This window comes from Phaseolus vulgaris, chromosome 1 (genome assembly GCF_000499845.2).
Source record: "Phaseolus vulgaris cultivar G19833 chromosome 1, P. vulgaris v2.0, whole genome shotgun sequence".
Classification (NCBI taxonomy): Eukaryota; Viridiplantae; Streptophyta; class Magnoliopsida; order Fabales; family Fabaceae; genus Phaseolus; species Phaseolus vulgaris.
The window spans coordinates 18035756-18096703 of record NC_023759.2 but is presented as its reverse complement, the minus strand read 5'-3'; the positions used below and the strand labels follow the sequence as shown (position 1 = coordinate 18096703).

General features: G+C 32.7%; 3 protein-coding genes across 9 annotated transcripts in view; all 3 read left to right on the top strand.

Moving 5' to 3' along the window:
• The first annotated feature begins 1881 nt into the window (after positions 1 to 1881).
• Positions 1882 to 24499, top strand: LOC137813713 (protoporphyrinogen oxidase 2). Of its 4 annotated transcripts, none has more exons than XM_068616104.1 (18): positions 1882 to 2019; positions 2265 to 2304; positions 2903 to 3038; positions 3495 to 3560; positions 3820 to 3870; positions 4017 to 4073; positions 13011 to 13087; positions 13201 to 13237; positions 16207 to 16272; positions 17280 to 17320; positions 21052 to 21184; positions 21324 to 21491; positions 22726 to 22800; positions 23080 to 23203; positions 23299 to 23407; positions 23639 to 23713; positions 23796 to 23902; positions 24200 to 24499. In XM_068616104.1, the coding sequence occupies exons 1-18, from the start codon at positions 1989 to 1991 to the stop codon at positions 24310 to 24312; spliced, it is 1506 nt and encodes a 501-aa protein (XP_068472205.1). In that variant the 5' UTR covers positions 1882 to 1988; the 3' UTR covers positions 24313 to 24499. The 4 variants fall into 4 exon arrangements, with proteins under 4 accessions (XP_068472205.1, XP_068472207.1, XP_068472206.1 ...); XM_068616106.1 differs by having other exon boundaries at positions 3968 to 4073; XM_068616107.1 differs by having other exon boundaries at positions 1937 to 2019; positions 3490 to 3560; positions 3968 to 4073.
• A 23327-nt stretch (positions 24500 to 47826) lies between these two features.
• LOC137815624 (uncharacterized) lies at positions 47827 to 48972 on the top strand. The gene has a single exon (XM_068618737.1). The coding sequence runs from the start codon at positions 47827 to 47829 to the stop codon at positions 48970 to 48972; it is 1146 nt and encodes a 381-aa protein (XP_068474838.1).
• An 11419-nt stretch (positions 48973 to 60391) lies between these two features.
• LOC137813712 (uncharacterized) overlaps positions 60392 to 60948 on the top strand; it is a 7338-nt gene continuing 6781 nt past the window's right edge. Inside the window, exon 1 of one of the 4 annotated variants that reach the window (XM_068616102.1) lies at positions 60392 to 60626. The gene's annotated coding sequence lies outside the window, so the exon portion shown is untranslated. The remainder of the gene's footprint in view (positions 60627 to 60948) is intronic. The other 3 variants (XM_068616100.1, XM_068616103.1, XM_068616101.1) reach the window with 3 other exon arrangements.

Below are 60948 nucleotides of genomic sequence, written 5' to 3'. Positions count from 1 at the left end.
AGCCCCAACCCTCTTCAATGCTTTCTTCTTTAAGACTTACCGCTGATGAATCTGTCTCTGTTGATGATCCAATGTTATATCGGTCTATTGTTGGTGCCTTGCAATATGCTACTATCACCAGACCCGAAATCTCCTTCTCGGTTAACCGTGTTTTGCAGTACATGCAATATGCTACAGGTTTCAGTGATTCAGACTGGGCCACAGACTTGGATGATCGCAAGTCTACCATTGGATATTGCATATTTGTGGGTCGCAATCCTGTGTCTTGGTCATCAAAGAAACAAAAAGCTGTCTCCAGAAGCAGTACTGAGGCTGAGTACAGAAGCATTGCCGCTGCCCTAGCTGATATTACCTGGATCCAGTCTCTGATGATGGAACTACGCATCCCCTCTTCCACCCCTATAATTCATTATGATAATCTCGGTGTTGTTCATATTGTTGCCAATCCTATTTTGCATTCCCGTTCGAAACATTTCGAGCTTGACTTACATTTCGTCCGTGACCGTGTTCAGCGTAAGCAGCTGTTGGTTGTTCATCTCCCGTCTCAATTTCAACTCGTCGATGTCCTAACTAAACCTTTGTTAGGAACTATGTTTCAGAAATTCAAAGGTAAACTTAGGGTGGTTGATAACTCACCCATAAGTTTACGGGGGGGGGGGTGTTAGATATAATACTGTGAGTGCTGTTACATAGCAGTAATTATCTGTTGTAGTGGGTCTTTTACATAGGCTCTTCCCCTATATAACTATAAGATTCAGCCCCTATGTATTGTGACTTTGATTGAATAATACTCTCTTTTACTGTTTCACCTTTACTCTTCTTCTTACTCTACCACAAGTTCTAGAGTGGATTAAGAAACTGAAAAAAAAATATAAAGAGTAAACTGACACTGGCTAGCAAAAGTTTTGAGTAAATATTTGTAGACCGAATTAATAAGCCAACCTTTTATCACTACTAGCAAACACAATTTGTGATGTAAGTATTTCTTTTGAAGCAAAATGGTCAAGGAAACAATTAGAAACAAATTTGAAACGCAAGGTAAGACGGAACCAAGATCACAAGTGTTCAGGACTATTGTCAACATTGATCAGCAAATTTGAAAACATTATATTAAATTTTATAAGACGTATTTGAGTCCTAAATTTTAACCATAAGTAGCTAAGACAATAAGGAATAAGTGTACCAAATTTCAGGTCAAGAAACATACTGAGAGAATTTTAACAATTGAATCTCCGAGAGCAAATTGTGCACAACGCTAATCAAAATGTCATCTAGAATATGTGTACATGTAAAATTTGTCAAAACATTTTGAGGATGAATTGGATTCCCAAATTTTTACCACAAGTGAGAAATACAACAAGAAAGGAATATCCAAGTTTCAGATCAAGATATGCATTGGAAAATTTACAACAATTGAAAAACAGAGAACAATGAACTCATAACACACTCAATACTCTATAAAAAAAACTTATAAAAAATCTTCCAACATGAATAGAAAAAATAACTTTTATTATAACAAAAATAAAAAGACGGTTAAAAACTATCCTACGTAGGAATTCCAGAACGAAAAGCCTTTGACCCTTCATATGTATGGTATAATTCTTAGAGAAAATTAAGGAGTCATCTAAAACACAAGTGATTAGATATAATTTATGAATGTAACAACTTTCTAAAAAAAAATTCTTACAATAATTTTATGTGTTCAAAAGTTTGAAAAATAATGTCTTTAATAAAAAAAATTGTAATTAGAACTCATTGCAAAACTATACTAAATGGTTAAAAAAATGTTCAAAATATAACTTTCAAACATATTTTTACCCCATTACAATATTTATTATTATCATTATTATTATTTATTAGTAATAATAATAGTAAAAAAGTAGGAAAAGAAAAAAAATGAAACAAAGAGATGAAATGCTTTTGAGGATATTTTCTCAGCTCTCACAATCTCACACCCACCAAACTCCGCCCGCAGCCTGAAAGAGATTATGAGTTCCTCTGCAACAGACGATAACCCAAGTAAGCTATCTTGTTTCTCTAATTTATCTCCGTTTTTGTTATAATCATAATTAACATTGCTTGAAATTTAAGTTTAAATATTTGTCTATGGTTTCGTATTCAGTTGAGCTGCGTGTCAATTCTTAAACCAGGCAAAAATCAGAAAATGTGTACTAATTTCAGTGTAAAATTCATGTTTTCAAAGATTTGTGTTTAACGTTCCTTAAATTTTTCAAAACCTTGACTTGGTACTGTTGAGTCTGCAGGATCCGTAAAAAGAGTTGCTGTTATTGGTGCTGGGGTAAGGTGAGGTCGCTTCCTGATGTTATCAAATCAGTTCTTCCTACGTATTTTTCAGAAATGCCAATGATATATTTTTTTATGTGCTGCTTGTTATTCACCTTAAAATAAAGAGTGTGTTGAAGAGACTATGTTCAAAAGTGTATTTAAAAGTGTGTTGCTAGAATTTGTCATTGTTTGTAATTTTTTCTCTACATATTATCTGGTTGCTGCCGAATGCTGATGCTTGAATTTATTTATTTATTTTAATTTTTAGTCTTATTGGAAGTTTGGATTGTTATTGTTGGCTTGGCTGGATTTAAACTTACCTTGCCTTTCATGTGCTGGGAAGGTTTTGAATTCCACCAACAATGGTTTTAGGTTGAATTGAAGCGTGTGTAAGAAAATGGATTTTAATGGAATAATGAAATGATATTATTTCGGGTTGTTTCATTGTTGCTATATGGCTGAAATATGACGATTGATTGCATTTTGGTCTTTTGTATGTGACGACGGCATGAGGTGCCTGCATCCTCCATGATAATTTTTTCAATCATTGGTGTATCTGACATTTTAAATATTCATGACGATTAAGTCTAGCTAACTTTTGTATGGTGGTATCAAGTGGGCTTGCTGCCGCTTACAAACTGAAATCACATGGTCTGGATGTCACTGTATTTGAAGCTGAAGGAAGAGCTGGAGGGAGGTTGAGAAGTGTTTCTCGGGATGGTCTAATTTGGGATGAGGGAGCTAATACAATGGTAAGTTTATCATCGATTATTCATGTGCTTTTTTAAAGAGATCTTCACATTAGAGGAGGAGGATTTGTAATTTAGTCCAGGGAAAATTTCTACTCACCCCTTCTGGTGTTTTTTCTATTTTCAACGTTGTTACAAGAATATCATTTTGTTACACAACCTACCTGAGGTTTGGTTAGAGTGAAATATAAATTCTGTAAGTTTTGACATCCTAAAAGTGAGTTGCAAGTTACTCATCCATATGTTTTTAAGGCACTTGATTGCTTCTTACATCAACTTTGAGAAGTTAAGACTAACCAAATTTAACGTTTTCAATATAACAAACTTTTGCGTGTTCTGTTACAAATAAACTTCATATATAAAAGTTGAAAATGACTTAAATATCATGGGCTTATTTGTAAATTTTCCTTTATTCAATATTCTTATTATTGATGTTAGAGTTTTGTTCATCTAGTGCAGACTGAAAGTGAAACTGAGGTTAAAGGTCTGATTGATGCTCTTGGACTTCAAGAAAAGCAGCAATTTGTAAGGATTTTCAGCTTAGAAAACGGAATGTCTAAGAATATCTTTTCCTGATTTTGTAAAGCAACTTTCTTTCATTTGTCTTCCACTGTTGACCACTTTATAATATTTTTTAGCTGCCAGAGCTTTAGTTTATTGAAATGTAATCTCCATTTTATTGTTTTACTTGGAAGTTTAAGAGTATTGGTGATAGGTCTATTCACAGTTTCAATATTTGTTATAGTTGTGATTAAGATTGAGATTTGATTTACTGTTGTTACAGCCAATATCCCAGCATAAGCGCTATATTGTGAAAAATGGGGCACCGGTGCTGGTATATATTTGAACTTTTGTCTTTTTCTAAAATGTTGATTTTTGTTTTTCTACTTCAAATTATTTGAACTTTTTAAATGGGTTTTCATGTTTTGCAGCTCTATTTGTCTCATAATAAATATAGAATGTGGTAACTTTTTATATCAGGTCCCCACAAATCCTGCAGCACTACTGAAGAGTAAACTACTTTCTGCACAATCAAAGGTTTCTTTCTCTCATGACCAAGGATATTTTAGCTTCTTGAGATTTCAAATATTTTCATTATCAATGAATGCTTTTCTATTTCATTAATGATACTTACAACTTCTCACCCTCACAATAATGGATTTATGCTATTAGAGATATGAGTTAATTATGCCAAAGATATGATTTGATTCCATTAAATATGATTTGATAGGAAATATCTTACCAAGTATTTTCTATTATTAGATATTGTTTTCATTCCTTATTGTTGTATCCCTTCTTCATTATAAATAGAATAAGAATACTGGTGTACCCAACACATGAAATTCATTATATTCCTTCTCGGTTTATCTCTTCTCGACACATGAAATTCATTATATTCCTTCTCGGTTTCTCCCTTCTCAATATCCTTTGTGACTTGTTTTGTTACTAATTCTTTTATGATATCAGAGCCTAATGAGAAGGAAACTCTCTTAGAGAGAAGATAAAAGCTGAATAGAGAGATATTTATTATATGTCATATTCAAAACAAAATATGAATGAAGCATTGTTAGGAACCAAGAAATATAAAGAGAAGAAAAGAAAGGTTTTTATTGAATAGAATGAAAAGAACAAGAAATAGGAGCTCTCTACTTCAAGGGCTTCCCCTTCACAAAGAGCTAATGCTCAATCTACACAAATCACACTTTTTTTCCCTACCCTCTCTCCTTCTTTCCTATTTGTATCTAACTAACACCTCAAGTAACTAAGTCATTATGTGTATCCTAACACTACACTCCTCCAAAAATCACCTTCTCCTCAATGTTGGAATAATGGAAGCTTGATCCTGTGGCTCATCTTCATCACGATCTTTATCTACCTTTCTTGAAAGCTTTGTGATACTGTCTATCATAGGGAGGGAATCCATTGGCTACTGCATTCAAATTCAGGTCTGAAGGCTTAGGTGGTGGTGGGGATGAGAGAGGTTTTGTATAAATGTCTCTGAGTAAGATGAAATTCCAAGATTCTAATGCCATTAATGTTCCAACCACCTTCATTATCAAATATAGATCCAACAATGGTTTTTTATGCATATTATGTAGTTAAAAGAAGTAGATGAAATATATTTCTGAGAAGTATTTACAAATGTGATTACAGTCTCAATTTATAGACCGTTTGCAACCTAATTAAGGAAAGAAATAATAGGTAATGAAAGTAAGAAATAATAGGTAATTAAAACTATACAAATCAAATCAAATCACTAAAATATATCAAATATGTCCTAATAAATAGAGAATGAAATCTGCACTTAATTATAGAATAATTATCTCCTAATTATGCAACACTCCCCCTCATGTTGATGAATGTAAATCTATCATTCCCAACTTGCAAGTAAGATCTTTGAACTGTTTTGTGGGAAGTCCCCTAGTAAACATATGTGCCAATTGGAGTCTTGAAGGGACGTACTCAGTGGCTATAAGACCATTATCCAACTTCTCCTTAATGAAATGTCAGTCTATCTCTACGTGCTTTGTTCGGTCATGTTGAACTAGATTGTGTGCACTACTGATGGCGGACTTATTATCACACACCAAACCCGTAGGAGCTTCATATTTTATTTTGAGATCATCGCGTATGATCTTCATCCATAATAATTCACAAACCCCTTGAGCCATGACTCTAAATTTTGCTTCTGCACTTGATCTTGCAACTACATTTTGTTTCTTGCTCCTCCATGTCACCAGATTTCTACCGAGGAATATGCAATGGCCTGTGGTGGATCTCTTATCAACAATTGATCTTGCATAGTCAGCATCAGTATATATTTTCATGGATAAGTTTTCCCTTTTTCTGAATAGCAATCCTTTCCCCGGAGAGGCTTTTAAGTATTGAATAATTCTATTTATTGCTTGCAAGTGTCTTTCTCGTGGATCATGCATGAGTTGGCTAACCACACTAACCGCATAAGCTATGTCTGGCCTAGTGTGTGATAGATAAATGAGTTTCCCACAAGTCTTTGATACTGTGTCTTCTCCACCTTTTGGTTTTCCTCATCATTCCCAATCCTATGATTTTGCTCTATTGGCACTTTAGTGGTCTTGCAACCTATTAAAGGAAAAGAAAGAATAGGGTAAATCCCTTGTGTATATTGAACACATAGGGTTATGTTTATATAGGAAAAGAAACATATGGGCATGAGATATCTAACAATATCTATAATATCTCATAATATCAAATAATATCTAATTATATCTAATAATATCTAATAATATCTAACACTCCCCCTCAATCTGGTGCATATAGATCATATGTACCCAGCTTGTTACAAATGTAATCAATCCTAGGCCCTCGTAAGGGTTTAGTAAAAATATCTGCTAATTGATTATTTGAATTAACAAACCCAGTCTTGATATCTCCCGATATAATCTTTTCTCGAATGAAATGACAATCAATCTCAATATGTTTTGTCCTTTCATGAAAAACTGGATTTGAGCTAATATGAAGAGCAGCCTGATTATCACATATAAGTGTCATTTGAGTAACCTCTCCAAATTGCAATTCTTTAAGTAACTGTTTAAGTCAAATAAGCTCACAAGTAGCCGAGGCCATAACTCTATATTCTGTTTCTGCACTAGATCTTGCCACAACACTTTGTTTCTTGCTCTTCCAAGAGATCAAGTTATCACCAATGGAGACACAATAACCAGAAGTTGATCTTCTATCAGATGGAGATCTTGCCCAATCAGCATCTGAATAACAAATGACTTTAGTATGGTTATTATGACCATATAACAAACCTTTTCCAGGAGAGCCTTTAATGTACTTCACTATACGAATTCCAATGATCTTTACATGGAGAATTAAGAAATTGACTCACACTGACTGCAAAGGAAATATCAGGACGAGTAACAGTGAGATAGTTCAATTTTCCAACTAATCTCCTGTACTTCTCAGGATCTGAAAGAGGCTCCCCCTGATTGGGTAGAAGCTTGACATTGGGATCCATGGGAGAATTTAGGGTATCCCCATAGGACTCAGCTAAATCAATTAAAGAATTTAGGGCAGACTGTACTGATCGACAGACTGAGTTGACTTTTTGGGATACAGATAAAGGTGCCTCCCCCTCCACATTCGTCTGCTTACGTCTTTCCTCATTCGTGTAAGATCTACTTCCTGCCTTCTGCGCCACCTTTTCTTTACCTGACCATTCCTCCATAGGCATTCTTTTTGTCGTACTCGGTTGATGTGTCTTGTCTACTTCCTCGGGCCCCTCCCCCTGCCGGAGCTCCCTACCAGCGTCGTCATCTCCGTCTTTGCTACTTTTCAACGAGAAGATAGATTCTTCTACCACCGAGTCTGAAGATGAGACACTTTCCATATAATCATCGAAATAACACTTGCACCGACAGCTACCCCCTCCCACGCACTCGCTTCCTCCACGATGCAAACTGTATAGGGTTGGCCATTAATCCGCATGTTCTTCGACAGACTAAGAAAGCCAGAGTTGAGCACTCGCAATTGTAGTCTGGCGAATTCAAGATTATCCCACGTCTCCGTAGCTTCATCGATAGAGACTAGGGTAGCCGCCTCACCAATCACTTTGGAGAAGCAATCCTTAGTCCAAAGGGAGAGCGGTAACCCAAAACATCTAGCCCAAATAATTTTATGTTCGGCAGTAATGGATTCAGACCAGGGTGCAATAGTCTCAAAGAGCCTATCAAACCAAGCTTTGTTCTGATTAAGAATATCATGCATCCGCTCTCCACCCTTAGGTGTAAGTAGTGCCATACTATCACCCATAAACCTCACTGTAACCATATTCAGCCCCTCCTTAATGAACTCTTCACACAGTCGGGTGTGGTTATAATTCGGTTTCATATGGCCGATCATGCTAATGGCCATCCACGGTAAAACTTGGTGCTTGGTTTCAACATTCTTTCCTTTCCACTTCTCTTGTGAGTAACCACGCACTGCATCCGCATAAGTATGCTTCTTTTCACTCGACATCACAACCGCCTTTCCTTTCTTTTCCTTCCACACTTCTTTCATCTTGTACTTTGTTGGTTCATGTCTATACGGTTTCCAAGCCTCTCTTGGTTGGCCTCTAAGATCAGCTCTTCTATACCTCGGAACATTAACATGAAGTTTCCTATGTCCAATGTAGATATTGTCCAGCTCCTTTTCCAACCTTCCTGCATTTGATACTTCGAAGAAACGCACAAAACCGAACCTCCTTCCCCACCTGTTTAGCCGACGGGAAATGAAAACTTCCTTCACCCTTGCCCACCTCTGGAAGATCTTAAGCATATCGGATTCCCCATACCTGTCGGGGATGTTTGAGAAGAAAAAAGAAACATAGTTGCTAGATGATTGTTTTCCCGCCCGTCCCTCGATCCTCCTCCTACGTTCCTCCCTCATTTTATCTCATCACCACCTGTAATAATCATATCATCTACATAGACCAAAAGTATAGTGAGTTTACCATTTTGAGAATGTTTTATAAAAAGAGTATGGTCACCTTGACTTTGTCGGTACCCCAAAGATACCATAGCTTGAGTAAACCTTCCAAACCAAGCACAAGGTGATTGTTTAAGACCATATAGGGCCTTCTTAAGTTTCCACACCTTATTCCCTTCATTAATAGCACCATAACTTGGTGGAATCTCCAAGTATACTTCTTCCTCCAAGCTTCCATGCAAGAAGGCATTTTTAACATTAAATTGATGCATCGCCCAACCAAAGCGTGCTTCCAAGGAGAGAATAATCCTGACTGTATTCATTTTTTTCACTGGAGCAAAAGTCTCCTCATAATCGATCCCATAGGTTTGAGTATACCCTTTTGCAACCAACTTTGCTTTATACCGATCCAGTGTGCCATCAAACTTATACTTAACTGTGTATATCCACCTACAACCCACTGCCTTCTTATCTTTTGGTCTCTATACAATCTCCCAAGTCTCATCCATTTCTAACACGTTCATTTCTTCATTCATGGCTCGAATCCAATTCTCATCTTTTAAGGCTTCATGATGTAGGGATTCTGATAGAATCAATAACTAAAAGAAAACTCTAATGCTGCATAGAAAGTTTTTCTGTAGACACAAATTTGGGTATAGGATATTTGGCACAAGATCTTTTTTCTTTTTTCAAGGAAATAGATAAATCATTTAGGCTTGGTTCAAAAGCAGTATTTAAGGTGTCCTTAAGAGTCTCACGGGTATGAGTTCTTACCTTTGGTTCGGACAATTGATGTTGTTGTTCGACCAGGACGAGTTCTTGTTTTCCAAAATATTTGTCCTCATTATTCTTCTCTGGTAACGATGTTGGTGCAGGGTATTTGCCATCCTCTCTAAGAATGAAATCCTACAACAAAGGAAAAGGAGACAACTCAAGAACTCAACTTCTTGAATACTTTCCCCCTGAAGCTGAGAATTAGGAAAGAAAGACTATGTTTCATGAGAGGTGACATCCTTGGAAACATAAAATTTACGACTTTGAGGGTGATAACATTGTACCCCTTTTTGTTGGGGGCATAACCGATGAAGGCACATTTGATGGTGCGAGGATCTAACTTACCCTGATAAGGACTATGAACATGGACAAAAGCGGGACAACCAAAGACATGATTCTGAGTACAAGTCAAAATGGGAATGAAGGATAGAATGTGGTCGTAAGCTGAATAGGAGTAACATCCTCTAGAACCCAAGAGGGTAATCTATTAATCAAATAAGTGACACTCAGGACTGCTTCCCCTAGTTAGATCTAGGAACAGACATTTGGAAAAAAGTAAAGCTCTAGTAACATCAAGTAGATGACGGTTCTTCCTTTCAGCAACCCTATTTTGTTGAGGAGTGTCCACTCAAGTTAATTCATGAATAACTCCAGTTTCCTGAAGGAACTTGGAAAGGTTTTGGTTCACATATTATCTTCCATTATCACAACACAATCTCTTAATTGGACTTGCAAATTGTGTTTGAACCATTTTGTAAAAATTTACAAACAAGTGAAAAACTTCAGACTTATCTTTCATGAGTAATATCCAGGTAACCCGAGTATAATCATCAATAAATGAAACAAACCATTTTGCACTCAAGATATTAGGAATAAGTGAAGGTCCCCATACATCTAAATGAATAAGATCAAAAGGTTTAGAACTTTTATTACCATTGGGAAAAAAAGTTGTCCAATGGTGTTTAGCAAACTGACAAACATCACAATGAAAAGACTCAACAAACACTTTTGTAAATAAAACAAGAATAAAGACTTTAGGGTACTAAATGGATGATGACCAAGACCAAGACACTTTTTATTTTCTTCATGCTATAAATAATATAACCCGCCTTGATCCTTAGCAATTCCAATATTCTTTCCCGTGACAAGATCCTGAAAAAAACAATGGGAATGAAAAAATACCACTACACAATTTAAATCTTGGGTAACCTTTTGAATTATTGGATAGTTTGGGAACATGAAACACATTTTTTAAAGGAAAGGAAGGTTGAAGGGGGATGTTACCACGACCAGTAACGGGGGTATTGGAACCATTAGCAACAGTAATATATTAGTTACCAAATAAAGCAGTATAAGATGAAAAATAAGAGGAATGAGGTGTCATATGATCAGTAGCACCAGAGTCTGTAATCTAGATATTTTCAGTACTAGAAACATTAAAGTATAAGAAACTAGAACTCTTACCACTCATAGTTAAACCCTAAACTCATAGTCTATAATCACATTTGTAAATACATTCAGAAATACATTCAATCCTCTTCTTTCAACCAAAGTTCACTTCTTAATATGGTATCAGATCAGAGTCATTTAGAGTCTGTCCTAGGGAGAGTTTGTTGGGTTTATTAGGCCTATCACTATCGGACCACCCATAAAGATAGAGTCTCACGCACGAGTTGGCAGCCTCGGCGTGAGGGGCTGTGTTGGAGATCCCACATTGACTATAGATAAAGACATTTCATAGTATATAAGTGGGGTGCAAACCTCACCTTATAAGTCGGTTTTATAAGGTTGAGTTAGACTTAACGTCCACTTCTTAATAGATACATTTGCTCTAGCTTGAGGTTGTTAGAAATACGGGTTTATTTTGTTAGAGATATGATTTGATTACATTAAATAGGGACATAAGATATGATTTGGCCGGGAAATATCTTACCAAATATTTTCCATAGTTAGATATTGATTTTGTTCCTTATTGTTGTATTTGTTCTTCAATATAAATGAAAATACTCATTGTTTGTACCCAACATATTAAATTCATTATATTCCTTCGTGCTTTCTCTCTTCTCAACATGGTAACCATAGGGGTGTTATCCTCCTTGACCTATTTTGTCACTAATTCTTTCAACGTGTTTTTAAAATCGAAGTATATTTTCAAAGTATTAAATTCCAAATATTCCATGATGTATGAAATGACGTATGGAGTCCTGTGATTGTGTTTTTGACATTATTAGCATACAATGTCAATGGCCCAATCTCATTGCTTTGGAAATAACAATTAGCTGAGAACTATGACTAGTTTTGCCTCAGCATATGGATATAGGTTTTTTTTTCTACTTCCGGTTCCCTTTTGTATTAGTGGGATATGTGAACGGCCCAATCTCCAATCTCTTACTAATTAAAATGGGATATTATGAGATTTCTTATCCCATTGCGGTGAATCATTTTCTGTTGACACCTATTTGTTGTGGGGAAAAAAAGGCTTACGAGGTTGTTGCCTAGTCCTTTTTTTTTTTTTGCAAGAGTTAACTTGTACAAGTTATTTCTAAAATACTGAACAATTAGTCCTTTTAGGAACTTCCAACCTTGCAGTTTTGCGTATCCTATTAAATTTTTAAGAGGTTGCTCACTCTGATTTGTGAAAATTTGTATGAACTTTTTATTCTTGTCAAGGTTTCTCTACTAGTTTTTATACCGAGAATATCAAACATCGGAGTTACTTGAATGATTTGTATGTTAAAATTGTACTAGTTCTAGTTGTACTATATGTATGCTAAAAATTACTCGTCCTTGAAATAGATCTATGCTAAGAATGTTGTGTTTCCTTTGAAATTCAAATTCCTTGGGCTTGATAGTGTGCTTAATGCTCAATGGTAATGAACGACCATTAATTTCCCATAGTACATGAATAAGGCTAGAAGGTGTTTTCATGTATTTGAACCCTATGTAACCAACCATAGGACTCAATGGTCGCAAAGCTGAGACTATGGTGAATTGTTCCATCTTAATGTAGAAATAAGTTATAACAATGATTTATTGGTCTAGATAACCTCACACGAGGAATCAACTTGGTTCGGACATAAAGTATAGAAAGTCTAAATAAACATAGCATTTATAAATAACAATAACAATAGAAGTTCACAAAGTTCTTTCAATCCCAACATTTGTGCTATATTATCAATCCTTTACTCAATTGTTTTGTCAAAGCTTCATCTCTCAAACTAAATATTATAGTAGTCTTCTTGTATTCTTTATTATCAAAATAAAGAGTCATGGACTCTCTACAGCTCACTCTGATTTGTGAAAATTTGTATGAACTTTTTATTCTTGTCAAGGTTTCTCTACTAGTTTTTATATTGAGAATATCTAACATCAGAATTACTTGAACGATTTGTATGTTAAAAATGTACTAGTTCTAGTTGTACTATATGTATGCTAAAAATTACTTGTCCTTGAAATAGATCTTCTACTAAGAATATCAAACATGGGAATCTGGCATTAGATGTACCCAATGAAGTTGATGGCCAAACTCTGAAACTAAATAAAAAATGTCTTGGAAATAATTTAGATTAATTCAATCATAAGGGAAAATGAGAGATAGTTTTTTCATGCTGTTTTTTCCTTATCTTTTTCCTTTTTTCTGGTATTGTTAGTGGTATTCATTACCCCTTAGAAATGTATCTAACTAAACCTACTCATTCATCCAGCTTCAAGAGGATAACTTGTCCACTTAACTTTCCAAATTTGCAGATCCAGGTCATTTTTGAACCATTTTTGTGGAAAAGAAGTGCCCCCTCTAATGTGTGCGATGAAAATTCTGAGGAAAGGTTCAATAAACCTCAATTGATGACATCCAAGTTCAACAAAACCTTACTATGTTATATTTTATGATATCATAGAAGTAATATCTTTAGCTTTTGTTCTGCTTTCTTTCTTGCAGTGTTAGAAGGTTCTTTCAACGTCATTTTGGGAAAGAGGTATAAGCCACACCACAATAGCCGTCACTCATTGGTTGTTTTTCTGCTTGTGACCAACATGATATATACTTGCAATGTACAGTTCATACATCTTCGAGCACAATATTTTTGTTAAACTACAACTTGAAAGAGATTAAATGAATAAGATAAGATTTTATTGAATTAATTTTTGAAATAGGACTTCAACCTTTATATATACGGAACTCCAACCCTAAAGTAATAATTACAAAGAGATCTGTAGAATCTTCTAATAGCACACTTGTAATTAATTACAATATCCCACTGTAAAATATCAACTGTATTTTCTCTTGAATCAATACTCCTCCTGAAGCTAGTGAATGAACATCTCTCATTCCCAGCTTGTGAGATCATGTAATAGTTTAGTGGGAAGAGCTTTTGTAATTAGATTTGCTAACTGAAACTCAGATGGGACATAAGAAGTAATAAGGCCACTACCTAGCTTTTCTTCAATAAAGTGTCGATCTATTTATGCTTGGTCCTATCATGCTGAACTGAATTGTGTTCAATGCTAATAGCTGGTTTATTATCAAAATAAAGAGCCATAGACTCTCTACATATCACTTTAAGATTGTTCAAAATAATTCTCAGCCATAACAATTCACACACCCCATCTACCATAGCTTGGAATTCGGCCTTTGCAGTAGATCTTGCAACAACATTTTCTTTTTTACTTCTTCAAGTCACCAAATTTCCACCCAAGAACATGCAATATTCTGAGGTAGGTCTCCTATCTATGACAGGCCCTACATAACCTTATACTTCCATTTTTAAATTTTCATTTGTCTTGAACAATAATACCCTTACTGGACTTGTCTTTTGTTCACTGCCTGTATATGTTTCTCTCTTGGATCATGCATGAACTAACTAACTACACTTACAACATAAGCTATGTCAGGTTTGGTGTGGTCTAACTAAATGAGTTTCCCCACAAGTTTTTGAAATTGGCCCTTATTCACAGTATGACTAGCTTCATCACTTTCAATTCTATGGTTTTGTTCCTTAAAAGCTCCAGTGGTCTTGCAATCAATCTTACCCATTTCTTTGAGAAGATCAAGAACATACTTCCTTACGGAGATAAAAATGCCTTTTTTTCGAGTAGGTTACCTCTATCCCAAGGAAGTACTTAATTGTCTTAGATTCTTCATCTCAAACTCAGCAACAAGTTTTTCTTTCAAAATTTGCTTTTCATGTTCATCATCTCCTACAATAATCATGCCATCAACATAGACTAAGAGTAGAGTAAGTTCACCTTCTAGGAAATGCTTGATGAACAGTGTATGGTTATCTTGACTTTGTAGTTACCCCATAGAGATCAAATCCTGAGTGGATGTATCAATCCAAGCACGGGGCAAAAGCTTGAGTCTGTATGTACAATACTTTCTTCAACCTGCACACTTTTTTCCCTTCTTCAATAGACCTAAAACCTGGAGGAATCTCCATGTAGACTTCTTCCTCTAGATGTCCATGCAAGAAAATATTTTTCACATCAAGATGTTGCAATTCCCAACCAAAATAAGTTGCAAATGAGAGAATGATTCTAATAGTATATCTTCACCATTGGAGCGAATGTCTCCTCATAATCAATACCACAAGTCTTAGTATACCTTTTAGCAACTAATCTTGTTTTGTAATCATCCAATGTGCCATCAAATTTATACTTTACATTAAAAACCAACCTGCATCCTATTGCCTTTTTACCTTATATTAACAATCTCCCATGCCTAGTTCTTTTCTAAGGCACTCATCTCTTCAGTCATAACTTGAACCCAATTCTTATCCTTCAATGTTTCTGGAACTGAAAGGGACTCTAACTCCATCAGTGGTAGAGAGGAAACTTTGGTGCTGCATAAAACGGTGTTTAGTGGACACAAAATGAGAAATAGAATACTTGGAACAAGATTGAGTTCCTTTTCTCAAAGCAATAGGCAAGTCAAAAAGGTCAGGTTCACAATTATTTATTCAAGGAATTTTCAAAGATTCAAGGTTGTTAGAAGAATGAACACTTACCCCTAGCTTAGATGATTGGAGTTGTTATTGGATCAGGTTGTGTTGGTTTTGTCTCCTCTGATATTGTATACGGGGTGACTAATTTTTGGAGTTGAACTTGACTTGGGAACAAAGTTTCCCTTCTGAAGGGTAGCTTTAGAGACATCCATTTGGGAGGTGCTAGGAGAAGTATCTGGAGTACCGGGAATAGTGTCAGCAGGAGACGGTTCATGTATGAAAGGGACAAAAGGATGTATGAAAGGGACAAAAGGTGACTCGAGATTAAACGACTTAGCTCCAATAAAACTCTTTGGATGACAATGAAAATGGTGATGATAGAGAAGGTGGTCGTGAAACCAAGTAGGATGCACTTTAGGCAACCCCAATAATAGAAGGAAATGGGTGCACTTCAGGCAGCCAGTCTAGGGAATCATAGCTAAGACAACAATGAAGAAATGCGGAAGAAATGTGGAAGCACAACCCCAAGATCGAAAACTGTGATACCAAATTGAAAAAGATTAAATTGAATTGGAGAAGATTTTATTAAATTAATTTTTGAAAGATTACAACAACCTCTATATCCTTAAAAGGGAAAGATTATAAAGAGATCTCTAGAATATTCTAATAGCTTCTAAGAACACATTTGTAATTAATTACAATATCCCATTCTAGCTTATCAACTATATTTTCTCGTGAATCATCACTACACTCACAATTTTTTAATTTGTTCAATTTGGTCCCTCTGTTATCAAAATGTTCATTGAGGTCTTCTAGTCACCCAAATATATGTAATATAGTCCTTTCTGCCTATTTTGTCCACCCATTATTGTCGTATGAGACAAGGCTAATGTTGTTGGTAAGAAAATTAGACAAAAAGAGATACATTGAATTGGAGGATCACATTAAACATCTGAACACTAGCTCAAGTGTTGTATGCCTTATTCTAACAAAACTATTTGAAGGTTGTGGACTATCTGGTTGATCCTTTTGTTGGAGGCACTAGTGCAACGGATCCTGAATCACTTTCGGTGAGCTATTTCTCATAAATGAATTTATTTTTACATTATTTCATATTTCATGCCTTCAAGTTTGAATTTTGGTACGAATACAAAAATTCAGTTTTGATTTTAATTAGATTGCATAATCATATTGGACAGTTAACTTTGCTTTTCGAAATCGTAGTAACTTCTCTATTGACCTTTTGCTTTTCTATTATCTGGGATAGTAAAATTAATAGTTCATGACATGTTAGTTTTTTCCTGACTACAAAAACTGCAATAGTAGGTATGGTACAATTTGTACAAAAACTGCTCTAACGAATTGTGTTGTGTTTTATAGACAATTTATTTTTAAAGAATGATTATGATAAGAACCTTGGGAGAATCACAACACAAAAGGTAGTTATTGTAGTTACAAAGTCGAAGACCTTATAAGCCCTAAATTAGAATCCCCTCTCCCTATGCATTACCTCTTTGACTAGCCTCCTTTTCTATTACAAAAAACTGTGAATATAACTAAGAAACTACAGACGTGAAAGAACAGTAAATAACCTAGCTCTCCAAGGCCAACCATCTTCAATCCTATACCAAGTTCTTCTTTAACATTCCTCATCTTCCCTTATATTTTACCCTGTTCCCTTTATTCTATCCAATGCTTTCCTACTACCCACTTGCCACTTCTATTGAGTGGTTTTAGCCCAACTCCCCTTTCTGTGTGCTATTCAAATCATGCTTGATGTATTGGGTTTAACACATGACATGTTAAGAGGATATAGGGAATATAGGCTGCTCTAACAAAGAGAGAGAAAGAGAAATCATATTGTTGGTCTTAGTGGCAATCAAACACATGAACTATACGGTAGCATGTGCTGTTGGTATTAGGGGCAAAGGTCCTAGTTATACCAAAATTTTAGATTGTTTTTATCTTGCTAATTTTAACTAGTTTTGATTTGAAGTGAGGTACATTCCCTCTGAACAAATACTTTAACTTGTCCTAACTTGTCTCTAAATTACCTGTTTTAATCTATTTCCAACAGATGCCTCATTTTTTCCCAGAGTTGTGGAATTTGGAGAAAAGGTATTGCTGTAACTTTCTTTTAGCACTCTTAGTTTATTTTGGCTGATGCTTTCTGTTATAACTGTTTTAAATAGCATATTATTAGGATAAAAATATTCACAATATTTTTATACTAATTAGAAAAAAATATCTTCAAAATCTTTTTATTCATTTCAACATATTTCTATTCCTTGTTTTAAAGGATTTGATTGTTACAAATGGAAATGATGAGAATGTAATTGGTGTGACTGTTAGTTCTTTATATCCTTACATAATTAAAGTATAATTATTGAAATAAAGAACATATCCTATATAGTCAAGAATATCTAGACTATATATGTATTATTGGGAACATTTTTATTTATTTTCATATTATATCTTTATTATTACAGGATATCAAATCTCCTTTATTTATTGTATTAATTATTTTTTTTTGCAATAAAAATATAGCGTCCATGCTCTCTGAAAAACACGCTATTTTAGTTCAATGTCTCTTTCTTTCCTATAGTTTCATACAATATTAAAGTCTTTTTCAATACTCTGTTGCCCTAGTAGACACATTGTCTTTGGAGCATATGTTTTTTTGCGAACCTTTCTCCGAAGTTTGCATTCATTTTTCCAACACTGCTCCGAGAAGAGGTTTCAGGTGGCCACATTTTCTCCCGCTCTCCTTAAGTTGTTTTATTATTACTATTTTTGTCCAAATTTAAAGAAAAAAAATGTTTTTCAACATCACATGAAGCCCCCATAATAGATTCTCCCACATTTTCTCACCATAATTTTAGTATTGAGAAGATGGAGTGGTCTAAGTATTCCACCTGGGTTCCTGAAATTGGGTTACGGTGAAGTGGGTTGCGTTACAAATCCCATCTCAACAATTTTTGAATTTGTTCCTATAGAATGTGAATAATAGATAAAGATTGATGCTTAATTATGTAGTGTTATTAAATCCATCATTCTCACTATTTTCTGTTGCCAATTCGTTCACCCAATATTTATCGTGCATCTACTGTGTGACATGCTAATCCACTAGTAACGGCTTCAATGGCACACTAGTAGTTCATCTTCCTGTCTCTCTCAATTTCCTTTCCTTGATCCTTGGGTCATTGACTCTACTGTAACTGATCATATATTTGATAATCATTCTCTTTTCTTCTCCTTCATTACTGCCACCAATTTGGTTTTTGTAACTACTATCAATGGTTCACAAACATATGTTTACAACAGTGGTACTATCCAACTCCTTTCATCCATATTGTTGACTCTGTTCTTTATGTTCCTAACCGCCTTTTAATTTACTGTCTATCACCTGATTGACCTAATTCCATGATATTATCCTCACTTTCACTTGAAATAATGTTACCTTGAATGATCAAATATCAGGTCCAATGACTGATGTTAAGATGTAAATTAAATGGCCTTTACTATCTCTCTATATCACCATTGGTATGTGCATTGACTATCTCTCTAATGACGATTTATGCACAAATAGGACATTTTGGGCTGACAAAATTGATGGTGTTAAGTTTAAAACATTTGTCTAATTTGGATAGTGAGTCATGTTAGTTAGGAGAACATATTCATCATTATTTTCCTGATACTCTCAAACCATGATGCACAAATACAGTACAAGTATCGGATACAAAACTTATCTGATATGGTGATTCGTCTCATCTTAAAAAATATAGGATACGAAATGTTCAAATATGTTTAAATCATGCATTTCTATAATTCACAATAAAATAAATGTTATTGTAATTTTGTTTAAGAAACCATGTTAAAATTGAAAATCATTATTAGGTATTACCCTAGTCAAACTTATGAAACACAAATGTATATACAAATTATAGTTTAATACAAACAAGTGGTGAAAGTGAGAGTTGCTTCTATCAACATTTGTTATCACAACACTTGTTCTTTAATTAAGTGGTTCTCAAATATCAATTCCTAAAACTGATTTCATGGAATAAATCACAAAGATTATATATTTTATGTATGTTTAATGTTTGTTAATATATAAAAATAGAAATGATGACAATTATATATACTAGTACAATGTCTTTTATTGGATTAAGGTTTAACCTAAAGGACAATGAGAATTCGTAATACAAGACTATTAGTTGCACCAAAAAGCTACAATTTTAACTTACAAGCACTAAGCACTCTTTTATCTTTAATTAATGACACTCTACGAATACGTATTTTAAACATAGTGTTGGAGATCCCACATTGACTAGAGATTAGAGCCTTTCATTGTATATAAGTGGGTGCAAACCTCATCCCATTGAGCCGGTTTTATGGGGTTGAGTTAGGCTTAAAGTCCACTGCCCCATAAAACCGGCTCATAGGGTTGAGGTTTGCACCCACTTATATACAATGAAAGGCTCTAATCTCTAGTCGATGTGGGATCTCCAACACACCCCCCTCACGCCGAGACTGCCAACTCGTGCGTGGGACTATATATTATGGGTGGTTCGATAGCAGGTGGCACGATAGGCCCAACACAAATACTCGCTAGGATAGGCTCGAAATGGCTCTGATACCATATTACGAAGTGGACTTTAAGCTTAACTCAACCCCATAAAACCGGCTCATAGGGTTGAGGTTTGCACCCACTTATATACAATGAAAGGCTCTAATCTCTAGTCGATGTGGGATCTCCAACACATAGCCATATCGGATACGTCTTTGACACGAATACATTGGCCTGATGAATGTATCAGTGCATCACTTGTCTTAATAAATAAGTTTTGTGTCCTTTTTATTTAGTTCACTATGAAGATATTTGGGTCCTTTTTGCAGTGCTACTCTTTCTGACCACTATCTGATTTTAAATATTTTGTTACCTTTATTAATGATTATTCTAGACGTCTCTAGATTTGATTAATGAATAATCAGAAGTGTTTTTTATATTTCCAAATTCTTTTTATGAAATAAAAACACAATATATTATATCCATATGTGCTTCTCATAGTAACAATACTCCTGGATATCTGTCTCATCTATTCCTGTTGTTCATGGCATCCAATAATATCCTTCAAATTTCGTACCCTCGTACTTCCCAACAAAATGGAGTTGTGGAACACAAAAACAAATGTCTTATGGAAACTACTCAAACACTTCTTAACAATCATCTTCCTCATTATTTTGGGGGAATGTTGTCCGTACAACATTTTTTCTCTTTAAGGATGTCATCATCTTACCTTATTGATTGGGTACTCTAGTTTATCCTTTTTTCTCATTCCCCTATATATAGTCTTTCTCTAAGCCTAATTCAACCTCCAACTTATAAAATGAGGTTTGCACCCACTTATATACTATGAAATGTCTTTATCTCTAGTCGATCTGGGATCTTCAACACACCCCCCTCACGTTGAGAACTGAACATTTCAAGTGTGAGACTGTATATTTGTGGGTGGTCTGATAGGGACCTGATAGTCAGTGACAGGATAGACCCAATAAACCTTGCTTGATAGACTTTGATTCCATCTTAAGAAATGGATTTTAAGATGAATTCAATCTCATAAAATCGGCTTATAGGGTGAGTTTTGCACCCACTTAAATATTATAATTTACTCATGTCACTAGTTATTTAAGATTTCCAACATTGTTCAACCGTCACCCTTTAATCAATTGAGCATTCTGCTTTTTTCAAGTAAATTTTGGGTGTAGGAGTTGTGAGGTAGTTTCCTTAGAGATGTAAGGTATAATTTTTTTTATAGTTGTTCATGGTGGATATTCTATATTTTCAGGTTTGGTTCCGTTATTGCTGGGGCATTGCAATCTAAGTTATTTTCCAAAAGGGAAAAAACTGGAGAAAATAAGACTGCACTGAAAAAAAACAAACACAAGCGTGGTTCATTTTCTTTCCAGGGTGGGATGCAGGTACTGTATTGTTGTGCAACTATATCTCGTCTGAGAAAACCTTGTCCTGTGCTTGATCAGATACATTGACCATATGAATATTGTATGAATCTCCTTAGGCGATTATCTTTCATCTCAATTATAATGTTATCCAGCACAGACACTAACAGATACACTGTGCAAAGAGCTCGGGAAAGAGAACCTCAAATTAAATTCAAAGGTTTTGACATTAGCTTATGGTCATGATGAAAGTTCCTCATCACAAAACTGGTCTATTACTTGTGTTTCTAACCAAAGCACCCAAGATGTCGATGCAGTAATCGTTACGGTTAGTGTGGCTGTCTTCCATTCTTTCACTTGATCTTTAGATGTAGCCACTGAAAGTTTTGCATGAATAATATGTGAACATGAGTATATGACTAAAGTTGAACTAAAGTAAGGCAAATATTTGACAAATATGTGAGCTGGTGTTCATGTGAAGAAAAGTTTGAATTTCAAATAAAAAGTAGGATAAACTAAATAAAAGAACGTTTCGTAAGAAACAAGAAAAGGCATTATCATTGCAATTGCTATTCCTCTGTCGAGCGATAAAAAAAATGTCTTTTCTGTCTTCTTGCCAGATAGTCATGAAAAGGTTGAACCAAATAAACAACTTTGTTCAATATAATATATACAATTTTACAAGTTACTAAAAGTTATATCGCATAAATCTTTTGATACACCCTTGCATGGCAAATGTGCAATATGATCGAAATGAAGAGGTGTATAAACAATCAAGTCACTGAAAGTTTTTGAGGAACCTGAGAATGAGAGAGAGAAGAAAGCTAAACGTTGGAATCAAGAGGCCCATGACACACACAAGAATTGGCGAACTATAAGTTAGACCCAGGAATAAAAAGCTCCGAGCCATGGTTATCCTGCAAAACCCATCAATGTAAAATCAGGAATACAATACTACTGTAACCAACTTCGGCACTTGATATGTAACAAATAAATTAACTATGAGGCTTACTATTCGAAGGACATAAAAAATGCATAAAAGTTTAATTCAATTATTCAAGAACCCTCAAGAGAGAGAAAACCATCAAGTTCTTGTAATTATATTAAGTGTTACTGCTATATATCTGAATGCATCTTTGTTTGTGGCATACTAATTGCTGTAGACCAATGCTAATGTCACCTGGTATTTCACGTTGCTCAAAATTAATTATAAATATTATTTAAGGGAACTCTGAGTTAGAATATGTTACAATTGTGCTAGAATCTCTGTTGATGAAAGCGAGGTTGTAGATTTATTCTTACAAATCTGCTATTTGTAATCTACTAATTTGCATTGGTCTTTACTATTAAGAAGCATTATTTTATTAAAAGAAACATAAGTTGGGATGTTTTACAACATTTATTTTCCTTTTCTTAAAATGTGATATGATTCTTTTGTTGGGTTAGTTTCTGAAGTTTTATTTGGAAGCTTACACTTTTTCAGCGAAACACGTATCATGATGTTAGTTACTACTACTGATGACCTCAATTTCTGATGATTTTTTTGTGTGATAATAATATAGGCTCCTCTATGTAATGTCAAGGATATCAAGATAACAAAAAGGAGCATTCCCTTTCCACTTAATTTTCTTCCCGAGGTATTTACCGTTTCAATTTGACTTGGAGTTTGATTATTTACTTCAAAATTTATTTGTTTGCAAATATAAGGTCCCATGCTACGCCCTAACTGCACCATTAATCAGAATGTGAAAGGGGTTGTCAAACAAAGCTATAGCCATGTAAAATTAGCTTGTTTGTGAATGTGAAAGGTTATCATACTTATCTTTTGGGGACATCCAATAAATAAACCGAAGTAATTAGTTTTACATTCTATTAGTTATTGTTTTTAAGACAGCATCTCACAACCCCTGTTGCAGATAAGCTACGTGCCAATCTCAGTCATGATTACTACCTTCAAAAAGGAGAATGTAAAGAGACCATTGGAGGGTTTTGGAGTTCTTGTTCCTTCTAAAGAAAGACAAAATGGTTTAAAAACACTTGGTAATGTTTCCATGTGTCTATAGTTCAAAATATCTAAATTAGGTTATATTATAACTACTTTTTTTATGTAACTGCTAAGTTATCTTGCTCAACAGGTACACTTTTTTCCTCTATGATGTTTCCAGATCGTGCACCTGGTGATTCTTACCTCTATACTACTTTCGTTGGCGGAACCCAAAACAGGGAACTGGCTCAAGCTTCAACGTACTTTTACTGTAGTTGTAATCATATATTTTACAGAACTAGAACCATGAGTATATTTTGTCACTATCTTTGTCTCGTCACTCCTATTCTATAAATTATATAAACGTAGCAGTAGCAGTGACAATAGATATATTGGTATAATAATACATGTCAAAAGCCATATATAATCTCCTGTTGACTTGTCTTTTTTTTTTATATCTCTATCATTGTTAGTTTACTTGTTTACTGTAGTGATGAACTTCAGAAAATTGTTACTTCTGACCTGAGAAAGTTGCTGGGAGCAGAGGGGGAACCAACATTTGTTAAGTATGTCTTCAGTTTATTTTCATTACTTTTCTTTTATATTATTATTTTAACCTTGTAAGTTCTAAATTGTGCTCAATGACAGTCATTTTTACTGGAGCAAAGGCTTTCCTTTGTACGGACGTAACTATGGGTCAGTAGTTGAAGCAATTGATAAGATGGAAAAAGATCTGCCTGGAGTTTTCTTTGCTGGTAACTGATTCGGTCTTTTTCTTTTAAAATTCCACTTGAAGTCAGGTGTGCCATGTAGAGATAATATTATGCGGAATAGGTTAAGAAAATGCGTTAATTTGTAATGCCCATCTAATTAAGTGTATTAAATAAGTTTTGTCATATAAAATGGAAGTTATTCTGAAGAACTAGGCTATTTTCGTAAGTTCATGCAAACATTTACTCAAGATCTTGTGTCATAACATTGGGAAAATAAACTGCAATAAGCTCTTTCAAATGCACCCTAAATTCTTATGCTAATAATGATGAACTTCGTAGGTAATCACAAAGGAGGACTCTCGGTGGGAAAATCAATTGCCTCAGGTTGGCAAGCAGCTGATCTTGTAATAACCTACCTCAACTCTGCTTCAACAACAGTGCTTGACAAATGATATACAGTGGATGTGGGAGCTGGGAAGGTTATGCTTTCTATTTACCAAATTTGTTTATTTGACTTCTTATTTCAGCATTTGTAAACAATGTAATAATTAGTATTACTGTTGCACAATGCTACAGTCCCCATTTCATTTGGTAAAAGGAAGTTCATGAAACGTTTAAAATGCAGATATTATAGCAAAACCAATCTTTCTTCTGACATACAACTATAAAAACTGAACCTCCAAGTGATCATTCGTATATTATTTCTATTTAAGATGTAGTTAAAGCTTCTCTTACTCGAGATTATTTGGTTGTCTTCAATATTTGAAATTCTTGTTCTTCTGTGACAGAATAAGATGAAAAATATAATACATATATTTTAAGATATTTTGTAGCATATATATATATATATATATATATATATATATATATATATACTTTCCTGATGTTTGGAAAAGTATTTGTATGTTAAAAAGTAACATTCTTTTATTGAATCGCTCAAGTAAATAGAAAATTTATTGTATATAGTTAATTGTTACATAGTATGTATGTTTGTTTCACTTTTATGCAAATTTATTCTTGAGAATATGAATCTAAGAAAAGATGGAGTATTCTAACTCTTGGCTTGAGGAAATGAAATCGTTTGGCTTGCTCATCTTCTGATTTTGTAAGAAGCTAAAAATGAGGAAATTGTTGTTTTCAACATTTTCAAAGAAAATAAAAACAACGACAAATAAAAATGCCCTGGTTTCTAATCATAATAATTATAACTTGAAATGATTATTTTAATCCTCTTTGAAGTGGTTTCATGAATTTTAGAAGTTTTCAATTATTTTAACAGATTTTAACCGGTATTGTAAAGATGGTGTGACATTGACAACGCATGGATTTATAATCATATTTATAACTTGCTTCTTTCATTCTTCTTTGTTTGAAAATTCTTTGAAGTATTTCGTTTTTCTCTTACTTTTCATAGTTTTTACTCATTTTATAAACTTTTAATATATTTTATTAAAAAACAAAGATGTTATTTATTTTATTTTGTAAGTTTTCAATATAATTTCTTCATGGTTTCATATCTTTTTTGCTTCTAGTTTTAGATAATTGAAGGACTACTAGAGTTTTAATATATGAAGAAAAAAAAAGCACAAAAGAGTTCGTATTTGCAGACTAAATTTTACTAGTGATACTAGTTGAATTCAAATTTATGTTTACTTGTAAAATTTAATGGAAATATTTATATAGGTTAAATATGTTTTTAATCCATGTGCTTTAATCCAAAATTGGTTTTAGTCTTTGGTTGAAACTTTAACCAGTTGTATCATTGTACTTTGGAAAATGTTGAAATAGGTCCTTGTAAGTAACAAGGGTGTGGTTTTAACCAACCAACTTCTTTATATGTTTGGCAAGTGAATGGAGTCAACTGTAGCACAATTAAGAGTTGTCATATTCACAGGAAATTAATGTTTATTACAGTAGATATATTTTTCAAGATAAAGTGATACATAAACAAAGGTAGATTGCATATAATTTGTAAATAACTAACTACAAGAATACTACTATAATATTTAGTTTGAGAGATGAAGCTTTGACAAAACAATTGAGTAAAGGAATGATAATATAGCACAACTGTTGGGATTGAAAGAACTTTGTGAACTTCTCTTGTTATTGTTATCTATAAATGCTATGTTTATTTAGACTTTCTGTTCTTTATGTCCAAACCAAGTTGATTCCTCGTGCGAGGTTATCTAGACCAATAAATCATTGTTATAACTTATTTATACATTAAGATGGAACAATTTACCATAGTCTCAGCTCTGCGATATACGCTTTGCGACCATTGAGTCCTATGATTGGTTATATAGGGTTCATATACATGAAATCGCCTTCTGGCCTTATTCATGCATTATGGGAAATTAATGGTCGTTCATTACCATTGAGCATTAAGCACACTATCAAGTCCAGGGAATTTGAATTTCTAAGGAAACACAACATTCATAAAACAGTAACTTAAGAAATATTACATTGTTATTCAATCTCAATAGGGTAAGTTTAGCAACTCATAATGAAATCTTACATTGAATGCTTAAGTATGAGAAGCTAAAGAACAACAAACATGGATGGATCCTTGAATGATGTAGGCCATCTTAGGCTTCTGATCCTTTCCACTAGTGGTTGCTCTAAGCTTCATCCTTGAGACTTTCTTATGATCTCTCTCTTATGCCTCTCTTAGTCTTAGTGGCTTTGTCTCTTGATGGTTTGGAATGAAGCCCCAAGATTTTTATTTGATAGATTTTTATTTGACAGATTTTTATAATGAAGCTCCAAGGGATTCAACATATTTGGCTTCCACTCAATGCAAGTCAATATGCTCAACAGATTGGCTTTCTTCATGATGAAGTAATCTTTGGGCTTTAAGTCTAATTTTTGGGCTTATAGTGATTCGCTTCGAAGGTTAGCTATAAAGTAATTTTTGCTTATGGTTGGCTTTAAGAGAAATCCCTTTCTCTCTAATTTTTGTGCTGGGATTTCTTCATAGTGAATGATTCTCTATGCTTAACCTTTTTGGTTTCGCTTAGCCCTTTTAAACTTTGGTTATCTTCAATTCTTCTGGCCCAAATCCGTTCAGCATATGATAGAAGCACTTAGAGATTTGAGTGTTTCTTTGTGCTGGTTCTCTGGACTCAATCCGCTGCTGGGTGGATTGACTATGTTTTCTTAGTCCTGTTTTTTTTTTCTTGCCGTTTTCTATGAAATTTCTACAGATTTCTTCTTTTCTACATCTTCTTTGAGTGTAATTTCCTTTGAAAGGATTTAACATGCTTACCTGTTCATTTTTGTATATTTTCTATAAAAAAATGCATGCTACTTAACCTATAATTTATATTGTAAATTAGCCTCTATTAGTAAGTAAATACGTTAACATTTTTGTCACATGACTGTTGAACCAAGTGGTGTTCAATGTTTTGAAGAATCCAAATCCTTTGGAGGATGATGAAGCCTCTGCTTTGCTTGATGCTGCTGTGCTGGTTTAAGCTTTGTTCTGGGGTAGTTTAATGTTGTAATCAACCCTTGGATTAAATCTCAAAGCAATTAGCATCTCAATTTTAACAAAGCAAAATGTTTTTCAAACTAAGTTGAAACAACCGATTGTTTTGTCGAAACAACCGATTGTTTACACTTAGGTGTTTTGAGAAAGTGTGAAAACTGTTTTTGAATGGTGAATTTTGTTAAGTAACAAAACAACCGATTGATTCGAGGAAACAATCGATTGTTTGTTTTGAAACCATAACAGAAAAACTGTTTTCTTTGACTGAGCTCTAAATGCTTTAACTGAATACGCTTCAGTCATTAAATGCTTTGACCAATCTGTTTTAAATGCAATTAAGAGTTTGTTAAGATTTGATAACAAACTATATTCTTAGATATATTCTGAAAAACTGTTTTTAAGTTTTAAGAATCTTGAAACAAAGTTTTGATCTAAGAGTTTTTCAAAGAGTTATGAGATTGCTTAAGAGTTGAGAGATTGATCAAGGTGCTGAATAGGATTTTACTTGTATTGATTTCAGATATTCATCTGTAACAAGTGTAATCTTTGTAAACTGCTGAACAATTCGTGTGTGTGTTTTGCTGAGATTGGTTGTGTGTTATTGAGGTGTTCAAGATCAGCAATCTTAATGTTGGCCAAGGAGAGTGTGTTTCTTGAGGTGTTCAAGGTCATTCTCTTGGTTGTGGTGTAAGTGATCAAGTGGTGATTGCTTAGTGGATATCCTCAGGGTTTCTGAGAAGACTGGATGTAGCTCTTGTTTGGAGTGAACCAGTATAAACAACTGTGTACAATTTCTCTATCCCTATCTCTTTAATTCAGTTTTGTTATTTTGGAACTGGTATAAACAACCGATTGTTTCGCTAAAACAACCGATTGTTTTTCCAGCTTTGTACTTTTGCTGTTTGTTTTGGAAAAACTGAATCCTTAATCAAGGTTATTTCAAAGTATTTTCATTTTACGGTTAAAAGATTGCAAAAATCTTTCTTAAACAATTCACCCCCCTCTCGTTTAAGGCCATATATTCTAACAATTGGCATCAAGACTTGGTTCTTGAAAGTTATTCAAGTTGATCTAAAAATCTTTTTTCTATGGCTTGAAAACTATCTTTTGAGGAGGGTGCTTCAATCTAAAAACCACCTTTATTCTGTGGATTGAATTATAAGTTTTGGGAAGCAAGAATAAAAATCTTTATTGAATCCATTGATCAGAGAATTTGGGACTCAATTGAGAATGGTCCTTACATTCCAAAATTCAAAAAGGAAAATGCTTTCTTTACAAAACCTTTGTCCAAATGGACAGATGATGAATGTAAGATGGCTCATCTTGATAAGTCTGCTCAAAATATTATAGCTTCTGCACTAGAAACTAATGAATTTTTCAGAATATCAAAGTGCAAAACTGCTAAGGAAATGTGGGAGACACTCAAAGTTGTTCATGAACCAAAGGAAGCAATGACAAAGACTCAAGCAAGAAAGAAAAGGCAAAACAAGAAAAGCCTCAATCTTTGCTTAATGGCCAGAAGGGAGGATGACTCATGTAGTGTAAGTTCATCAAACTCTTCAAACTCTGAAAATTATGGTCAATTGCTTCAAGCCTTTCAAGAAACTCATGAAGAAGCCAACTGATTGGCTCTCTTGAACAATCGATTGAAAAAAAAGAATAGCTGGCTTGAAAACAGAGTAAAGGCACTGGAAGAGGATTTAGAAAATTCAAAAATGGATTTTGAAAATCTGGAAATCATTTACAAAAACTCCTCTTGCAAGTGTGACACTCTAGTTTGTGAAAATTGCGAAAATCTTGAAAAGAAGGTCCACTATCTTGTTAAAACAGTGGATAAGCTTTCTAAAGTCCAATCTAACTTTGAGAGTGTGCTAGCATCTCAACATTGTGTTTTTGAAAAATCTGGATTGGGTTTTAATCCACAAAATAAGCAAGATAGATTTTCAAAATCTTTTTCGAAAATGCCAGAAAAACAATCGATTGGACCATCGAAACAACCGATTGTTACATGCTTCTATTGCATGAAAAGAGGTCATTCTGTGCGATTCTGTAAAATCAGAAAACATGTTGTTCCTAAAGGGCTTATGAAGTGGATTCCCAAGAAAAATAAAGCTAGTATTGATGAGTATAAACCAGATGGACCCACATTCATTAGGGGACCAAACCTATGTACTTGAAAATCTTTTTTGTAGGATATCTTGGAGGAAAGAAAACAACTTTTGTACTTGGACAGTGGATGCTCCAAGCATATGACAGGGGACAAATCAAAGTTCCTGAGAATATCCTTCAAGCAAGAGGGTCATGTCACCTATGGAGACAACAACAAAGGGAGAATTCTTGGAAGAGGATCCATAGGAGATGAAAGCATCTTGGTGATTCATGATGTGCTCTTTGTTGAAGGCCTAAAGCATAATCTTCTGAGTATTAGCCAACTATGTGACAAGGGGTATCAAGTGATGTTCAAGACAAACACATGTGAAATCTGTCTACCCAACACCAAAGAGGTAATGTTGGTAGGTAAGAGAGTTAATAATGTGTATCTTCTAGATATCTCTTCACCATGTTCAATTGGATGTCTTCTATCCAAGCAAGATGAATCTTGGCTTTGGCATAGAAGAATTGCTCATATTCACATGAATCATTTGAACAAGCTAATATCAAAAGATCTTGTGATTGGGCTGCCAAAACTCAAGTTTGAGAGGGATCACATTTGTGAAGCTTGCCAAAAAGGGAAACAAGTGAAAACTTCTTTTAAAACCAAAAATATTGTCTCTTCATTGAGACCTCTTGAACTCCTTCACATGGATCTCTTTGGACCTTCTAGAACTATGAGTCTTGGTGGAAATTATTATGCTCTTGTTATTGTTGATGATTTCTCTAGGTACTCTTGGACTTTGTTCTTGGAATCAAAGAGTGATGCCTTTGCTGCATTCAAAAAGCTAGCAAGAAGGCTTCAAAACACAAAGAACAGCAACATAGGCTCCATAAGGAGTGATCATGGAGGAGAATTCCAAAATGAGAAGTTTGCAAAGTTCTGTGAGAAGTTGGGGATTCTACATAATTTCTCTGCTCCAAGAACACCACAGCAAAATGGAGTTGTAGAGAGGAAGAACAGATCTCTTGAAGAGCTTGCAAGAACAATGCTTAATGAGTCATCACTTCCTAAGTATTTTTGGGCAGATGCAGTGAGCACCTCTTGTTATGTGATGAATAGGGTTAGCCCATCTTGAAGAAAACTCCATATGAACTAAAAAAGTCTAACATCAGTCACCTCAAAGTCTTTGGTTGTAGCTGTTTCGTTCTTAACAATGGAAAGGAAAGCTTGGGAAAGTTTGATGAGAAAGTTGACCTTGGCATTTTCATTAGTTATTCTCTCACAAGCCATGTATATAGAGTCTACAACAAAAGATTGATGACTGTAGAAGAATCAGTACATGTAGTCTTTGATGAGGTAGATCGCAGAATCAGTGAGAAACCAAAGATCAGTGCTGAGGAGGACGAACAGAGCATCAGTTTGGAGAAGCTAGATATCTGTGCAGAAAAACAACCGGTTGATTCGCAGAAACAACCGATTGAAATTCTGCAACAGAGTGAGCTGCCCAAAGAGTGGAGGATTCCTAGAGATCTGTCAGTGGATAACATCATAGGGCAGATAAAGGAAGGTGTCTCCACACGTAGCTCCATCTCAAACTACTGCAGGCACACAACTTTTGTTTCTCAAATTGAACCAAAGTCAATTGAAGAAGCTCTCAAGGATGAGAAGTGGGTTGAAGCTATGCATGAAGAGCTAAACCAATTTGAAAAAAATGAGGTATGGTTTCTTGTCCCTAAAACTAATGAAATGAATATTATTGGTTCAAAATGGGTTTTCAGGAACAAGCTAGATGAGGATGGAGTGATCACTAGAAACAAAGCAAGGCTAGTTGCCAAAGGCTACAATCAAGAAGTGGGCATAGACTATGGTGAAACCTTTGCTCCTGTGGCTAGATTGGAGGCTGTGAGGCTGTTGCTGGCTTTTGCATGTATGAGTGGTTTTAAACTCTTCCAAATGGATGTAAAGAGTGCCTTCTTGAATGGCTACATCAATGAGGAAGTCTTTGTAGATCAACCACCGGGTTTTGAAGATCACAAGTATCCCAACCATGTCTTCAAGTTGAAGAAAGCTTTGTATGGACTGAAACAAGCTCCAAGGCAATGGTATGAGAGGCTTAGCAATTTTCTGCTATCTCATGGTTATGAAAGAGGAATGGTAGACAAGACTCTCTTCATCAAGAAGTCAAATGCATAAATAATTCTTGTGCAAATCTATGTTGATGACATCATCTTTGGTGCTACACAAGATAGGTTGTGTGAAGAATTTGTGGTTGCAATGAAAGGTGAGTTTGAAATGTCTATGATGGGAGAACTATCTTTCTTTTCTTGGATTGCAGGTTAAACAAACAAAAGATGGGATCTTCCTAAGTCAATCAAAGTATTGTAAGGAAATTCTCAAAAAGTTTGAAATGGAGAATTGCAAAGAGGCAAGCACTCCAATGCCATCAAGCTGCTACATGGATGCAGATGCTGCTGGAAAGAGTATAGATCAAACAAAATACAGAGGTTTGATTGGATCATTGCTTTATCTAACAGCAAGTAGGCCGGACATCATGTTTGTTGTGTGTCTATGTGCAAGATATCAAGCAAATCCTAAAGAGTCACACTTCAAAGCTGCACAAAGGATTCTGAAATATCTCAAAGGAACATCATCTGTAGGACTATGGTATCCTTCTCATTCTCCAATACATTTAATTGGTTATTCAGATTCTGACTTTGCAGGTTGCAAGCTAGATAGAAAGAGCACAAGTGGCACTTGTCACCTTCTTGGCTCAAGCCTAATCTCATGGCATAGCAAGAAGCAAGCATGTGTTGCTCTCTCTACTGCTGAGGCAGAATATATAGCTGCTGGTAGCTGCTGTGCACAGATCCTATGGCTCAAACAACAACTTGCAGATTTTGGTTTACAAATCAGCAAAGTTCCTTTGATGTGTGATAACACAAGTGCAATAAATCTTACCAAAAATCAAATCCAGCACTCAAGGACCAAACATATTGAAATAAGACATCATTTCATCAGAGATCATGTGCAAAATGGGAACTGTGAAGTAAAGTTTGTGGAGACCAAACTGCAGCTAGCTGACATCTTCACAAAGCCTTTGCCAAAAGAGAGGTTTTTCTTCTTGAGAAATGAGTTGGGTATTCTTGATCTTAATAATCTCTCTTAAATCTGTCTTTGATACATGTTAAAGTCTATTTGTGAAGACAAATAGGGGGAGAATTATTGGTTCTTGTATATCTGTATCTCATATGCATAAAATGTTTAAATCTCTGAGTATAAAAGTGTTTTTTGCTGTTGCTGATAGAAACAACCGATTGTTTCGTGTAAACAACCGATTGTTTATTATGTTTAAAGAGTTATAATCTAACTTGCTGCTGTAAGAAGCTTTGGATAGTATGAATGCTTTCTCTGCAGGAACTGCTTCAGATTTAATCAGTACAACACAAGCACCAGGGATTTGTCTTCATCAAATAGGGGGAGATTGTTGAACCAAGTGGTGTTCAATGTTTTGAAGAATCCAAATCCTTTGGAGGATGATGTGAATGCAACAACAAGAATACATGATTCTTTGACATTCTTAGGAGCAACTTGAGTTGGTCATGAAAATGGCACTTTACTTAGAATTGGATCAATGTTCTAATTCAAGAACTCACCAAGACTTTGCACCAACCAAAACTCATATGGAGGTCCATATATTGTCAAATGGAATCAAACAACAAAGAATTGGAAGAACACAAATAGAAACCGAACAGAATCATAAAGCTAAGCTGCTGGACCGAACAGAAACAAGTAAACAATGCTGGAAGCACAAATTTAAACGGTAGAAAATGGAGGAAAACACTAGGAATTAAAACTGCCGAATGGAAATTGAAGAAAAGGAAGAAGAACACTTATAGAAGAAGCTTGCTGGATTTTGAGAATCGGAGAAGCCATTCACGCCACTTGGTTCCTTGTTCCAAGATAAGTGATGGAGTGCCGCCACTTGAAGCTCACCATTGCTCACAAGATAAGGCAAAGGAAGAAGAAGACCCAAGACTCACAATTTCTCTCCAAATTTGAGTATAGTCTCTCTACTATAAAATTCCAATCTGAATTGTACAAGCTAAGCACCTTTATTTATAGCCTAGAGGTGCTGAAAAATAGTGGGAAATTTCAAATAAAAATCATTTGAAATTCCCAGCAAAAACAAGTCACATGGGAGGTGTGACCTTTTTCTACTATGACACCTCCTAAAAACTACACCTACACCCCCCTACTAAGTCACATGGACAAAGTGACTCTCTCTAATACATTCACACCTATTTATTTAATATCCACACCTCCTACAAGAGTCATTCAAATGATGCTCTTTTATTTAATGCTTGGCCTTGCCCCTCATGGTTTGGACTTGGGCTTCTTGAGCTTGGGCCTTCTTGGGCTTGGGCTTTGGGCTTGGGCCTCATCTTTTGCAAAGACTAATAAGAAGAACTTTAAATGCTTTGGCCCTTGTCCATTTCTTCTATTGATAACATCTTTTTGATTCTCATCATACTCCCCAAGTTGGAGAGAATTCGTCCACGAATTCAGTACTCCTGCATAAAACAAAGTCAGTTTGCAATTAGATAAGAGAATACAAGAAAAAATAGGCAAACATGACTTAGTACGTTGAAATGTTGGGAGTTCAGAAAAAGATGTCCTATACATAGCCCATGTGGGAAAAGATTGTTTAGAAATGATATTATTTGAAAAACTAGAAGGTATGAAAAAATCATCCTTAACATTCTTCATCCAATATGGTGTATAAGTAGGAACCTTGGGTAATGAACAAGACAAAGAAGAAGGATACCTTGTAGGCGTAGCACGAGTCAACAAAATTGAATTAGTTGAGAAGGTATTATGACTCGGTTTAGCATGTACTTCATTTGTTTTTTCATTTTCTCTTTTAGTTTCTTTGGGATTGGTCCTATATGCAGGGCTTTTTGGTAAAGAAACCCCGAGCATGAAGTCTATTTGGTGTTCAATCCCTCTTAGAGGTGGTAAGCCTTTAGGAGGATCTTGAAACATATCTTCATATTCTTTTACCAAATTGTCCAAACATGTGGGACTATCCTTAGCCGACTCACATCCAATAGTCCTAGGAATAGCTAAAAAAATAGGCTTTTGAGTAACTATTACCTTTGTAAGTTGTTGGGTGGACATGAGAAGGCTTCTCTTGGAATTTTTTATATCATTTTCTTTCTCTCTCTTTTCTCTCATTTTAACTTGGTCCTCATGAACTTCCTTTGGAGAGAGAGACTTAAGAATGACTTTGTGCCCATGGAAGTTAAAAGACATTTTGTTGGTAAAGCCATCATGAAAAACTTTTCTATCAAATTGCCATGGCCTACCTAAAAGAATATGTGTGGCTTCCATTGGGACAACATCACACAAGACCTCATCTTTATATTTACCAATAGAAAATGTAATGAGGACTTGCTTGTTAACAACAATCTCACCTACCTCACTTAACCATTGTAATTTGTAGGGCTTGGCATGAGAGATGGTAGGTAATCCAAGTTTGTCTACCACTCTTGTGCTTGCCACATTCGCACAACTCCCCCCATCCACAATCAAAGAGCATACTCTATCATTAATAAGACACCTTGAATGAAAAATATTTTCTCTTTGAGTTTCATCAAAAGGTTTTAAAACTTGACCAAGCATGCGTCTTATTACTAATAGGTCACCCTCATGTGGGTTTTCACTCTCACTCTCACTTGGGGATCTAGAAGGTGAGGAATGTCTAGAAGATTCGGACCCATGCTCACTACTATCTACCCCATCATGCATATACATAGCTCGTTTAGAAGGGCAATTAGAAGCAATATGTCCATAGCTTAAGCATTTAAAACACTTCTTACTAGACGATTTAGGTGGTGATTTAGGCCTAGAATTGGAAGTGGAAGGCTTAGACTCTCTAGGTTTGAAAGTAGAGTCCTTAGAAGGGACATTTGAAAAATAGTTATTTTTATTTTTCCAAGAAGAGTGGTAGTAGTTATCCTTAGAAGAATTTTTGAAAGCATTTTTCCTTGCAAGTTGATTTTCAATTTTGCTAGCAAGGTGCACCACATTTTCCAAAGAAGAATACTCCTGTAACTCTACCACGTCTTGAATGTCCCTTCGAAGGCCACTCAAAAAACTAGCTATCTTAGCTTCCTCACTCTCATCCATATTAACTCGAATTAAAAGCGTGTCTAATTGTTTAAAGTAATCATCCACACTTAGCGCGCCTTGATGAAACCGTTGGAGTTTCAACAATAGGTCTTTCCTAAACTGTGGGGGTACGAATCTAGCGCGTAAACAAGCTTTCAAATCGTTCCAAGAGACCACGGGCGGCCTCTTGTGTAGTTCAATGTCCATGAGATATTGATGCCACCATTGCATGGCATAGTCCAAAAATTCTAAAGAAGCTAACTTAACCCTATGCTCATCCCTAACCCCATTTACATCAAAAACTTGGTCAACCTTAGCCTCCCATCCTAAGTATACATTGGGATCACTTTCACCACTAAAACTAGGAAGTTTTACATTCGGAGAACAAGGGTCAGCCACATGTTGGCGCCTCTCTTCATGGTGATGATGTCTTGGCCTTGGATTGTCTTCATAATAACCATGAGAAGAATGGGAGTGCCTTGAAGAATGCCGAATAGGAGGAGGAGTTCTTCTCTCACGGTTTTGATGTATTTCTTCTTGGTTTAACTCCAAACTTTGGAGCCGTGCTTCCATCTTCCTTATCACCTCAAGATAGTGAGCATTGGATTGCTTGGCATTCTTTAAGTCTTCATAAAGGGCTGCCTTCTGTGGGGAGCACGGTTTGGAAGACTCTCCACTAGAAAAATGAGCCATGAGCAGAAAATACACAAAAACAGAAAACAAAACAGTGAAAGAAACTTGTTAGACAATTAAAAAAAACAGTGAGATATAGGTTGCTGGAAAATGCCCAAGAAAGCACTCAAACCACTCCAAGAAAATATTTTGTCCTCAACCAAGCCTTGCTTGTGGAATGGAGTAGCTTCAAGTGAAATATGTCACAGCAAACCAACTTACTTAAGAACAAGTCTCCACACAACTTTAAGAAGAACAAAAAGACAAGCAAGAAAAGGTGTAAACAATAAAAGCTAAACCAAAAACAGAGAGCAAAGTATGACAAACTAGAAAGAATATGAATGAAAGACAATCAAGAAAAATAAGGAACTCAATGAAGAAAGAAGGCACACAAAAAGAGTCCTAAAGAAAAGTGCTAGAGTAGATTGAAGAAAACAGAAAACAGCTACTGGAATTTTTTTTTTTTTTTTAAATGCAAACTGTGCTATGTTTACAGATTTAACTGTAACAATTGAAAGCGAACTGGAATGTGAAAAATTAACCACAGAAACTTCAATGTCTTAACTCAAAAATGGCACTGGAATGAGGTAAAAAAAGTAAGCCAATTGAGAGAAATAAATTTTTCAAAATTGCTGCCCAATTACCGTATTCTTTTCGGCAGTATTGTACACTTTCCGTATTTTATTTATCATTTTTTGTGTACTTGGAATTTTTGAGTAATTCTTTTTTCTATGATTTTGTAACACTTTGAAGAATGGAAATCCAAATTTTCACATATTTCCCATGAGCCAATTAATTGCAGTAAATTGAAAACAGTAGCACGTTTGTAAGAAAAACAGAGTATCCTAATTAGGAATGAAAAACAGTATGATGAACTAGCAAAGACATAATGGAATGTGTGTAAAGGAACTTGTATAGAATGAAAATACAAGGATGAACTCAATTCTAAAAATGAAAATGCACAAAGGATCAAGCAATAAACTCAAAAAACACAAAGTAAACCAAAGCAAGAAACAATTAAAGCAATAAAAGTACTACTAGAAGTAATGGCAATTATGGAATAACATGACTAAGACAAAACTTGACATGATTACAAAATTAAAAGACATATAACAAGATATAACCACAAGTGAAAGGAAGCTTAAGGTCAGCTCTAGGAAGGAGAATGTCATTCCACAAGAGCAGCCATACTCATATGAACAATGAGTGCTAGAATCCTTTTCACAAACACATGGTGTTACAAAAGAAAAACAGCAAGAAAACTCAAAATAAATCCTAAAACAGAATGGTAAACAACTTAAATTTAAGAGCTCTTGAAAGTAAAGTGCAATACAACTCAAAATTTAAGCAAAAACAAGCCTAGGCTCTGATACCACATGATGTGAATGCAACAACAAGAATACATGATTCTTTGACATTCTTAGGAGCAACTTGAGTGGGTCATGAAAATGGCACTTTACTTAGAATTGGATCAATGTTCTAATTCAAGAACTCACCAAGACTTTGCACCAACCAAAACTCATATGGAGGTCCATATATTGTCAAATGGAATCAAACAACAAAGAATTGGAAGAACACAAATAGAAACCGAACAGAATCATAAAGCTAAGTTGCTGGACCGAACAGAAACAAGTAAACAATGCTGGAAACACAAATTTAAACGGTAGAAAATGGAGGAAAACACTAGGAATTAAAACTGCCGAATGGAAATTGAAGAAAAGGAAGAAGAACACTTATAGAAGAAGCTTGCTGGATTTTGAGAATTGGAGAAGCCATTCACGCCACTTGGTTCCTTGTTCCAAGATAAGTGATGGAGTGCCGCCACTTGAAGCTCACCATTGCTCACAAGATAAGGCAAAGGAAGAAGAAGACCCAAGACTCACAATTTCTCTCCAAATTTGAGTATAGTCTCTCTACTATAAAATTCCAATCTGAATTGTACAAGCTAAGCACCTTTATTTATAGCCTAGAGGTGCTAAAAAATAGGTGGGAAATTTCAAATAAAACTCATTTGAAATTCCCAGCAAAAACAAGTCACATGGGAGGTGTGACCTTTTTCTACTATGACACCTCCTAAAAACTATACCTACACCCTCCTACTAAGTCACATGGACAAAGTGACTCTCTCTAATACATTCACACCTATTTATTTAATATCCACACCTCCTACAAGAGTCATTCAAATGATGCTCTTTTATTTAATGCTTGGCCTTGCCCCTCATGGTTTGGACTTGGGCTTCTTGAGCTTGGGCCTTCTTGGGCTTGGGCTTGGGCTTTGGTCTTGGGCCTCATCTTTTGCAAAGACTAATAAGAAGAACTTTAAATGCTTTGGCCCTTGTCCATTTCTTCTATTGATAACATCTTTTTGATTCTCATCAGAGGATGATGAAGCATTTGCATTGCTTGATGCTGTTGTGCTGGTTTAAGCTTTGTTCTTGGGTAGTTTAATGTTGTAATCAACCCTTGGATTAAATCTCAAAGCAATTAGCATCTCAATTTTAACAAAGCAAAATGTTTTTCAAACTAAGTTGAAACAACCGATTGTTTTGTCGAAACAACCGATTGTTTACACTTAGGTGTTTTGAGAAAGTGTGAAAACTGTTTTTGAATGGTGAATTTTGTTAAGTAACAAAACAACCGATTGATTCGAGGAAACAATCATTTTGTTTGTTTTGAAACCATAACAGAAAAACGGTTTTCTTTGACTGAGCTTTAATTGCTTTAACTGAATACGCTCCAGTCATTAAATGCTTTGACCAATCTGTTTTAAATGCAATTAAGAGTTTGTTAAGATTTGATAACAAACTATATTCTTAGATATATTCTGAAAAACTGTTTTTAAGTTTTAAGAATCTTGAAACAAAGTTTTGATCTAAGAGTTTTTCAAAGAGTTATGAGATTGCTTAAGAGTTGAGAGATTGATCAAGGTGCTGAATAGGATTTTACTTGTATTGATTTCAGATATTCATCTGTAACAAGTGTAATCTTTGTAAACTGCTGAACAATTCGTGTGTGTGTTTTGCTGAGATTGGCTGTGTGTTATTGAGGTGTTCAAGATCAGCAATCTTAATGTTGGCCAAGGAGAGTGTGTTTCTTGAGGTGTTCAAGGTCATTCTCTTGGTTGTGGTGTAAGTGATCAAGTGGTGATTGCTTAGTGGATATCCTCAGGGTTTCTGAGAAGACTGGATGTAGCTCTTGTTTGGAGTGAACCAGTATAAACAACTGTGTACAATTTCTCTATCCCTATCTCTTTAATTCAGTTTTGTTATTTTGGAACTGGTATAAACAACCTATTGTTTCGCTAAAACAACCGATTGTTTTTCCAGCTTTGTGCTTTTGCTGTTTGTTTTGGAAAAACTGAATCCTTAATCAAGGTTCTTTCAAAGTATTTTCATTCTAAGGTTAAAAGATTTCAAAAATCTTTCTTAAACAATTCACCCCCCCTCTCGTTTAAGGCCATATATTCTAACAATGACAAATAGACTTTTAGCATGGAGTCTATTAAAACATCCACGCGGATGACAACACCATTATTCAAATGGACCTTGTACAAATCATGCACGAATCAGACAATGATTAAAAGAACGAAACAAATGATGATTATAAGTTCAACAGCGAAGTTTCCAAACTTAATCATTTCACTTTATATGTCTTACATGTTTAAATATTTTCTAAACTTTGTTTTGATTAAGAAAAATAATATAAATTAATCTTTGCATCAAAAGCACTATTTTAATTGAGACTTTAAAATATTTTTAAGTAAATTTCAACGAATATATCTTGTGACTACTTTGTCCAATATATTGAAGACATTCTTTTACATTAAGTAAAATTGATATATCTCGTTATGAGACATTTTGCCCTTGCACAGTTGTTTCTTAATTAGATATTCAAATATGTGTTTGAAAGGAATCTCGAAAAACATAGCCCACATGCATTCCATGTTTTCAAAGATTTTTCTAAATATATTATGTGAAATATATTCAAATAAAATTGAGCAACAATATAAACTTGAACATATTAAGTTTAAATTAATATTTATGAATGGAATGTATTGATAATTCATTTGGTATTATGAGATATTAAGAACTTGTTAATCAGTGATATATTTGCTTTTAGTATTGAAAATATTAATATCATTGATAATTATAAATATTTCTCAATATAATTTTAGGAACCATCGAGACGCATAAGAGAAAAAACATAATTTTCTTATTAAGCCTCCAACTAACATAATAAAGTTATTGCAGAGCGAGATTCATGAGAAAATATTGAAGACTTTCAAAGTTGTTGCACAAAACGTGAAAGATAACCTCAAAAGAAATACAACAACTGAAGAATACAAGTGAGAACAAGCTTTAAAGACGCAAACGCAAACAAACTAAAGAGATATCTCTTGCAGAGAGGATAAAGAAGAAAATCAAATGGAAGAAAATGAACAAAATCCAACAAAAGAAACTATAAGTGCAGCAAGTGATACTAAAGTTATCACTCTAAGTGAAGAAAATGAAGTAGGTAAGGAAAATGTAGTAAAAGCTATTCCTATAAGTACGGTACAAGTCTTTCTTGACAAATTCAAAACAATGGTAGATGAAACCATTCAAACTGAGAGGAAGGTTATGGAAGAAAAACATAACTAAGAAATTAGAAGATTAACTGCAATCATATTAGAGAAAATTGAAAAAGCCTTTTCTGAAATGATAACAAAGCTCAACCCCATTTTTCCACAACAATTCAATTAGGACTGAGGAAATTAATTTGTATTGGGATTCTTTTTTTAATGTTTTGTTGCGTGATAACTATCTTCATGAATATATTTCATCATGCTAAGAAACAATACTCTCAACCTTATCATATTTGGTAGAAAGATCATGGTACATAATTACTTAGCTTGATCAAATAAAATTTGCATACTTCCATCCATTATCAACACATAAGAAATGCTAAAGGAATATGTCATTCATTCTAAACAAATATAAACCACCTAGGGCGAAAATTCGAAATCTTAGAACTTCCCGACTAAATTTCTTTTTTATTATGACAAAAAGAAGGAGAAGAATATAAATGTCTGAGAGTACACTAAATAAAAGAGTAAACGAATATGTGTGATTATTTTTCTCACTTATGAGTTAATAAAATGTTTCAAACAGTTGATTCTACTTCTTAAACAGTTATTCACTTTTTGAACATAAATCTTTAATTTACTTGAAATTATAAAACTGTGACCAACAAATAAATCACATAAGACATTATTTACTTATAGTTTTTGTCATCATAAAAAACGGAGAGATTGTAAAAGTGTCAAATGATTTATCCCCATTACACTAAGAGTCTAAAAGTTTTGATGATAACAAAATATTATAAGATGTATTATATGTATAATCAAGCTCACTCATTTACAACACAAAACACTAGAAAATCGAGCTATGAATATTCATATTAAGGAAAACAAGTGTTAAAGAACACTACATTAGATGATGAGAAGAGAAAGAAAGATGATGTCATACTTTGACAAAGAATGATTATAGCATCAACTGAAGCTATCAAACGAACAATGTGCTTATGAAAAAATAAGCTCAAATTGAGAGCACCAGATGATTCAAGTGATAAAAAATGTCTTCACTCAATAAAGAGCATGAAAAGAATTACTTATGGTTAGTAAGACCAATAGAACAAGTGATGTGAGTTGATTTTTAGATGGTTCCATTTTATGGTAACACTTCACTTAGAGTTGGGATATTAGCAATTTAATGGTGAGACCTAAGGAAGATTCTCAGTGGACACGAACTTAACCAAATGGTTAAGTAAGTGTGAAGATTCACTTCACAAAGGCAAAGATGAAAAATCAATATAAATTGATAGATGCAATGAAATGCGGAATGGAAATTACAATAAGGTAAACATCAATGGTGATCATGGCCGAACCAAAAGATGAACCATAAGCATATAACAAAAGCAAAACCAAGACCAAGACATGTATGAAAGGCGGAAATGGAAATGAATCGAAAAGAGTGGAAGAATAGGAGCTTATGGAGTGATTGTGTGAATGGTTCACGCCACTTGAGGTGTGGTAGCCACCAAGATGAGTGAATGGGCGCCACTTGAGAGTCTCACACTACTCAAGATAAGACATAGCCAAGAGGATTCAAACCTCACAAACACCTCACACAATTTGTGCAGAGTAACTTTTCTATTCAAAATTAACATATAAAATACAATGAGGTAGGCATCCTATTTATAGGTAAAGAAACCTTGGAAAACAAACATGAAGAGTAGGATGGGAAAGGGGAAAATGATGCGGCTAGGAGCATTGACCAAGGTCAATGCCACACCCTAGGAATTTCTTCTAGAAACTAGGTTTAAAAACAAGCTAAAGGGATAGGTGCACCCCCCTTTTATGCTAAATGACATCTATTCTACTGAAATTAAAAATAATGACACCAATTGATGCTCAACACCCAAGACCTGTGCTCTACTCCTCGTGATCTTCTGGGCAAGCTAGGTGTTGAGGTAGTGGTTGGAGAATCTTGACCTAGCCCTTGTCTTAAGGCATGCTCCTAGTCATCCTCCTAGGAGGTTGGGCTTGGTCAGTAGGCGCACTCTCTCCAAGGTCCTCATCAACGAGTGGCCAACAAAGCCCTCAAAGAAAGTGCTAGATAATGAAAAGAATCATTTGAAGGTCTTATCAAGCAACAGACAGAGTCTACAACAAAATTCAATGGACTAAGCTTAATACTCTAAGTATTAGACGAAGACTAACACAAAGTACTTGAAGACAAATGCATCAGACAATGATGATCAATGCGCTACGCTACACACATGAAAGCCCAAGGTATGCATCAACCATACGATAATCAAAAGAATGAAAGAGACAATGATCATAAGTTGCACAAGTGTCAGGGAACTTTCCAAACTTAATCCTTTCACTTTATATGCACTTACTATTTAAATATTTTCCAAAGTTCATTTTGACTAAGGAAGATCATATAAATTAATATTTGTATCAAAATGCAATATTTTAATTGAGACTTTAAAATGTTTTCAAATGTTTTTTAACGAATATATTTTCTAACTACTTTGTTCAATATATTGAAAACATTCTTTTACACTAAGTAAAATTGATATATCTTATTAAGAGATATTTTAAACAAACACAATTGTTTCTTTAATTAGATATTTAAATTTGTGTTTGAAAAAGATTTCGAAAAACAGAGCACATGCATTCATTACCTTTAAAGATTTTTCAAAATACATTATGTGAAATACATTCAAAATAAATTGTTCAATAGATTTATTATGATAAACTTCAATGTATGAAGTTTAAATTAATATCAAATGTATTGATAATTCATTTGATATTTTAATATATTAAGAACTTGTTAATAATGATATATTTGCTTTGAGATATTGCAAATACTAATATCACTGGTAATCATAAAGGTTTCTTAATGTGATTTTAGGAATCATTAAAACACAAGATGATACAATCCAAGTAAACAAGGTGATGACCAAGGCCTCAATAGACCATTCACACTATGACAAGTTATCTCAACAATCAAGTCAAGACCCCACCAAAGATCTAGCGAACCTCACTAGAAGAAGAAGTGGGCATAGACCAGAACACCAAATGTTCTTTCTTCTGGTCTTCTTAAAAATAAAACATATTGTAAATAATTTGGGCTCACTTTAGGGGTCCAAATAGCAATATAGGCTAGAATAGGTGCATTTAGCATAATAAGGGGTGTAGTTATCATTTTAGCTTGTGTCTCACCCTTTAGGAAGGAAAGTTGACCTAGCTTCTAGAAGAACAAGCCTAAGGTGCGGTTTTGACTTAGTGAAACCCTAAAGGCAGCCCCTCACACATTTACTATCCTATCCTTGCTCATCTTGTTTCCCAAGGCACCCATTCCTATAAATAGGATGCCTTACTCCACGTCTTTTCATGTTGAATTTTGATATAGAAGGAAAACTCTGCACAATGTAAACACAACTACTCTTTATTTAATGCATTTTTATCGTTAGACGCATTCTTTCAAATGCGACTATTTACCATAATCGCGTTTATAAATGGCATTTACGAATACGACTAGTTAATCACCTTCTTATATCTTTGATTTAATGTATACAACAAATACGACTATATAGTCTTTGTTTTAAATATAAATTAGTCGTCGTTGTTTTGCCTTGGTGCAGATTCTACTAATGTGATGGATAAGTGCCTTCATGATTTATAGAAATTGTTGGTGATCGGCGGAAGCTCTATGGAGTGTAAGCGAACAAGGTCCTCCTAGGAGGTATAGTGACCTTTAAGGTGCATGTTAGGTAGGGATTGAGAGTGGTGAGGCCATCTCTCTTTGGTAGGAGGGGAAATTGAAGATCAATAGCCTAACCTAAGAGGTTTTGGGCAAGAAGTGAAATTGGTTCAAATTTGGCAGCAGTTCACTATGTACATTAATCTTATCAAATCAAGAGCCAAGGCACTCCTTAAATAGTAATGGAGGTCGGTTCACACCAAGTGAAAAGAGAGGGAAATTCAAAACTAATCCAAATGAGAATTGGCGCGTAAAATGGAGCACATGGGAGGTATGTTCTAGAATCTAGCATGTGCAATTAGATCTAGAACTTACGCTCCAATTTGGGCTAGGTTGGACCTGCCTAAGTTTAACTAAGAGTTTAGGAAACTCTAATTAAACTTAGGTTGGTATTTTAGGTACCAATTGTCATTTTTAACAAAATTACAAAAGAAATATTCTATGCTAATTTAGACAAGAATTAAAATGTTACTCTACACTAGAGTTTATGGCATGTAAAATGCGTCCTCTTGGATCCTCTTGACCATAATTCTAGTGGTTGACTCCATTTGACATGTTGGTGACCTTTCAATAGAGTTGGTGATGGGACCTCTTCCATCATAATGTTTAATATAGAGCCTACGTTATTAATTCAAAAGCAATTATCACGCATTCTTATAGTTTATCTAATTTGAAAAGTTAGAAATTAAATTATTTATAAAAAGATGCAATCAAGATATTTCATTTTTTTTTCGTGAAAATGAGTTTCAAATCACCTTTAGTTTTCGTGTCATGATTATTTAGTGTATGATGTATGACTTATTTATCATGATTATCTAGTGAGAGTGAATGAAAAACTATGCTAAATATTAAAAACCATTTTTAACTTCATTTTTATTAATATAATTCAAAATTATTTTACAATTGATTAACACGTAATTAAAGAGAGAATGTTTAAAAAAGGACAAAAAATATAAAAAAAAAAAACAAAAACTATTTCTTAACACGTAATTATAACAACTCATAAATTGTACGTTTTAAGTAAAGGAAAAAATCTTACATTATTTCTTACTTACTTCACTTCACTTCACTTCAATCAAGGTGTGGAAATGGACATCCCAACCCATTCCATTATCCTCTTAATTTGGTGAAAACTAACTAATTAAGTGAACTTACCAGGAAAGAAAACTATAATACTAATGAACTTATAGTAATACACACATTCTCCAAGGGCACAGGTACCATATAATATTAATTGTGAAGCAGCAAACTACATCTTGCATTGAGTTTTTGGTGGTGAAAAACTAATAATTTAAAACTTCAATTTGGTTCACTTCAGGCTTCACTTGGTGTGCACACTCATTAGCTTGCCAACTAATTCACTTAGTTTCAAGCTTCAACAAACTTAAACCTAAAAAACATGTCATTTTTTATAGTTGCTTTTCTTCAAGAGGTGACTTCAAGGTTCAAATCTCACAATCTTAAAATGGAAATCACTCTTTTCCACAACATAGAGAGGTTACTTTGCCAGACTAAATTTCTTTAAAAAAAATATCAAATGATATTGTTTTTTTATTTAAATATACTTGTTTATTGAATATTAATTTCCATTAACTTTTTTATGCTTATTTAGATATTAAAATCATGCCTCTGAATGTTGCCAACGTTGTTATACGCCTTGTAGTTAAAAATTCAAAGATACGTCTGCGTACCAAATTTTTTTATTTATTTTTCTTTTATATTGGAGAAATTGATGAATTTGAATGTCTATAATCAATCTCAAGATATTTCAAAAGTAAAATAATATTTATGAAGATAATTATAAATAAATACTCCACTAAAATGATTTTCACGTTCTAAATTTTTATCTCGATCATTTTCGTTCTAATTTAGTTATGGTGTTATGCTCATTAATCATTCATTTAACAGTAATTACAATATTTTTACTTGAATTTAATTTTCATACAATATAAATATTTTTATACTGTTAACTAATTATATAGAAACCACTCTTAAAGTGATTGTTGTGAAAATTAATAACTTCATTAAAATGTCAATTTATAATTAGATAATTATCATCATATTTTAATTACTTTTTTATTATCACCCAAAACTTATAGATAATTTATGGACAAAAAAAAGTTTAGAAGGTAAGTTGAGAAACTATAAAAATAGAAGAAAATAAAAATGTATTTTATCCACGAATAGAAGAATTTATATGTGACACTTAACTACTTCAGTTACAAAGTGTAATTTTGAAATTTTGGGATGTTTATCGAAGTTTTGAGATGTCGATATCATATTCAATATTTTCACATCGTGATCAAATTTGACTAATTTGGAATTAGAGACTCAGTAGTATAATTAATAAGAATTGAACCATAAATCATCTACAAAATTATGAGATTAGAGATATTTGGACCTTTATAGGCTTAACTTAATTATTCATACAGGTAAGGAGTCAATACAATCATATTAAAAAAAATGATTTTATCAATAGTCAAAATTCATCGATAATATAAAAAAACCATTGAAAAAATGGAAATTGTTAATGAAAAAACGGTAAACAAATATTTGTCACTAATATGCTCGTCAATAATTAATAATATTATTTATTATTTACAATTATTATTACAATATATTTACTTTATATTATTATATATTTACTTTATATTACTATATATTTACTTTATATTACTATATATTTGCAGGTCAACCACTGTACCAAAATCATTTAATTTTATTATATTATATTATTATTATTATTATAATTATTATTATTATTGTTGTATTTATTATTAATTTTATTAATATTAATATTAATATTAATAATATTATTATTATTACTATTATAATCATTACTATTGTAATTATTACTAATATTATTATTAACATTATTATTATTAATTATTAAAAGATACGGATACCAGAGTTACAGAAGGATCCTAATATTAATTGGGAGTCTTTTCTAATGATCAGTTATTTCTCTTTATAGAAAGGAATAACCTTTATTTTATCTTGTTATGATTCTACTATTTAATATTGATTATTTCCTTCTTTAGTTAAACCCTATAATGAGTGTACTACTTGTATATATTCAGACCATTTGTTTTGAATAATAAGAAAGAAGAGATATTCATTCTCATATCCTTTGTCTTCAGTTTACTCTTTTGTTCATCTCTGTTCCCTTTTGTTCATCTCTGTTCTATTTTGTAATATGGTATCAGAGCTCTGCTAGCTACATTTATTCATGGGTGAAGTTGATGATCCCTCACAAGATCTTAGTTCACCTTACCATGTTAGTTCATCAGATAATCCTTCCTTTCTTATTGTCCCTATTATTCTTGAGGGACCAAATTATCATCATTGGTCTCGTTCGTTTCAAATTAGCCTAATTTCAAAGAACAAAATAGGTTTCATTGATGGAACTATAAAAGCTCCCAATCGTACCAAATCATTGTTTCCAACATGGCAGAGAGCCAATATGTTGGTTGTTTCGTGGATTCTCAAGGCTGTTTCTCAATCCATCGCGCAGAGCATCATTTGTATGGACAATGCCTTTGACATATGGAATGATTTAAAGGAAAGGTTCTCACAAGGAGACATGATTCGTATTTCTGATATCCAGGAGATGATTTCTTCTTTTAAACAAGGTGAGTTGACTGTTACAAACTATTTCACTCAGTTAAAAATTCTTTGGAATGAACTTGATCTTTTCCGCCCGTTATCCGCTTCTTCATGTGCCTCTAAATGCAATACTCTTGTGAATGTTTCTAAATATAAAACACAAGACCAGATTATCAAATTTCTAAGGGTGCTAAATGATAATTATTCGACTGTGAGAACTCAAATTTTATTGATGGACCCTTTGCAATCCTTGAATAAAGTTTGCTCTCTTGTTACACAACAAGAGAGGCAAATATTTGGTGATCAATCCAAGGCAATGATTGCTACTAGCAAAGGAGGTTATAAAAACAATGCTACAACCTATGGCAGAGGTGCTGGATACGGAAGAGGAAGCAATGGAAGAGGATATACTTCCAAAATTTGTAGTCATTGTGGAAGGACAGGGCATACCATTGATACATGTTATAAAAATCATGGCTTTCCACCTCATTTCAAGTTCAAAAATCAGAATCATGATCGGAGTCATACTAATGCAGTTTTTCATAATACAAATTTCAATAATAATGAGCAGAATCATGAATGTTCAAAGTCAGAAGTGGAGTCTCAACAAATTGGTTTTACTCCTGAGCAGTATCAAACATTGTTAGCTCTTTTACAACAGACCAAATCTAGTGGCAATGCTTCTAATCAAGTCTCTATTATTCCCTCCAATCCCTCCAATCCCTCCAATCAAACAGGTAATAATTTTATTTCTTCTTTTAGTTCTTAGATTATTGATAGTGGTGCTACTGATCACATTTGTTCATCTTTAACTTATTTCACTTCATATCATCAAATTGATCCTATTTATGTCAAATTACCAAATGGAAATCAAGTCATTGCCAATTATTCTGGAAGTGTTTTTCTCAATCAAGATCATGTCATAGACAATGTTTTGTACATTCCTTGCTTCAATTTTAATCTTCTTTCCGTAGCAAAATTGATTGATAAACTATCTTGTGTTCTTACCTTTAACTCTAATGGTTGTCACATTCATGACAAAATAACAATGAAGATGATTGGAATCGCTAAGACGCAAGATAGACTTTATATACTCAGAATCCCACCTTACCAGAAATTTCAAATTAAACCCCTTGAATGTACACACACCATCAATATTGTTAATGTCAGTGCTAGTGATCTAGAAACCCTATGACATTTTCGATTAGGTCATATTTCAAATAAATGTATTGATGTTATCAAGAATAAATTTCCTTTTGTTAAATATAACAAATCTTTTGTTTGTGATGTTTGTCATTTTGCAAAGCAAAAAAGACTTTCTTTTCCTATTAGTACATCTAAATCAAAAAAAATGTTTTGATTTGATTCATGTAGATGTTTGGGGACCATACTCAATACCATCAATTCATGGTCATAAATATTTTTTGACCATAGTTTATGACTATTCGAGGTACACATGGATTTTTCTTTTGAAACAAAAATCTGAAGTTGTTAAGGTTTTGGAAGATTTTGTTATTTTTGTTCAAACACAGTTTGAGACAACAATAAAAATAATAAGAAGTGATAATGGAACTGAATTTTTCATGACTAATTTTTTGTCAGTAAAGGAATAATACATAAAACATCATGTGTCAATACTCCACAACAAAATAATATAGTTAAAAGGAAACATGGTCATTTATTAGATGTAGCAAGAGCTGTTATGATACAATCTCATTTACCCAAAATTTATTGGTCATATTCTGTGATACATGCTGCGCATATTGTAAACATGCTTCCCACACCTGTTTTAAACTATTCTTCTCCTCATGAAATGCTTTTCAAAACTGATGCAAATTTTAATGGATTAAAGGTGTTTGGTTCTTTATGTTATGCTAGCACATTGTCAACAAATAGAAGAAAATTTGATCCAAGAGCATCAAAATGTGTTTTTATTGGTTTTCTACGGGGGACAAAAGGATATATTTTGTTGAATATTCAATCAAGAGAAATTTTTGTGTCTAGGGATGTTGTCTTTTATGAACATGTTTTTCCATACCAAAGGGTTCAAGATACTAGCAATGAAACTAACAATCCCGACGTTAATGATCAAATTTTGTTTGCTGAAGATCAATTTGTCTTAAGTCAGCCATCACAAGCCATTCTTGCACCTTGTGATAATACACCTTGTGATAATGTTGAAAATAGCAATGATAATAATTGTGAGTCATAAATTGAGGTTTCAGAATAAGATTGTTCCCATATAGACCAAAACCTCAATGAAAATCATGATATAAAACAAAGTTCTGAACCAGATCCATCTGTCCGAATGAGCACAAGAATAAAAAAATCACCTGAGTATTTAAAGGATTATCATTGTAATCTTAATGTTTCCAGTACATCTTCAAGCGTTAAATATCCTTTGAATTCTGTTTTGTCTTATAGCAATTTATCATCTTCTTACAAATCTTTTGTTATGTCTATTTCTTCACATGTTGAGCCAAACACTTATTTTGAAGCTGTGAAACATGACTGTTGGAGAAAAGCTATACAATGTGAGATATCTGCTTTAGAGTCAAATCAAACTTAGGAGACTGCTCTTCTGCCTAAGAACAAAGCTGCCATAGGTTGCAAATGGGTATTCAAAATAAAATATAAGGCTGATGGAACAATTGAAAGGTATAAAGCAAGGTTAGTGGCAAAGGGATATACACAAACAAAAGGCATTGACTACCTCGATACTTTCTCTCCAGTAGCAAAGATGACCACCATAAGGTTACTTCTTTCTTTAGCTTCTATTTATAATTGGGAATTGAAACAATTAGACATAAACAATGCCTTTTTACATGGAGATTTGAAAGAAGATGTATAAATGGTTGCTCCTCCTGGATTGACTTCTATTCCACCAGGAAAAGTTTGTAAACTAAAAGAGGCTTTATATGGCCTTAAACAAGCCAGCAGAGAATGGTTTGCCAAACTGTCATCATTTTTGCTTTCTATGGGATATACTCAATCTATGAATGATCATTCATTGTTCATTAATTCTTCTGAAGGATCTTTTACAGCATTATTGGTATATGTGGATGATATAATATTGGCAGGAAATGATAAAGAAGAGATTGTTCGAATCAAACAAGCCTTGAATCAGACATTCAAGATTAAAGATCTTGGGAATTTAAGATACTTTCTTGGTCTAGAAGTAGCAAGAAGTAAGACAAGAATAATGGTAAATCAAAGGAAATATGCATTGGAATTATTAACCGATGCAGGTCTTTTAGCCTGCAAACCTGCACCCACTCCTATTAATAATCATGAGAAATTCTCTTCTACTGGAAGTATTCCTTTCACAGATATTCAAGCCTACAGAAGATTGATTGGAAGGTTTATGTATCTCACTAATACCCGACCTAACATAACATTTTCTGTGCAACAACTTTCTCAGTTTCTTGCTAAGCCTACAATTGTTCACTATAATGCATCGATTAGAATTCTCAGATATATCAAAGGGGCTCCAAGTCTTGGTCTATTTTTCTCTTCCACTACTTTTGTTCATCTCAAAGCCTTTTGTGATAGTGATTGGGGCACCTGCAGTGATTCAAGACAATCAGTGACTGGTTTTAGTGTGTATCTTGGGAATTCTCTCATATCTTGGAAATCAAAGAAGCAAGGAACAATATCAAAGAGTTCTTGTGAAGCTGAATACAGGGTAATGGCCACTGTTACATGTGAAATTCAATGGCTAACTTATCTTCTTCAAGATTTCAAAGTTCCTTTTGAGTAACCATCTCTTTTATACTGTGACAATGACTCAGCAAGATACATTACAACAAATCTAGTATTTCACGAGCGTACAAAACATATAGAAATAGATTGTCACGTGGTCAAAGAAAAATTAAAGAAGGGTCTCATCCATTTGCTTCCCATTTCCACCACAGACCAACTGGCTGATATTTATACCAAAGCTTTAAGTCCTCAATCTTTTAAGAATATTTGTTCCAAGTTGGGTCTCATCATATTTGCTCTCCAGCTTGTGGCGGGGTATTAAAGGATACGGATACCAGAGTTACAGAAGGATCCTAATATTAATTGAGAGTCTTTTCTAATTATCAGTTATTTCTCTTTATAAAAGGGAATAACCTTTATTTTATCTTTGTGTGTTATGATTCTACTATTTAATATTGATTATTTCCTTCTTTAGTTAAACCCTATAATGAGTGTACTACTTGTATATATTCAGACCATTTGTTTTGATTTGAATAATAAGAAAGAAAAAATATTCATTTCTCATATCCTTTGTCTTCAGTTTACTCTTTTGTTCATCTCTGTTCCCTTTTGTTCATCTCTATTCTATTTTGTAATATTAATATTATATTTTAATTATTAATATTATATTTTAATTATTAATAATATTACTATAATTATTGTTAATCTTTTAGAATTTAGCGGCGAAATTTATCGATAAATAATGTTAGTTACCGACGAATATTATGAATGGATAAAGGTTAAAAAATAATAAATATGTGACATTTTACTCTTTTATATATATATATATATATATATATATTATTTACTTATATCAAAACTAACTTTAAGTGTTGAAATATAATTAAAATAATTCTACTGCAAAAGCTTGAGATATCAAAGACTGAAAAATCGAGACATTGAAAATTGAGAGAGCAAAACACTAAAGACTGAAACACCAAGACACCGAAAATCAAGAAAAAAAAAACATCACGTAGACATTCAGTTCTACATGAACACGAACTAATTAAAAAAATTGTTGTTCAAGAAAACAAATTGTTCATCTTAGTCAAATATACATATATTTGTCAAAAAAAGTACATATATTTACATAAAAAAATTGTCCTCCAAATACTTTATTACGAAATTTGGTCTTTGTAAATTAAAAAATAATAAGTCTGTCACCATTAGCTACGACTTAACATACTTTTTAGATGATATTTCTGAATAAAAAGAGATACATGTTACATTATCAGCAGTTAATAAAGAATTACTTTCTGTCAACAAACAGGAAATACTTAAAACATAAAATTTCATGAAATTTTGGAGCGCAAACACTAATTCAAATTACATTTATAAGAAAAAAAGCATATATTACCATCAAGTTACATGATTTGATTTCTATGAACTAATATTTGTACACTTGATTTTTCAAAAGAAATGTTGACTGTTTCCATTTATATATTCGCAAATTTGCGAGAAAAAGTAAGGATGGAACACTGGATTATTGGTTCTTCCATAGTAAGTTGAAGTGATGAAAAAAAAATTGAATAAATTCATAATTTTTGACATTTTAAAAATATTAATTGATGTGTAATGAGACGAACACGTATTTATTTAGGTGTATACTTTAGTGGATACTTAATTATTTTACATTTTAATTTTCTATGTTAAAAATTTGTAGGGTTTATGGTTTAGGTTTATCTTAATCATTTTGTTATGGATTATGTTTAAAGGTATAATCAATTAATCACTTCTTAAAAAAATTGGTTTTATGTAATGTGAGAATATTTTATACAATGCTTCAAATTATAATTTCAAAATCATTGTCCATTCATCTATTCTTATAAAAAGAATAAATGACTTAACTAAATAAAGACGAGATGAATTGGAACACTGCCTACCTACACCTCATTTTTCTCACTCATACATTTCTTTCTTTTTTCTCTCTTTCTTCTCTCTAATTTTCTTCCTCGATATTTTATGTCTTTTAAAATTTGATCACACCCTCCAATAACTAAGGAATTAGGGATCATTTCTATTATATCAGATTTTCAAACAAAGTAAGTTCAAGTTTACTTTAAAGATTTCTTGTCCCCTTCTTTTTCTTATGATTTTGTCATCAATTTTAGTGTGGACAATTAAGAAAAGTGTTCATCTCAACTTGGTTAAGTTTATACTAAAATTTGGTGTTGTTTGGATACTTTATTCTAGGTTTCTAGATTTTGGGTTGACTCCCCTATTTGAGCCTGACATTTCCTTGGAATAAGAAATTACATATAAGATAAATTACTTATGTTTTTTTTTATAGTATCTTAGGACAACTAATTTAGATAGAAACTAATATAGTAACTAGATTATGCATGTTAAAGTATAAATGAGTTTTGATTATAGTTTGATGTTTTATGTGAGGTTGTGTGTTGTTGAATATGTTTTTAAATGTTTGAGTGTGAAATGAAATTTGTGTAGTTGAATGAATGGAATTTGTTGTGTGCTATCACTTTTGTGTTAGATTGTTGCATTTGATGGTTTTGGATACAACTTTAAAAATGGGGCGTATTGTTGCAAGTGAAAACAACACTAAAAAATTAACCCTCTGGGCCAAATTCTCACTCGAGCTAAAATAATCTTACTCAAGTGAGCTCATTCTTGTTTAAGGTAAAATATTCTCACTCAAGCTGTAAAAAAACTTTTTTCTTTCTTTATTTTCTTTTCTTCTTGTCTCTTCAATGAATTTGATTACGTATGAAAGCTTTTATAAATATAAAGTGAATATTAGTTTGAATATTCAATTGAATTGTGAAATTTTTAAATGATGTGTATTGTATGATAATGATGAGATTTGTATGAAATTGAGACCATACATCTAGGATAATGTATGAATATTTGTTTGATTTTTGTATTATGTATTGATTCCTATGTTATAACATCGGGTGGTGACAAGCTGACAAGAGAGTTCATTACACATCCTGGCCCGTTGTAGACACATGGTATTGGATGTCTTGAACTTACCATAATTCTTACTCTTAGATTCGCTTGTAAATCTATGTTTTGGGTATTGGATCAAATATTAGTCTCTGGTAGGGATTACTTGATAAAAGTCTTTTGGAAGACGTTAGTTGATATTATGTTTGTTTAATATCCTTAATGTATAAATTTATGTGTGGTCTATATGGTTGTTGAATGTTCTTGAGTATAGATCCATGTGTGATCTATATGATTGTTATATATTGGTATTGGAATGAAATTGGATCATTGTGGTTCGAACATGAATTTTTTATTTTACGTTTGATTGAAAAAGAAACTTGATTTGTTTATTAATTACTAATCTAATTGTTTCTTTTTATATATATTTATGTATGTTAGAAAATTATTTCAATAGTTTACCTTATATGTGTTTGTATTACGAACTGTGATGAGTGTACTATAGGTATATATATTTACAGGTGCAGGAGCAACATCTGAAAAGAAATAATTTTTTTTATCCTCCTTTTGTTATTATTTGTATTTATACTTATATGATCTATATGTTTAAATTTATATTTTGAATTACTATAAGTTGTTCGCAGTCCCTTTAATGGGTTTATAGTGTAGTGCGTAGGATAATTTTGGGGTGTTACATGAATTGATTTTAATTTTTGTTAAGAGATTTATCCTTTCTTCAAGTTCTTTTAAAATTGATTCAAGTTGAAAAACAAAATACAATTAATTTGAGAATCATAATTGATAAAAGATTCCTTAATATAACAAAATAAAGAAGAAAATGAAAGAGAAAGACTACACAAAATATTTATACTAGTTTAGATCACAAATGATCCTACATCTAGTCTTAGTTATTCAATCTTAGAATAACTTAATTTCACCATCGTCAAGAGTTTATACAAGCATATAAGAACAATTACAAACACAAAATAACAAAACACCACAATATCAAATCTTGAACAAACTCAAGAAGATATGTTCAATCCTTGGAAAGTTCCAAGAGGATACAAACCAAATGAAACCATGATCACACAAGAGGATATACACTAGAACACCCTCCAACAATAAGAAAAAGGAAAGAATGTACCAGAAATTCACATCAGAAGCACAATAGTAGGTTAATTCAATCAGTACAACACAATTTTTTTATTCTTAAATTTGAAAGCACTATTGTCAATTGAAAATAACTCAAATGATCTCAAAAGAATTCATGTTTCATAGTAGTATTAGTTATAAATGAGTGAGACCAAAAAATTATTTATAGAGTTCATAAAACGTTGAGTTAAAAAAGATTCAAATGTATTTAATTGATTATTGATTATTTCAATCTAATAATAGAGTATTCTTGCTTAAATTTGAAAAACAATTACAATACTCTCTGTTTTAATCGATTATGGAATGCATTAATTGATTATTCAACTTTGCATTTAATTCAGAAAAATAAGTTAATTGATTACTTAAAAACTTAATCAATTAACAAAGTCATAAGATTTTTTCTCACATTTTTTAACTTTATAAAAATAATATTAATTTAATTAGACTTAATATAGATTTTGTGTTAAATTAAACATTTTAAATACCTTGTGTGAAAGAATCAACAATATTCAATGAAAACTTAAAACTCTCAAAACATCTTCTAACATCTTTATCTTCCAACATCATAATCAAAACATCATTGGAGACTTGAATCTACTCTTCAAGTCCAACATCTATTTCACTTTATAAAAATAATATTATCTTAATATAAAAAATCATTTATGAAATTATGATCAAATGCTAATATATTCAACTATTATATTAATTATATATATATATATATCACCTTTAATAAATATAACCATGCAATACCTTTAATATCTAGTATGGATAAGTATATATTTTATTTTGAAATTTTTAATTGGTGTGTAAAAAAACATGAACATGATTTACAATTAACTATTTAAATATATTCAATTTAAAAAATTAAATAAGTTTTAAGTTTTATTTCTAATTTTATAAACAAATTATTTCATAATTAATTATCTTTTAATCTTAATTTATACTAATTCTTATTAAAATTAAACCAAAAGTATTTTTGTAACTTATGGTATTACTCAATTCATATTTTTGTCATATCAATCAAATCTAGTATAGTATAAACTTTCTACTAATTTCTCATCATATTTCAGTTTCTTCTCTTTAAACAACTTCACTTTTTACTGTTTTTCCTTATCTATTTTTTTTCACTTACACCTCACTCCAAACAATATATAAATTTTACATGAATTTTGTGAAATTAAAGTCATTTACTTGCAAGAGTAATTATATGACTCTTATGTGTGATTAAATGATGTATTGATGTGTGAAATGATTGATGAATCAAGTGAAAGTGTGATCACACAATATTATTTTCAAGAAAGGTAATATTGTGTTGAGAATGTGATGAAAGCGTATTGATTTGTGAGACTTTGGGAAATGAACGATTTTGATGCTACTCATATCTTTGAATCGTATAGATGAAGAGTATCAGGTAGTGATAGTCGAATGAGGTTCATATGAATGAGTATGAGGTTTGAAAGATAACTAATCAGATGGGTCACATGAATTTTCCCGTATTATATAAGGATAAATTTCCTGAGTGAGAGACTATGTCATGATGAGAACATGATAATATTGCAGGTGCATATCTCTGAGTCTAATTTCAATATACTGATCTTTCAGAAGTAGAGTCAAGAATGTTAGTAAATTTCTGACATGAGTTATGTTGAATATATGGTAGTTGTAGACATTTAATTGTGTAGTACATGAAATGTTATGATTTATTCACTTAATTGTGATGATTCATGCAACGTAAATTAAGAGATATAAGAATATTATTGAATGATTATTAATTATAAAAATCTATTAAAAATTTAAAAAATACCAGTCTACCTTATTTTCTTCTATTGAAATATTTTTTAAAATCTATGATGACGTGTTTTACACCTAATCATATACTATAGTTAATAAATCTCAACAATTAAGAAGACAAAGAGTTAATAGAGAAAGTATTAAAAATCTTTTATGATATATATATTTAGAAATTCTTATATAAAGGAAGAATATTTTATAATATAATATTATAAATATATAAATTATATGTATACACTTATATATTATGATATGTGGTATGATTTATGATGAATGATTAGAGTAATGTAAATGTGTATCTTACAACTAATATTAATTGTCCTGTAAGAAAAAACAACTCACAGACCCACTTAAGTTAATATTGTTTTAACTAAAAAAGGTTTTATATTTAATTTTGATGTTGGGATTGAAAAAGGTACATTAGTAATGTAGTTATTTCAGTGGGACTATGTTATAAAGTGTAGGTGATATTAACATTTTATTTTGGTGAAAACATATTAACATTATTGTTGACAACTGTTTCTGTCGGTGAGCCAGCCCAGACTGAATATGATGTATGCCACATCGCGTTACCGTCGTTCGTCTTTCACGCGCCTCCTGCATTCTTCCAACACTTTTAACTATTTTTTAAACATTTTCATCTATTTATTTTGGAAAATAAATGTTTGTAAAATTAACTCTATTTATGATAATAAATAAAATTATAATTTCTCTTGTTGAGGTAAACTTTTCTTAATCTGAAAAGTTATAACTTATCATTATTTTTCAACATTATTTCTTTTTAATTTTATAGGTACTTTGTTTTAGATGAATGATGACTTTCTGATCAAATTAATTATTTTAAAATAATTTTTTAATAAATATACCTAAAAAAGTTATAATTATAATTAATTATATGATAATAAACTGTAATTTAATTTTCACATATATTTCAAATACACTCTAACTTAAAAAAAATATTGACAATATATTTTTAATATAACTTTTATTGATTAATTTTTTTAAACACAATAGATCTTTGTGGATCCATCTTTATTTAACGACTTTTTTTGAATTTTAGTATATTCGATTTTTTTATCAATAAAAATATATTAAAAAAAGTTGACCTTGTTTTAATTTAATATTTAAGTTTAAATTAATTTTTTTATTTTATTTTACAGTTTGAAAATAATAAAAAATACATATAAAACCAAGTTATATGATAGAATTATATAATACTCACTCGTTATTTTATAACTATCAATTTAAAAAACCTATTTTCTTTATTTATTAATTTTAAATTTAAGATAACGTTAATTATCTTTTTAATTACACTTTTAGTTATGATGTAAATAAGTATCATAACTGTTTCATTAAGATATAAAATTAGTATTTTTTTATTTTTAAATGATAATTTTAAAACAGAGATAAAAAGGACAGATTATTGTAAAAAAAATCGATTTTGAAGGTCTACTTGTTTTAAAATGTATTAAAATTAATTTTAAATTATTTAACATGATTCAACAGCATATAATTTTATATTAAAATAAATATAAAATAGGAGAAGATGTTGATTTCCTCCAATACCTAAAATGTGTTACACGCTCCTCAATGCGCGTGACGAACTTTTTCACTTTTTATTATTTTACGAGGTCTAAATTTTCTGCCAAGCATCCCATCAGATTGAGTCACCCGCGTCATGATTGTTTTCTGTGAACCGACGTCGTTTCTACATTACATTATTCATCTCCACCTGAAGTGGTAAGGGGTCACTCCGTACACACTTTTTTTCGAGTATCAATTCTCATAAATCATTATATTATATTAAACAACAAATTAATGTTAAATATGTTTTAGAAAATATTATTTTTTTCGCTTTCTTAATTCTTTTTATTAAACTTTCAACGCTTAGGTCTTTATTGAGATTTTTTTCTTTGTAATTTAGTCTAATCTCATGTTTCTTTTTCTTTTTATGCTCTTTTATTTTTCATGATATGCACGTGTAGTTTTAATAAAAATAATAATTAACCACCCTTACAAAATTAGCAACTTTTCCTTTTATGACTATGATAATATTATCTATGGTTCTATATTTTCATACTCCCAATACCAAGAAAGTGTGAACGCATAACAACAACGACACAAATATCAAATCAAAATGAAAAAGAAAATGTATATAAAGATCGTAAACGTGGTGCTATATATTTACTTTATATATTTATAATATGAATTAAAATAATATATATAGTAGGTTTCATAAAAGAAAACCAAAAAGTGTAATTATAATATGAAATAGTGATCTGCAATTACTTCAAGGAAATAGAGAATTTATAATTATTTTTTATTACTTTGTTTATAACATAATAATAATGTTAAAATTTAAAATACAATTAGTGTAAAATAAAAATATTAAATATATACATAAAATGGGAATATCTCATTATTATACGTTGTTATAAATAATTTACTTGGACCGAGGTAAAAGTATATTATTATTACAAAGTTTGAAAAATTAATTAGAAGGATTAAAAAATTATAATGTAATTACAAAAAGAGCACAGAGTTTACTCTATTTACGTATTCTTTTTAAAATAAGATTTAAGGTTGATTTTTTAAGTAGTAGGTGTAGTGAGTATAATAATTTTATTTATTGTGAAAAATCTGCGCTTTTTCTGTTCATGCTTCATATAGGAATGTTCTTCTTCTAGAAATGAAAAATTATTTTATCTTTTTTAGGACATTTCTTCATTTCGATTCACTTGTAGAGACTCTCCCATAGATATGGTGGTGACCCTCTTGTGGTTCCAGCTTGTTATCGCAGCTTTCTGATTTTACCTGCCACTGCTTTCCCCGGTACTCACTCTTCTTACATTTCAAGCATTCTCTTAGTACACTTGCCATTACTTTTGCTTCTGTATTTAACCTGACACCATATTCTACATTATCATTTTTCTACTTGGGGTTTGCCTTCAAGTTTTGAGCTTTGTTACTGGGGTTTCTCCAGCACTTGCTTGATCTGAGTCTTTCTGTTTATGTCCAAGGTTTTGTGCTTTTTTGGTCTCTCGTGGTTGGTTTCAATTTATCTGCACCAAATTTGCTTTAAGTGAAGTTAAATTTTGAGTCTTAAATAGTTTAACGGTCCTGTCCTTACATTGTATCTTCAGTGTAGGAAGTT

Coding starts and splice junctions, on each gene's coding strand:
- LOC137813713 (XM_068616104.1), top strand. CDS start 1,989: ATGAGTTCCTCTGCAACAGACGATAACCCAA. Junction 16,273..17,279: donor CGGATCCTGAATCACTTTCG/GTGAGCTATTTC, acceptor TATTTCCAACAG/ATGCCTCATTTTTTCCCAGA. Junction 23,204..23,298: donor AAATGGTTTAAAAACACTTG/GTAATGTTTCCA, acceptor CTTGCTCAACAG/GTACACTTTTTTCCTCTATG.
- LOC137815624 (XM_068618737.1), top strand. CDS start 47,827: ATGGGTGAAGTTGATGATCCCTCACAAGATCTTAGTTCACCTTACCAT.